The sequence below is a fragment of the Panicum virgatum genome, chromosome 7N, assembly GCF_016808335.1.
Source record: "Panicum virgatum strain AP13 chromosome 7N, P.virgatum_v5, whole genome shotgun sequence".
NCBI classification, from domain to species: Eukaryota; Viridiplantae; Streptophyta; class Magnoliopsida; order Poales; family Poaceae; genus Panicum; species Panicum virgatum.
The window spans coordinates 50452607-50513554 of record NC_053151.1 but is presented as its reverse complement, the minus strand read 5'-3'; the positions used below and the strand labels follow the sequence as shown (position 1 = coordinate 50513554).

The 60948-nt window shown below is 46.3% G+C and overlaps 6 protein-coding genes and 1 long non-coding RNA gene across 9 annotated transcripts; 4 read left to right on the top strand and 3 right to left on the bottom strand.

Annotated features, from left to right (window-relative positions):
• The first annotated feature begins 13925 nt into the window (after positions 1-13925).
• Positions 13926-20638, top strand: LOC120681894 (PH, RCC1 and FYVE domains-containing protein 1-like). Of its 2 annotated transcripts, none has more exons than XM_039963553.1 (9): positions 13926-14245; positions 15193-15279; positions 15515-15604; positions 15689-15775; positions 15864-15989; positions 17082-19088; positions 19168-19314; positions 19631-20136; positions 20289-20638. In XM_039963553.1, the coding sequence occupies exons 1-9, from the start codon at positions 14219-14221 to the stop codon at positions 20404-20406; spliced, it is 3195 nt and encodes a 1064-aa protein (XP_039819487.1). In that variant the 5' UTR covers positions 13926-14218; the 3' UTR covers positions 20407-20638. The 2 variants fall into 2 exon arrangements, with proteins under 2 accessions (XP_039819487.1, XP_039819488.1); XM_039963554.1 differs by having other exon boundaries at positions 13927-14245; positions 15904-15989.
• A 2934-nt stretch (positions 20639-23572) lies between these two features.
• LOC120680515 lies at positions 23573-24010 on the top strand. The gene has a single exon (XM_039962005.1). It carries the CDS (start codon positions 23573-23575, stop codon positions 23852-23854), a length of 282 nt encoding a protein of 93 aa, XP_039817939.1. The 3' UTR covers positions 23855-24010.
• A 1-nt stretch (position 24011) lies between these two features.
• On the bottom strand, positions 24012-31208 carry LOC120680514. The gene has a single exon (XM_039962004.1). It carries the CDS (start codon positions 31102-31104, stop codon positions 27937-27939), a length of 3168 nt encoding a protein of 1055 aa, XP_039817938.1. The 5' UTR covers positions 31105-31208; the 3' UTR covers positions 24012-27936.
• Positions 31209-33358: 2150 nt separating this feature from the next.
• LOC120681403 (nuclear speckle RNA-binding protein B-like) lies at positions 33359-33931 on the bottom strand. The gene has a single exon (XM_039962890.1). It carries the CDS (start codon positions 33929-33931, stop codon positions 33359-33361), a length of 573 nt encoding a protein of 190 aa, XP_039818824.1.
• An 8592-nt stretch (positions 33932-42523) lies between these two features.
• Positions 42524-43979, top strand: LOC120683510 (E3 ubiquitin-protein ligase PUB23-like). Its single transcript, XM_039965588.1, has one exon. The coding sequence runs from the start codon at positions 42527-42529 to the stop codon at positions 43772-43774; it is 1248 nt and encodes a 415-aa protein (XP_039821522.1). The 5' UTR covers positions 42524-42526; the 3' UTR covers positions 43775-43979.
• A 1911-nt stretch (positions 43980-45890) lies between these two features.
• On the bottom strand, positions 45891-48587 carry LOC120683907 (pentatricopeptide repeat-containing protein At4g13650-like). The gene has a single exon (XM_039966006.1). It carries the CDS (start codon positions 48507-48509, stop codon positions 46494-46496), a length of 2016 nt encoding a protein of 671 aa, XP_039821940.1. The 5' UTR covers positions 48510-48587; the 3' UTR covers positions 45891-46493.
• A 5527-nt stretch (positions 48588-54114) lies between these two features.
• On the top strand, positions 54115-56246 carry LOC120683591. Of its 2 annotated transcripts, XR_005678836.1 has the most exons (3): positions 54117-54314; positions 54421-54849; positions 55521-56246. It is a non-coding gene; the product is annotated as an uncharacterized LOC120683591 (long non-coding RNA). The 2 variants fall into 2 exon arrangements; XR_005678835.1 differs by lacking the exon at positions 55521-56246 and having other exon boundaries at positions 54115-54314; positions 54421-55109.
• The last annotated feature ends 4702 nt before the right edge of the window (positions 56247-60948 follow it).

Here is a 60948-nt window from a genome sequence, read left to right as displayed (position 1 = left end):
GAGACGTGCGAGGTAAATAGCACGAACTCCCCGGCGCGGAGGTTGCCAAGGGGAACCGAGCCTGCTCGCACCCCCCAGCCGGTCTCCTGAGCGCTCCACCCAAGCAGGCGGCGCACTGTGTTCAGCTCTCCCTCGGTCTGGAAGCGACGGGGATGAACAAGGGATGCCATCTCCTGACGGGCGAGGAAGGAGCCTGTGTAGGGGGGAGAGAAGGTCAAGGAAGGCTCGGAGGCAAAGGGGCGCAAAGGCTGGAGGAAGAAGACGAATGCGGGAAAGCAACCGTAGGATACGGTATGCCCCGTTATAAAGCCTGTCTCAACCGGCGCGCCCCGAAACCGTCGCCGGAACTCAAGCGACGCTCGCACCAGGAGTTAGCTGCCCAGTCCATGACGTGGGGGGCCCAGGCCCACCTGTCAGGGAGGGTGGGTAATCAACGGGGGTGCGAAAAGGCGGGATCCGAACCGTCGCCCGCGCGCGTGAAGCAAGGCGGAAGCCGAGCTGACGTGCGCGCATTAATCATAGGCGTGGCCGAGCTTTTCGGGAGCTGCGCCGGTGGTAAATGATCCGTTTACTCCGGCCGCAACAATGCCGAACGTCGCGCGTGTGACTAAGTGAACCGCTTATCGTGGGGCCCTTAGTCAGTAATCCGTTGCGACGTGATGAGGCAGCAACTAACCCAATGGGTAGTCAAAGCCGGTCAAGACCTGCAGAAAGGAGCTTCAAGCTATATAGTGCCAAATCGCAGAAGTGGCCCCACCTGTGGGCTCGTACCTCCCCCAAGGTGGGCCCGGGGGCCACTGTCGGTACCCTGCAGCAGGGATACCCACTCTTACTGCAGGGAAGCAGGACCCGCGTAGTTATCCGTAGCTGCGCGGGAGAGACGGAGTAGCCAGGCCCCACAGGCCAGGCTTTTTCCCTCACCAGGCCAACGGCCCCGGACCGTTCCCCGCCTGAGGATGGGTCCGGTGGCGCCACGTGTCTCCATGGAAGGGAAGCTCCAAGCTGACCGCCGAAGCCTCGGACCCCCAGAGGGGTCCGGGACCTCCTACGCCCGTCCGGACTCCCCTCACCGTGTAGGGGTCCGAAGCCGCCACGTGTCCCGGAGGCGTGGGATCGTGCGCGAGCCTTCCGGAGGAAGACTCGCCCACCTACCGCATTTAATGCGATAGACAAGGCGTGCTCTGCCGCCGTGGTACACAAGACAGCCTTTTGTCAGGCCCCGCTGCGCGCCGCGTATTACCAAGGAGCACAGTGCAGCCGCCTGAGCCGCGCCCGCGCAGAGCCCGCCTGTAGCATTAAACGGATACGACAGCACGGCACTTTTCCATCATGCCGCCTACGCCGCAAGCTACACCGCCCGCTTAAGCAATGTGACGGGCGGTGTCACTAGCTGCGACGGGCCCGACCTGACAAGACGACGCTGGGACATGATGGACGAAGGGCTCCGGGAGCAGGCGAGGGAATCCAAGAGAAAGATCTCCTTTGCCTGCGACGCCATAATGCATGAACAGTGCGTTAGGTTATACTACATCGATTGGACCCACCTGTCGGGGATCCAACGACTGTGTACGCGCCCCCTTGAGATATAAAAGGGAGGCGCTCGCTGTGCACAGGACACATCCATACAGACTCAAGCTCTCGCACCTCCTCACGCTTGTGGGAAGGCAATACAACACACAGTGGATGTAGGGTATTACGCTCCGGCGGCCCGAACCACTCTAAATCCTGCTGTGTTTCTTGTGTTCTGGAGGGAGATCGATCTAAGACTAGCTACCCCCTGAGTACACACCCTCTGGGCTAGGGCGGGTGCCTTCCGCCACCCGGCCGTGGTTTGCAACACCACGACATAGATAATTCAAGTCAAATTTTTAGGTCCTTTAGAGCAACTCCAGCAATAGCCCCTAAATCAGACCCCCCCAATGTTAAATGAGGGTTGCCTCTGTTTTTAGGGGCTTCTAAATTTATTTCAACTCCAGCAATAACTCTCAACTAGAAACTGGGGCGCGCCTTTGGCGCGCCAGCTTGGGCTGGTACAGTAGATGACCTGTGAGTAGTATTAGCGTAGGCTATGTCTAGAGGATTATACAATTGACATGGAGGTGGGGATTAAGTGGACAAAGAAAGCGATGATGGAGTCCCGGAGATCTTAGTTGTAGGTTTGGGAATTTTGTAAATAGAATTTATGTTGTAATTGTAAAAAGAAAGATTTGTACATTTTTTCTTAAGCTGGAAGCTTAATATAAATGCGAAAATGGGAGAGTTCAAGCTAGAATCATGAAAGTTAGCAATCTGTAGACACGTGATGGTATTTTTTTTTAAGAAATTAGGGGTAAATATTTATGTGAACGAATTATGAAAATATTTTTTAATTTAAAATTTTGTTGTGTAGCAGGGATTTAGATTTTCAAATTTTGAGTGATTTTTTGTATTCAAAACTTTTTGGCATAAAAATATTTCAGTGTCCGAATCATAGGTAGAATGGATTTCATATAAGCATTGGTGTGAATGAATTGTGGAAGTGTTTTGAGTTTAAAAATATGCTCTGTAATAAAGTTGTATATTTTGAAATGTTAAGCAAATTTTATGTTGGACACGTTTTGGTTCGAATGTGTCTTGGTAGTCGAATTGTATGTATAGTGTCGCTAGTGTAGAAGTAATGAATGAAACGGATTGTTTACGTAATTTAAGTAATATTCGAGGGTATTTCGAAGAAAATTCTTGAGAGAGGAAAAAGACGGCGGGTTGTATTCCGAGGAAGTTAGGGGATTTTTTTTTTGCAAAATGTCCTAAGTTCGAGGACTTTTTTTCGAAATGACTGGGAAACGCAAGATATGGTATTCCAAGGAAGTTCGAGGACTTTTTGCAAAATGGCCTAAGTTCGAGGACTTTTTTGCAAAATGTCGAGGGCTTTTTTGCAAAATGGCCTAAGTTCGAGGACTTTTTTGCAAAATGACCGGGAACTTTTTGCAAAATGTCGAGGTTTTTTTTGCAAAATGACCTCAGTTCGAGGACTTTTTTGCAAAATAACCGGGAAACGCAAGATCTAGGCCGTCCGCCCGGCCGATCCGACGGCCGGGAATTGCGGGCGACGTGGCGCGATGCCGTGGCCGAGCTTGGGCCGCGTTTAGAAGTATAGAGATTCCAATATATAATAGAGGACTCCCTAGAGATCCCCTAAGAATGGAGGGTGGATGAGAGATTTTGGAGACCTTCCTAAAATAGCGGGTGAAGTAGAGGGACTGCTGGAGTACATTTTTTGGCTTAGCTCTCTAAACTTGGGATAAGAGGCTATTTAGAGGGTTTGCTGGAGATGCTCTACTCCTAATCATCATTGTCGTTGTCCTGGCCCGGCGGGCTGGACCCAACTAGTGATGATGCTGTGCGTTCCTCGTCCCAAATGTTGATGCAAGAGGCAATACAGTAACGCACGGGTTTATCCTGGTTCCGGCCGTGGGGCCGTACGTCCAGCAAAGGGGTGTGCAAGAGCACTGTACTATCTTGCTTTTTGAGAATTGGTTTTTTGAGAATTCTGGGACAGCTACATTCACCGGTTAAACCGGCGATGAAGTTACATTCACTGGTCAATTACGTCGGTTGATTAAGGTAGCCGTTGAAGTATAACGGCTAGTTGGAAAAAGGTGTTCACCGGTTAAACCGGTGATGACACAAATTGAATCATCGGATTAACCGGTGTTTGCGCTTTTTGTCAGCCACTTTTCCAACGGCTCTTTTGGGGTGTGTGGGCTATATATAGCCCCAAGGCCAATTGCAGCAGATGGTTGGAAGCCTCAAGAGCTGAAGAAAGTGCTGCCCAAGCAAAGATCCATCACCAACCATCCCAGAAGTGCTTAGTGCTATATCTAGCTTGTGAGAAGCTTTGAGAGAGTGCTTTGTGCACTTGTATAGGTTTAGTTCTTGAGAGAGCAAGCCTAAGAGAAGTCTTAGCCGAGGCTAAGCAAGTGTACTCGTCGTGTGACCCTCCGACTTGGTGTGGAGAGGCAACGACACTTTGTGCGGGGAAGGAGACCCCTCTTGGTGAGAAGCTCCAATAGTGAAGACGGTGCCGTTGGTGACGCTTCGAGAGAGACGGTGGCGGTGGCCTTGTCTTGGTGACTTGGCGTCACTTACCCTTTGCTTGCCGGAAGCCTTGGTGGCGAACGCAAGACGGTGATCAAGCGAAGAGACTCGGCATCACACTTGTTCTTGGTGGAAAAGTGGCCGTGAACGTAGGGAGGGACTTGTTGTCCTAACCGAACCACATTAAATCGTGTGTCTTGGTGTCTTCACGGGAGTTTACATATTCTCTCCCTTACCTCTTTACTTACCGTATTACATTTCCGCATTTACTCTATCTTGCGTGCCTTTACTTTCCTAGTTAGTTTGATTAGGATTGGCTTTAGGTTGCAAGTCTTTTGGGATAAGTAGAGAGTAGCATAGATAAACCTTAGTCATAACTAGCATGTGTATGACGTGTTAGGTTTATCTTATGCAAGTAGATTGAGCCCTAGGTTAGAAAGCGAATTAGCGACCCTATTCACCCCCTCCTCCTCTAGGGTCGGACACCCCGGTGATCCTTACAATTGGTATCAGAGCCTCGTTGTTCATTAGATCAATAGGCTTCGCCGCCTAGTGAGCGTGTGTGTCCGACGGAAGGGATGAGTACTGATAGGGCTCCTTTTTTCGATGGCACGGATTTTCCACGATGGAAAGTGCTTATGCAAACACGCCTTCAAGCCCGGGGGCTTGATGTTTGGCGTGTCACCGAGGTTGGCAAGAAAAATGAGATTAAGGCCGAGCGACAATATGATGCTATTGAAAAATCTTCTCTATTGTCCGCTTTATGTGATAGTGTGTTTAATTGTGTTTGTGCTTGTGAATATGCTCATAAGCTATGGACGCAAATCATCGAGAATCATGAGGGCACAAAGGATGTTGCCAATAAAAAATATCATATTTTAGGCGAGGAGCTTAGTAGCTTTAAACAACTTCCAAATGAAAATGCTCATGACATGTACTCACGATTAAATATTTTTGTCAATAAAATTAATGCCTTAGGTCTCAATCAAGTTGAGGATTGGGAGATTAACCGGAAGATCCTCCGAAGCCTTCGCAAGCTCGACTACGACATTATCAAAAGAAGACTTGGTCAAGCTTACACCAAACTAAGTCATCAATCAAATCATCGCCCATGAATATAGTATTGGGATGACAAAGAAGAAGGAGTAAGAGTCCACCTCTTCTCCAAGCCGCAAGAGTCTCGCCACCAAGCACTCATGCAAGTATCAACCAAGGCGGCAAGACTGATCAAGCTCAAGTTAACAAGAAGAAGAGGATGAGGAAGAAAGTGATGATGAATCAAATTCAAGTGAGGATGAAGAATACCCAAGCGCCGTGCTATATCACCACCGCAAGATAGCTGTCGGTACCCTGCAACTGGGGTACCCACTCCTACTGTGCCAAGACTCGCGTAGTTATCCGTAACTACGCCCTAAGGAGCTGAGCAGCCGGACCCCTAGGGTCCGGCTCCATCTCACCGGACCAACAGTCCCGGACCCGCTTCCCGCTCGGGGACGGGTCCGGTGTCACCACGTGTCCCAGAGGTGGAAATGCTCAGCACCTGTGGCCGCGGACCCGGACCCCCGCAGGTGGGTCCGGAACCTCCACGTGCCTATCCGGACCCCCATGAGCTCTCAGCTCAGCTAGCTGCTCGGGAGGGGTCCGGAGCCGCCACGTGTCACGCAGACGCGGGCGCGGGCGCAAGCCTTCCACTGGAAGCTCCCTCACCCACCTGCATTAAGTGCGAGCGGTTGAGGCGTGCTCTGCTGCCGCTGGGCACGGGACAGCTTTTGTCAGTCCACACTATAGATCGCCAGCCTTTCTGCCGCATTAAATGCTGGTGGTTGGGGCGTGCGCTGCCAGAGCAGGGCATCAGATACCCACTCACGGGCTGGACAGGCGTGACATGACAACACGGTAAGCCCGCCTGTTTCCAAGGCGGCTCGTCAATTACCAAGGCAAGCATTAAAGACTCAGCGCCGCGCGGATGGCAACGAGTCATGATGACCAGCTACTAACTGGAGCAACAGTGCACGCTGCTACAGCGGACTGAGTCAGTGGTTCAACGCTTCATCATGACCTCGACGCGCGGCTCTAGACGCTAGACTCTACTCCGACAGGACAGCTCAAGACCATCCCTGGTCAGAAGCTACGCACGAAAGCCGACGACAAGATCTCCGGATCTGAGGCATTGAAGGCCAAAGTGTAGTTTATAATACATCGTCGGGCCCACCTGTCGGGGCCCCGCTCAGTGTACGTGCTCCCCTTGGACATATAAAAGGGAGAGCACGCCCGCTAGAACACAGGTTCACACGGACATGAGGTTCCACAAGTTTTCACACATGCAGAGACTGGCATAGCTCCTCTCCCAGCTTGCACACAAGCTCAGGCAATACATCACACAGTGGACGTAGGGTATTACGCTCCGGCGGCCCGAACCACTCTAAATCCTTGTGTGCTTCCGTGTTCTTACGCCTCTAGATCGAGCATTCCTTGACTGCCCCCAAGCACATCCTACACTTAGGATTAGGCTGGTGCATTCCGCCACCCGGCTGTGGTTTGCCACACCACGACAATAGCTAAGCATGTGCATGAGCTCTATGAGTTTGGGTACAAAACTCTCATTAGAGAGAATGCGGTGGGGATGGAGAAGATGGCAAAGAAGAAAAAGAGCAAGTCAAGATCTCAAGCTCTCTCCGCCATCCACAAGTCCAAGAAAAGTGGTGAAAGCTCAAGTAGCAACAACAAAGATTCCAAGAGCACCACCACTCGTCGCCCTCGGAGATTATCACCACCACCAATGTGTCTTATGGCACAAGGTAATAAATATGTAGGTGATGACTCCTCCTCAAATGATGAATCCGATGTTGAAACCGATGAAACTAGTGAGATGATGACACTACTCCATAATCAACAAGAACATCTCACTAAACAAAATAGAGAAATCAAAGCTCTCAAAGCTAAAGAAAAGCTTCATGCCACATTTGTCTCAAGATATAAGAACTTGCTAAACAAATTCAATTTGTTAGACAATGAGCATGAAGAGCTTAAAAAGAAATATGAGAGCCTTGAATCTAAAAGTAGATCATCATCGGATGAATCTTTCCCTTGCAATATTCCTTGTGCAATTCCTATTGTCAAGGTAGATGAGTCTACATTTTGTGATCTAACCCCTTGCAATGAGGATGTGATTGTAGAAACATGTGATGATCTCATTGTTAAGAAAAATGATGAGCTCAAACAAGAGGTAGAAAGGCTAATGGCGGATTTGAGGCGGCTCAAAGGAAAGTACACTCAAGAGCAAGCCCAACCTTCTCAAGATAACCCCCTCAAGGGCGTGAACAAGCTTGAGAAGGGAGAAACTGTGACTTGCTTCAAGTGTCATAAAGAAGGTCACAAGTCCTACCAATGCAACGAAAAAGAGGGCCAATCAAAGGACAAAGAAAACGGCAAGCCCAAGAACTTGAACAAGAGCAAGAAGGGCCACAAGAAGGCTAAGGAGATCAAGAAAAACACATCTCCATACTTGAAGGCCTCATTGGTGTACACCAAGCCCACCCACAAATTCAAGCAAAAGAGTGACCGCTACATTCTCAAGAAGAAGGAAAATGGCAAGGTGGTTGCTCATGCCATGGGGTGGAGACATCAAGGATGGAACCGGCCTATTTGGGTGCCTAAGGAAATAATCAATACCATGGATGGCTCCCAAAGGGTTTGGGTTCCAAAGACTTAGAAGATGAGAGCGGTAACGGGGAATTTGGAGACTTGGCAAGTTTGGGGTGCATAAATAGGGATGCATCATGCAATTGGATTAGAACCAAGTATGCAATCAAAGATTAGTGACCCAAATTCCCCACCCTACAAATGAGGTAATGAGCAAGGTAAAAATGTCTAAATTCCAAAAAAAATTTGATATCATATATCATTGTAGCTCAATACCTCTCTAGGTTTGCACAAGCATAATTTCTTTAAAGTCGGTATCTTTTTTTCAAACTTGTGCCTCCTGGTTTGCATATGGTAGTTTGATTGTACTAATGTTTATTCTTGAAGCATTCTACATGAGCTTAATCTTGGTGTGAAATGCACCACTCTTACATGGCACATGCACTTCAATTAGGTATGTTGTTTCAATTGGTGCCATGTTTTCAAGTTATAGAGTTTGGTCCCCATTATGTGAAATACAAGTGCATACATTTGGCTATGTGATTCAAACACTATTGCACACATTTAGGGGGAGCTAACTCTATAGTTTGTGTTTTTGTGACTAACATGCTTTTCAAAGTGATATTTGTTGTAGTCACACTCCCAAGTCCAAATGATGGTACACACAAGATTGGCACAAGGGAAGGAGACCAAGCCATAACTCCAAAAGATTGAAGAGATAAAAAATCATCGGGAGGCATGGCTAGGTAAAACACCTCTCACCAAGTTAATTCATTTTGCTACTAATGTTTTTTCCTTGTGAGTGGCCGTTGTAGACCTCTATGTCGCTTTTTGGGTGTTTGATGACAAAGGGGGAGAGATGTCTCAAAGCAAGCATATGATTGAAAGACCTCATGTCTTCAAGCATCTAAGAAGAAGAGATCCTAGAAGGCCATCGTTAAGGGGGAGAAGACCAAGAAGAAGTGCAATGGCAAATGAAAGGCATGGTGATAGGGGGAGGTATGTATCTATGGTTCACATTTGGGGGAGAAGTGAAATATCAATGATCCTTTGAACCATACTGTTATACCATAATGCCAATGCTTAAGATCAACTCAACACATTCTCTAAATAAGCATTGGACATTGAGTAGTCATCCAAGCAAGCTAAGATTTTTTTCTCAACTCAAGTGTCTAAATTCTTTCAATATCTACATATATTGCTTGCTTTGGTTGTGTTGTCACCAATTACCAAAAAGGGGGGAGATTGTAAGGAAAATGGCCCCTTTTAGGGAAATGGCGTCTCATGCCATGGTTGCCATATTTCCTCAATATGTGTTTTGGTGATTTGATGACAACCCAACACTTGGACTAACGTTTATATACAGCCTTTAGGTCCAAGGGATGAAAACATGAAGAAAAAGTTGAAGAAACCGACGAAGACTCAATGCAAGAAGCCATCAAGAGATAAACAGAAACATTTCTATACACCAGTTAAACCGACGCTAAAGAAAATACATACGTCGGTGCATTGGCAAATGAAGACCAAAGGAAAAACTATACACCGGTTAAACCGACGATAAAGAAAAGACATACGTCGGTGCATTGACAGATGAAGACCAAGGAAAAACATACACCGGTTGAACTGATAAATCATCGGTCAATTACATCGGTGTAGTTGTCCAGAGAATTGGTTTTTCGGGAATTCTGGGACAGCTACATTCACCGGTTAAATCGGCGATGAAGTTACATTCACCGGTCAATTACGTCGGTTGATTAAGGTAGCCGTTGAAGTATAACGGCTAGATGGAAAAAGGTGTTCACCAGTTAAACCGGTGATGGCACAAAGTGAATCATCGGATTAACCGGTGTTTGCGCTTTTTGTCAGCCACTTTTCCAACGGCTCTTTTGGGGTGTGTGGGCTATATATACCCCCCAAGGCCGGTTGCAGCAGATGGTTGGAAGCCTCAAGAGCTGAAGAAAGTGCTGTCCAAGCAAAGATCCATCACCAACCATCCTAGAAGTGCTTAGTGCTATATCTAGCTTGTGAGAAGCTTTGAGAGAGTGCTTTGTGCACTTGTATAGATTTAGTTCTTGAGAGAGCAAGCCTAAGAGAAGTCTTAGCCGAGGCTAAGCAAGTGTACTCGTCGTGTGACCCTCCGACTTGGTGTGGAGATGCAACGACACTTTGTGTGGGGAAGGAGACCCCTCTTGGTGAGAAGCTCCAATAGTGAAGACGGTGCCGTTGGTGACGCTTCGAGAGAGACGGTGGCGGTGGCCTTGTCTTGGTGACTTGGCGTCACTTAGCTTTTGCTTGCCGGAAGTCTTGGTGGCGAACGCAAGACGGTGATCAAGCGAAGAGACTCGGCATCACATTTGTTCTTGGTGGACAAGTGGCCGTGGACGTAGGGAGGGACTTGTTGTCCTAACCGAACCACGTTAAATCGTGTGTCTTGGTGTCTTCACGGGAGTTTGCATATTCTCTCTCTTACCTCTTTACGTACCGTATTACGTTTCCGCATTTACTCTATCTTGCGTGCCTTTACTTTCCTAATTAGTTTGATTAGGATTGACTTTAGGTTGCAAGTCTTTTGGGATAAGTAGAGAGTAGCATAGATAAATCTTAGTCATAACTAGTATGTGTAGGACATGTTAGATTTATCTTATGCAAGTAGATTGAGCCCCTAGGTTAGAAAGCGAATTAGCGACCCTATTCACCCCCTCCCTCTCTAGGGTCGGACACCCCGGTGATCTTTACAACTTCTTTGAGTCCTTTTCTGTCTTCCAGATTGGAAGGAGGCTGTAGGTCTTCGTGAGCCTGGTTGCTCAGCATGTGTTTGCGTTTTTAGGGTGGTTTTAATCCCCTGATTAGGGTGCCCCTAATCATGGTACCCGACAATCGTACATGTACATCTTATTTATTTGTGATCTCATGATACAGTAACTGATGATATATAAACAAAGCAATAAGTAACACATACAAAAGCACCGTTGATACTGCCACTAAAAAAGATGGAAAGTACTGCAGGCGATGGGAAGGAGAGCAATGAAGATGGTAATAACATAGCGTGGATGGGATTTGCACGCCCCGGCCGACCTCGATTACTAGCTGTATGATTTTTGGCCCATGCTGTTTGTCAGCAGCAGCATGGACCAGAGACAAGGAGGCCGAGACCGAGGCCCCCCTCCCTCCCGGCACCAGCAGCCAAGTACTGTATCTATATTCTTGCAGATCCCGAGGCAGACAGCTGACGTTGATTGATCTTATAAGACAAAAAATACGAGCACGGGAATCAGGGACGGTGGATGCATTCGCTCTTGGTGGACATTTGGTTTGTTTGGTACCCTAGCACTCGCTCGTGATCCAAATGCTTCCTCCTCCTCAACCTTTTAGTTGTTTCTTTTCTACAAGTGCACACGTTGGTATGGTGGAAACAACCCTCTTCTTTTTAGTTATTATTACAAGTGCACACGTTGGTATGGTGCAAACAACACGTTGATGGCGATGTGAGCAAAAGGCCATGAAGCAGATGAATGAATCCTGACAAGGATTTGATAGATTTGGCGCTTCTTTTGAGGGAGCCAAAGCAAGAGACCAAGAGTTGCTTGGTGCTCAGCTCAGATCATTATTCGAGCTAGTGATTCCGTCTTGTTAAAAAAAACGGAATGTGGTTTTGTTGCCTGTTCGCGGAGGTGGTGAAACACAGCGGGAATGTGGTTTTGTAGCCTGGTCGCGGAGGTGGTGAAACACAGCGGGACGACAGCGACAAGAAAGGACAGGTGGAAGCACAAAACATTCCCTAGCTTGGGCTTGTTCCATGTTGATGCCTTGGTTGTGCAGTAGTACGGAGTACTAATAAAACTCATCAGCATATTCTTTCAGAAAAAAAAAACTCATGAGCATCGTTTAGCAACCGGCCGGCAAACAAGCAGCACACTGCTTTGCTTTGTCTTGCCTTTCTCCGTACGCTGCTGTCCGGTGGAGGGGAGTTTTGGTTAGGTTAGACTGACTTCAACAACCGTAGGGAAAAGCAAAATTGCATCGCGCACGGTATTTTTGCGATGAAATACGACGTCCAACAGAAGAGGCAAACGAAGCAGGCATTTTGCCTCCGACGGCAACGGCGATGCAAAAATGCATCTTCTCTCTCCGCCGATGCAAATCGCTGGTGCGAGCTCCGCCGTCGGGCCTCGCCGGGGCGCGGGCGAGCTCTGCTGCCGCGGCCCCGCGAGCTCTGCCCCCAGGCGCCTCCTCGCCGCCGCCCTTCGCCTCCTCGCTCTGGTCCTTCTCCCCGGCGGCCTGGAGGTGCGGCGCTATGGTGGCCCGCCTCTTCCGGCGCCTCTCTCCCTCGGCGGCCGCCGCACCTCCCGGCGGCCTGGAGGCGGGCGCTCGGCGGCTCGACAGGGAGGGAGCCGAAGGCGAGCAGGGGAGGAAGGGGGTGCAGGGGGCGGCGGCGCGTCGATTCGAGGCGACCGGAGACGAAGACGGCGACGGCGACCGCACCACGGGGAGGAGGTGACCGTGGCCGTGCGTGTGCGCCCGTGCCTGCTGTGGTGGCAGCGCGATGCCTCGCCCCCGGACGCCGCCGCCGCGCTCGCCGCCCCGCCCGCGCATGCGCATGCCATGGCGGCCATGGCGGGCGCGTGTGGGAGCTCAGCGCCATGCGGGCTGGCCTCCGCGTGGCGGTGGCGGCGGCGGGCCGCGGGGCAGCGGGGCCGGCCGGCCGCAGCAGAGATCCACCGCGGGCGGGCGGAGCGGCGCACGCGGCCGCTGCCCCTGCTCCCTCCGGTCGCGCGAGTGGGCGGCGGAGCGGCGAGCGGGGTGGAGTGTCGCGGGAGGGGCGGGCGGAGGGTCGCGGAGCTGCATCGGGAGAAGCTCGCCGAGATGCGCACGTGGCGGCCGGGGACCTGCGGGCCAAGTCCGGGTAGCACTCCAGCACGCGCGGCACGTCAACGGACTTGACGACGGGGGCGAGGTCGACGACGATGCTGGCGTGCATGACCATGTTCTTGCGCACGCTGCAGCCGAGCACGAGCGGGTAGGCGGCGAGGTCCTCGCAGGTGAGGCCGAGGGAGGCGAGGAACTCGGCGCGCTCCCGCATGATGTCGACGGTGACCGGGGGCTCGAGGCCCGCGAGCTCGCCCGGGTCCACGCCGAGGGAGGCGAGGAAGGCGTCGACGTCGGCGCGGCGGGCGGCGTGCTCGCGCTCCATGTCGAGGAGGCTGGAGGCAGAGGAGCCTGCGGAGGCGCGGCGCGGGGAGGAGTGGCGGCACGGGGCGATGGGATGCAGGGGAGGAGGAGGCGGCCGGCGCGTGGGAGGGAGGCGGGGCCGGCGCAGATGGAGGCGGGCCGGCGCGTACGGAGGCGGAGGGCGAGCGGCGTTGCGGCGGAGGTCGATTTGCCTCTCCGGTTTGGCACCGCTGTTGGAGTCGTCTGCGAAAATGACTTGTTGGCGTCACTGTTCACGTGAGGCAAATCGGGTGTGTCTCTCCAAAATGCATCTTCGTTGTTGGAGTCAGTCTTAGTGCTCTGCTTTTCATTTCAGTTCGACGAATTGAATTCCACACGGAGCAGTAGTGTTGTGTTTGCTTGCTCTTGTTGCCATTGCCATGTGTGTGGTCATAGCTTTGTGCTGCGACATCATCCATCTTTTTCCTGTTTTTCTTCCCCCAATCCTCCATCCCAACTGCTGATCCGCGGCTGCAGTGTATGATTGCTCAATCACCCACCCCGCTCCTTCCAGACAGAGGTATGAGCCCGTTTAGCTAGCAAAAATTTTTGCCTCACCTTCAGACACATGTATACACATGCATGAAATACTAAATGTAGTTAAAAGATAAAATTAATTGTATAGTTTAGATGTACACGATGAGATGAATTTTTTAAATCTAATTAGTGTATGATTAGTCATAAGTGCTATAGTAACCTACATGTGCTAATGATGCGATCAAACATCTGGTCAAACATTTGATGTGATTTTTGTACTACAAATTTTCATCAACTAAACACACCTATTTTACCGCAGGACACTGTATTGCAGCTTTTTTTACTGCTTTTTTCTACTTGAAAAGTTTCAATCTGTCAGGCCGACGGACTCCCCGCCTCGGTTCAGACCTCAAAACTCGGCTCCCCATCTCTGCATCTGCTCCTCCGGTGCTTGTGCTTCTCTGTTGGTTGTTGCGCTGCCATTGGCGACGACTAGCCGAGGCGTCAAACGGGGATTGATTACTCGACCACCAGGCCTAGACCATCTGTTCCCTCATTCTTGTTTAGTCTCCTCCGTCTTCCTTCCATCCCCGCACGACCGCACCACTCCACCACCACCAACTTCCTTTTCCTTCTTCGCCTGCCGGCTCCTCCGCCCCGGCCCGCCTAGCCGCCGACCACCACCACCCAACCCAGCTACACACCTCTCTGCACTCCTCAAACCTTCTCGTGCGACCGGCGCTCCTTCGGAGGGAGGATCTCATGACAGCCCGCCGAGGACTTCCATGACGACCGGAGGACGGCCGCCGATGGAATGGCAGATCCCGTCGACATCGACAAGGTCAGCACCCGCCGCTGCCGACCGCTTTCTTGCCCTTTCTTCTCCCTTCCAATCCCGTTCGTGGTTCCTTGCGAGAATTTCTGGCTAACGCCCCAAATGCCAATGCGGCAAGTCACAGCTGCGTGCTTCCTTCTTGCCATTGCCAAAGCCCGGACCTTTGCTGTGTGGATGTCCCTGCGCCTATACGCCTGCACCGGAACTCGCTCCGCTCCGGCTTTCGGGCAAGTCGGCCGGCCGAGCCATGGCAGCTCCCTTCCGAGTTCCGACTTCCTCCTCACACACACTCACACTGAAGGCTCAAGGCTGCAATGCCGGCCCATTCTCTTTTACTCTGGTTGGCCGACCCCCAATCCAACTCACGGAGCGGGAGGGGACGGCGGGCACAGAACCCGCACGCTGCGCCTCATGGCCGGTCAGGGGGTGCCTGAGATTTTACTCTGAGATTAAAATGAAAACTTTTATTTCAAGGCTTTGCTAAACTGCTTGCATGGCTCAGGGCTGATATGCCCCTTGTTTGGATGTGTCAAACAACTGTCTGATATACCCTTGTTTCCTCTGTCCTATTATGCCTGCGGCCTGCATTATTTCCTCACCCTGCAACCGATCCATTTTAAAATACTAGGATGTTTTCGGATGATCAAATTCCTAATGTTGGGGAATCATATCACACTGCAGCTTGTCCTTTCCTTGTTAGTATTAAGGATATCAAAATACAACGAAGAAAACAATGTGATTGCGGAAACTCTCCCACTAGTTGCTCTTGTTTTCAGGGAAGAGGCCAGGAAGACTCCTGGAACTTTCCAATAGCATTGGTGCTGTCAGCCAACTCTGTATTTAGAAGCACGTTTCTAGGAAATGTCTTAAAAAAATATATGTTAATGTTCGATCCATAATCTGTGTCCATTACTGTCTTCACAACTCTCTGTTCTTCCTCATGAACTTTGTAGGCACTTATTGCTCTAAAGAAAGGCACCCAGCTGCTTAAATATGGTCGCAAAGGGAAGCCAAAATTTACTCCCTTCAGACTATCAAATGTAAGTTCTCTTCAGCCGATGTTCCAGATTAATGATGTTGTCTAGAATGCTTTTCTTTTATCCGTCCATATGCATCTGTTATTTTTATCATGACGATCTTAGCCTTTTGCCTCGAACCGTTGTAGCAGAAACGACACCATTCGTTTTTTTTTTTTGGAATGAGAATTGAGAGAGGTAGATCTCGTCCTTTAGTTACTACCCATACTTATTAAAATTCCTTTTATGCTCTACACAGGATGAATCGACTCTTATTTGGGTTTCAAGTAACAAAGAGAAAACATTGAAATTAGCTTCCGTGTCCAGGATTCTCTCAGGGCAGAGAACGGTAAGGAGGTTTTGAGCAATCTTTTATGTTTTTCCAAGTTTTTTTTTTTGAAAAGGATAATCTGTTAACATGTATTCTTTTCAGCTTGTTTTCCAACGTTTTCTGCTCCCTGAAAAGGATCATTTATCCTTCTCACTTATATATAATGATGGCAAGCGATCTCTCGATCTGGTATTATAATGAGAAACAATTTAACCTTCTTGCTTCTCTTTCCATTCCGATTGTATTGCATATACTTATGTCATATCCTGTTTTAAAGATATGCAAGGATAAAGTTGAGGCAGAGGCTTGGTTTACAGGTCTTAATGCCTTGATATCTCCAGGACAGCATGGATCTCAGGCCCAACACATAGATGGAATACGAAATGCTGGTCTTCCTTTTGATGTAAACTCTTATGCTCCAACAAAGTTCACTTCTGTACACATTTTTTTCTTATCGATGTTTAGTTACTTTGATAGTATATATTTCATATCATTAACTGACTCATTGAACCTATCCTTATGTTCTACTCTTTGTTGACTCAAATTTAGCAAGACTCTTTGTTGCTCAAATTTCTCACACACTATTCTCATACTTATATGAAGTATCAAATCATTAGAACTAGCATAATCTCAACAACTGTCTAATCAGTAACTAGGCGTACAGCCCGCGCATTTGCGCGGCTAGTATTGAAAATTCAAAAATTCGCATGTCGTTGTATCCTTACTTAAAGATTATACTATTTTTTTAACCATACATCACCCTGTTCATTATCGTAAATTATGTCTTATTGTTGGTTAAAACAATTCAAATATGATCTACCTGTAATAACAATTTGATTTGTTGAGCTTTAATAATATTATGCATATAATTATTCCTATATTCGTTTATTTTGATTGATTGTTGTTAGCTTTAGTTTTTATTAATAGTATATGTTTGTAACTAATACATAGATAATTGGTATTTTATATTTAATTTTTCATAATGGCATTGGTGGGTGATTTTTAATTAGGCACAGGGATATTTTAGGCTAATTTTATCATAATGGCAGTGGTGGGTAATTTTTATTTTTCTATTTTTCTCCAATTAACGTGGGAATTTCTAGACCTTGACAGAGGCTCCGTTTGTTGGCCAAATAATAAGATAATAAATTACAGTAGTACCACGGTTTCCATGACTATCGAGTGGAGCTTTTCTTTCATGTTCATTTGACCTCATCACACCTTTAATTGTTCAGGTTCTTGGGAATTAACCATTTGTTGTAGGTGACATTATCAGCTATTGCTAGAGTTTGACACGCAAAGCAAGATGGCAAGTTAGTATCAGTTTCTAGGCATTCTTCTGGTTCCCAGCACATTGCTGATAACGCATCATGTTATTTTTCTATTACATGTTGTCTGTATATTATTGCTTATTATACTGTTCGAATAGATTAATCACAGCTCTTAAACCTTAGAACGCTAGAATTGTTATCATTTTCGTTTCTATTGGTTGCAGTGTGCAAGAGAAAGTAGCCTAAGTAGTAGCTCTACTTTTACGTCGGATTCCTTTGAGAATAAGTTGAGCTCTGCAAACTCTACAAAGGATCGTTCTTCAGGAGAATATACATATTCAGAAAGGACTGATGTGTCAGATATGCAAGTGAAAAGTGTTTCTTCTTCAGATATTCGAATCAGTGTTTCCAGTGCCCTTAGCACATCCAGCCATGGATCTGGAGGTGAAGATTCTGAATCATTTGGTGATATTTATGTATGGGGAGAAGTTATCTGTGATACCGCTTCAAGATCAGGGTTGGATAGAAGTCCTTGTTCTCCTGGCGCAACTACTGATGTTCTTGTACCAAAGCCCCTAGAGTCAAATGTAATGCTTGATGTCAGTTATATTGCTTGCGGTGTGAAACATGCTGCCCTTGTTACAAGACAGGCAGAGGTATTTACATGGGGAGAAGAATGCAGCGGGCGTCTTGGTCATGGGGTTGGAACAAATGTTTTCCAGCCACGTCTTGTTGAGTCACTATCTATCTGCAACGTTGAACTAATTGCTTGTGGTGAATTCCATACTTGTGCTGTCACTGCAGCTGGTGACCTCTACACTTGGGGAGATGGTACACACAATGCAGGGCTGCTTGGTCATGGTAGCAGTGTGAGCCACTGGATCCCAAAAAGAGTCTCAGGTCCACTGGACGGTCTCCAGGTATCAACTGTATCTTGCGGCACATGGCATACAGCCTTGATAACTAGTTCTGGGCAGCTGTACACATTCGGTGATGGCACATTTGGAGTCTTGGGTCATGGAAACCGAGAATCCTGCTCATATCCAAAGGAAGTGGAATCTTTGAAGGGTTTGAGGACAATTTCTGTTTCCTGTGGTGTCTGGCATACTGCTGCTGTTGTTGAGGTTATCATTTCACAGTCAAATGCTTCATCTGGGAAGCTGTTCACCTGGGGGGATGGAGACAAATATCGCCTTGGGCATGGTGATAGGTCCTCAAAACTGAAACCAACTTGTGTGCCTTCATTGATAGATTACAACTTTCATAGGGCTGCATGTGGTCATACTCTTACGATTGGGCTGACTACTTCAGGACACATGTTTACTATGGGAAGTTCTGTGTATGGACAGCTCGGAAATCCAAATAATGATGGAAGGTATCCCCGCCTGGTAGAAGAAAAACTTGGGGGTGGTGGTGTTGTGGAGGTTGCTTGTGGATCGTACCACGTTGCAGTATTGATAAATGCAGGTGAAGTTTACACATGGGGTAAGGGTGCAAATGGAAGATTGGGTCACGGTGATATTGCAGATCGTAAAGTGCCTACACTTGTTGAGGCTTTGCGGGATAGGTCTGTAAAACGTGTTGCTTGTGGATCAAGCTTTACAGCTGCAATTTGTCAACATAAATGGGTGTCTGGGATGGAGCAGTCTCAGTGCTCAGCATGTAGACAGCCATTTGGTTTCACTCGGAAAAGGCACAACTGCTACAATTGTGGCTTAGTACACTGTCATTCGTGTAGTTCAAAAAAAGCATTAAGAGCAGCATTATCTCCTAATCCCGGGAAGCCATACCGTGTATGTGATTCATGTTATGTGAAATTAAGTAAAGTTTTGGATACGGGTGTCAGCTATAGCAGAAATACAATTCCCCGTTTACCTGGTGATTCAAAGGCTGAGAAAATTGACACAAAGGCAACCAAAGTTGCACCGTCCAATAGCTCAGATATGATTAGGAATTTAGATGTAAAGGCAGCTAAGCTGACGAAGAAGTCTGACTACTCTTCACATGTTCCAGCAGCATTGCAGCTGAAAGACATTCCTTTCATCAGGGCACCTGACCTGCACAACTCGTCTACAATGGCTAATCAATGCCCTTATGACTCCAGATCTACTTTACCATTTTTGAGGATGCCATATCTGAACTATTCCAGCTCCTTATCCTCAGAAAGATTGGAGAGCCTTCGGGATGCAAATGAACTTCTGAAGCAAGAGGTTCAAAAACTACAAGCAGAGGTATGTTTCTTCTATACTTCTGTAGTGATTAAAATTTAAAAACATCAAGTGAGAATACTTATACTTGATCTTGGATCAGGTTAATAGCTTGAGACAGGAACGTGAACAGCAAGATGCTGAGCTGCAGAAATCACAGGCAAAAACCCATGAAGCAATGACCCTTGCTACTGAGGAAGCATCCAAATTGAAGACTGCCAAAGATGTCATAAAATCACTAACAGCGCAGGTAAGATTTCTCATTGAATCTTTTTTCAATATTATCAATCCAAGAGCTGGTGTTAGCACCATTTTCTTCAGTTATTTATCTTGCACCATATGAGTGCAATGGTAACAGCTGTTGGAAGCCAGGCAGTTGTAGCTTATCTTGCTTATGTACCCATTTGAATTTTGTAGATCCCCAGGTCTGCATCGAGGCAATGAAATTTTTAATGTTTAGCAGTTTTATGATATATGATTTTTTTTTTTTGGTCTTGTTTGTTTTACAGTACTGGAGGCTGTTGATACAAATCATTTATCATGTTTCCTCTTTCTTCTTTTGGCAGCTAAAAGAAATGTCTGAAAGGCTTCCTCCAGGAGCATGTGATGTGAAGAACGGACGCATGATGGGTGCTTTACCGCCTGAAATTGGGAGAGAGAACCATATTAGATATGACCCAGGCAGCATTCTGTATCCCCAAACTCCCGCTTCAGTTGGATCTACTCGGTTTGGTGGATTACCTGCCCAAGTTCATCAAGCAAACGACTACAATGAAACTGTCATAGTTCCACAGGAAGGAAGGGGTGAACACCTCAACGGTTTCAGCGTGGTCTCCTCTGTGCAGCAGAGAGCTAATGGAGGGACTATTGGGTATCATCATAGACCAGGTGATCATGAGCAGAAGGAAACAGACAGGTTCCAGATAAATCTAAACAACTTCACCATGAGAAGTTCTGGTTCCCCCAATAATCAAGTTGAAGCAGAGTGGATAGAGCAGTATGAACCTGGAGTTTACCTGACTCTAGTTTCTCTCCGTGATGGGACCAAAGAGCTGAAACGAGTACGGTTCAGGTACGGCACATTACTCATTCAGAACAAGTGTGTTCTTTAATTCTCCCTTGAATAGCCACTTATATTATTAGGTGGTATGCATTGTTTAGTAGTCCGTAGTTGTATTCATCCTTGAACAACACAGTTTTCTGATATGGAAGTGCTGTTTGCAGCCGGAGGAGGTTTGGAGAACACCAAGCAGAATCATGGTGGAATGACAACTGCGAAAAAGTGTACGAAAAGTACAATGTCTGTGGAGCGGATCGACTTTCTTCTGTAATGACAACTTAATGTAAACCTGCATGAAGAACCGAGACACCCAGCTTGTTTTTGGAGTGTGCTGCATCGGCTTATGTAGCTTGTTATGTTCTGTCATCTACCTCATCGGGCCCTTGCTGTATAGAGCAAATGATGTGTAACATTAACATGATGGGAGCAAGTAGTCGTTGCTCCTTTGACCAAGATACATTGCTGTATGTATATTTAGGTTTAATGGATGAGAGAAAGCTCCATCATCTTATTGCGGCCTCTTATGTTTTGTGTTGGACGTCATGTTTTGCTGCTCGAGTTATTCCTCTGTGAAATGGACCTAGAGAGCCCAATTGGGAGGTCCTGAGCTCCAGGTCGACGAGTGTGTATTTGAAAGATTTTTTTTTTAGATAAAGGAGCAAAATGGACCTACCCCAACTTGCTTGGGAAAAAAAAGGCTATGTTGTTGTAAAGGAGCAAAATGTTCCGGCCTCTGCACTCACACGTGAGTGTGTATTTGAAAGATGCTGCTACTGTCATGAGAATCCAGTTCATCTGCTGGTAATCTGAATTGCTGCTGGATGTTAGTACGTGGGCTGTCTGCGTCAGCTGGAATATATATGGTCCTTAATCCTTATCGCGAGGAAAGCTTCAGGAGGTGGGTTTGAGTGACAAAGGACGAATCAGAATCACACCAGGATAATCTTGCAAAAGTGATGACGCACTCGACCACTGGCTGAAGAGGAGAATGCGCCCATTTCTGTGATCTGATAAGCTTGGAATTTCCCTTTTTTTTCCGATCGATGACGCGGGGTGTCAAATGGTATGGATTGTCGGCCAAGGCTGACGCGACTCCTTCTCATCGATCGAAAATGCATGTTATCTGAATATATATGCTTAGAACAGCTAGCTACTAGCAGTACTGAACAAGTTTATGCATATGCATGTTTATCTGGTGAGTTGCGTAATTCTCTTTCATTCTTATCTGCACTGCTGGACCTCACCGTCGGCGTCTTGGTCGGTCGGATAAAACTCCAGCACTCGAGAATATTATTATATTGGAGATCAGCATTTCATCAGAATTCCCTTGTCTTTTTTTCGTGTCAGATTTACAGTTTGTGGAAGTGTCAAGTTAGTGATGGATTGACCGACCAGCTTTGAACTAAAGATTCAGGTCTCCTTGGGGACCGACAGGAATCCATCCAAGCACAGGCTCCTCTCATGATCACGCACGCCGGCCCCGTCCCTGAGTTCCTCTCTCGGTCCGGTCAGCACTCACTGGGTGTCAGCAACGACGGAGGGAGGGGAAAGGGCAGCGAGACCAATGCAATCATACCGGACCATTCAGAATTTCAGACTTGACGGATACAGAAAACCATGGAGGCGAAGAACTAGCTAGCCATGGGCCATGGCCATAGCACGATTCGTTCAATGCAGCAGCTCCCGTCGCGTCGTGCGTGCGTGCGTGCGGGCGTGGCCGTATCCCATCTCCCCTCATCCCCTGACGAGACGACATGGCTTGGGTAGCTACTCTGACCAAATCCAAAGCTGCTGCAGCTAGCTCACACTGTTCGCACGCTCCAAATCCGCCGGCCCGGAGGCCCGACATGATTGGTGAACGGTATGCATCCTGCTGCATCAGCGAATGAATCAAAATGATTATACGTATCGTATCTCCCTAGCTAGCTAGCTCCCTGCTGTCAGCTCAAACTCGCACTCTCGATGCGTGCATGCTGCTAATATGCTAGTAGAGCCGTAGAGGGTAGTAGACTAGTAGTAGTAGGCCTTTGCTCGCTGTGTGGTCATAACATACCATCGATTCAGGTACCCAAGAGACGGCAGACAACCAGCAGCACTCGATCTACTCGTGTATACGGTACGTACAGAGATGCAAATCCAAACGTTGACCTCTACACACCGTGTGTACTGTACTGTACTGTCGCCTCTCCAAGCAACGAACGAGCTGTCACAACACTCCCCCACTGCACCTGCACTGCAGCAGTCAATCGAATAATTGCTGCTAGCTAGTTGTTCGATAGATTCACACTGCACCGTCTGCAAGCTAGCGAGCGACCTTTAACATCATCATCATCATCATCTATCGTCAGAGATAGTAGCACGTACGTGAAAAAGCCAAGTCGTGTCCCAGTTAGATGCTTCTCTTGTAGACTAGTAGTATACATACGTGGACAGGTGCAAGTTGGTACAGGAACAAAATGGATCGCAGGGAGCGAGGGGATCCCCATGCATTATAGAAAGTTATCAAATAAGGATCGGAAGGTAGAGTAGAGGATAGACTAGAAAAAAACTAAGTGGGTGTAAAGAAAAACTCTTATCTGTAGGGGACTGTTTGGTCCTAATAAATTCTACTATCTCTGGTCTACCTATGTTTATGCTCTCTCTTTTTTAGGTCCCAAGTGAAATTCTTAAAAAAAAAACTGAATACTATAGGTCAAGATTCTTCTTGCAGAATGATGGACACAGAAAGAAATATAGGTTGGTCAAATGGAACATTCTCCGCCAACCAAAAGAACAGTAGGATTAGGGATACAAGATTTAGACATACAAAATAAATACCTCCTGAGCAAGTGGCTTTTATAAATTGTGTAATGAAGAGGGTTTATGATGAGAAATGCTTAGAAACAAATACATGAAGAATTGGATTTTAAGCCAAATAAGTAAAAAAAGCAGGGGATTCACATTTTTGGTCAAGCCTGATGGCAGTAAAAGATCAATTCCTAAATCTTGGAAGGTTCAAGCTGGTTAGCAGTAACGAAATAAGATTTTGGGAAGATAAATGGTTACATAATCAAAAGATGAAAGACCACTTCCCTATATTTAATATAGTACAGAGAAAATATGCGACTGTTGCAGAAGTACTCAGTTCGTACCCACTTAATGTCTCCTTCAGAAGAGTTTAGTTGGGGATAAGTTAACATAGCGGTATAACCTTATTGCAAGTCTGTTATATATATTAATCTAAATGAGGGGATAGATTTAGTTATGTGGAATCACAGACAAGTGGGGCATTCACAGTTAATTCAATTATAGGCACCTATTCAATAATGGTTTGAAAGCTACGCAAGAAATCTGTCATATGAAGTTTCCTCTCAAAATAGAAATATCTATATTGTATCTTAAAAGGGGAGTGGTCCAAATGAAAGATAATTTAGCTAGAAGGAATTAGGCGTTCTCCAACGGGGCAGAAATGATGAGTGGCTCCCGCAGGCGCAGCGCGACCACCGTGCTCTTCCTCTTCCTCCTCACCTTGACCTTGTTGGGCGCTCGCTTCGTCGACGGCGCACGAAGCATGCAGCAGACGACGAGGAGCGGCGACGCCATCAGGCCGGCGCCGGCGGCGATGAGGCTCGTCTACGGCGGCTACCTTCCACGGCCCAGGGTGATCCCGCCCTCGGGGCCCTCGGAGGGGCACAACGCCATCGGCCCGGAGGACAAGGACAAGCAGCGGATGAAGCTGCGCAAGCCTTGATGGCTTTGCAGCGCCGTGCGTGGTGCTGTGCATCAAGGTCAACGTACGCCATCCATATACAGCACTAGTACTTACTCTTATTAGCTAGCGACCTCCCAGGCACTGCACGTATATATATACGGTTGCGGCATCATGGTGCTGTGCTTCACTTTTTTTTTTTGAAAAAGGTTTAACCCTGCTTTTATAGAAAGCAATAACGTTTTTGTAGCGTACAAAAGACGACCGGGAATACCAGCACAATTTGAAGACCAGCAGAGACACGCAGGCCTCGGATAGACAAAAACAAACTAGCAATCCAAGCTGGGAAAGCCCACCCCTCTCATCTAGAGTTCCAGGACCTAGTAACATCCAGAAGGGTCAGCGACATAACAGCCACCAAAATGAAGTTGCAGTTTCACATAAAGAAACCATCCTGAGGTCTGTTGCACAGCTTCTCCAGGAACATCTCCACCCAACTTCTGGCTTGGTCAGTCCAGGCTTCAACCTTGCTTCGCTCGCCTCCGCGTAGCAGGACCTTCCATTTCTGCAGAAACGAGTTACAATTATACAAGAGTTCAGTTGGAGATCGAGGGAACTTGCCCTCAATCATCCGTTTGTTTCTTGAAGTCCAAATCGACCACAGAATAATTGCGAATGTGAACAACTTGGAATTATAATCTGCCCCCCCTAGCGGGATCCAGTTGTCTAAAAGATCTTGCCAACTAGCAGGAATTCAATCCCATCCCAAAGCTTCTTTAAAGCAAGACCACACAAATTTTGCCATAACACAGGAGAAAAAAATGTGGTCTGCCGTTTCTGAGGTTTCACATATGTTGCACACTGCGCTCCCCCTCCAGTTTCTTTTCTTAAGTTCGGCCCCTGTTGGAAGTCTGTTATTTGAGATTTGCCAAAGGAACACTTTGATTTTCACCGGAAGTCTGCACTTCCAAATTCTGCACAAGCGTTTGTTGAGTACCCCTCTATGTAGGAACCACCTATACATCGATTTAGTTGTGAACCGGCCTGACTTTTCCAGAACCCAGGTTACTTTATCTTTTTCGCTGTTCAGCCGCACTCCTTCAAGCTGACTCATGAGGTCCTTCCACAATTCAAGGTCTGCCCCCCCCCCAACGATCTCCTGAAGCTAATGTACCACTCTCCATCATTGTAGAAATCACTTACCAGCCGTGTTTTATCATTACATAGCTCATAAAGTTTGGGGTAGGCTATCTTAAGGGGAATGTCTCCCCTCCAGACGTCCTCCCAAAATCTGGTCGACTTTCCATCCTTGACCTCAAAGACAGCCCCCCAGCTGAAACCATGTTTAATCTTGTTCAACCCCCTCCAGAATTGTGAACCTCTGTTTCCTTTTTGGCAGAGGATTGGTTTCCTTTTAAGATATTTTTGTTTGAGGAGTTGACAGCAGAGGTCGTCCTCTGAGCTAGTATATAATCGCCACACCCATTTCATCAGGATGGATTCGTTAAAAATCCTAGTATTTGTGATCCCAAGCCCTCCAAAATCTTTTGGTAGGCAGACATTCTCCCACTTCATCATGTGGTATTTGAACTTCTCGCTGTCCCCCCTCCAAAAAAATTGGCTCCTAATAGTATCCATTTGTTTGTGAACCCCGTCTTGCAGCAGGAACATGCCCATCGTGTAAGTGGGCAAACTACTTAGTGAGGAGTTAGTCAGAATAAGCCTGCCCCCAGAAGACAGGTGTTTCCCTTTCCATGGTTGTAACTTCTTCCTCATTTTGTTTACAATGTTCTTAAACCCCCCCACTCCTATGTTTCTGCTACTGATAGGGAAACCCAGATATCTCATCGGCATCTTTCCCACATTGCAGTTCAGGTTATTAGCAATGTGTTGTTGCTCACTGTCATCCATACCGAAAGTAATCATTTCGCTCTTATGATAGTTGATTTTAAGCCCAGACATCCACTCGAAGCAATACAACAGAAACTTCAAATTTTTGATCGAGTCGGGGTCGCCTTCAACCATAATGATAGTGTCGTCGGCATATTGCAAGTGCGTTACCCCCCCTGGGATTAAATGTGGAATCACCCCCTTGATCAGATTTGCTTCTTTGGCCTTACTCATGATATGTGAAAGAGCATCTGCCGCCAGATTAAAGAGAAGAGGAGACAGAGGGTCCCCTTGTCTTAGTCCTCTATGTGTTTTGAAATATGGTCCATTAGTCCCGTTGATGGTCACACAGACCCTCCCCCCTTTGACCGTACTCATGATCCAACCCCTTAACTTGTCCTCGAATCCTTTCCTTTGCATAACCTCGTCCACAAAGTCCCAGGAGATACTATCGTAAGCTTTTTCAAAATCAATCTTGAAAATGACCCCCCTCATGTTTTTGCTTTGCAGTTCATGCACAATCTCATGTAGCATGACGGCTCCATCCACTATGTATCTCCCCTTGATAAACGCTGTCTGGCACGGTGAGACGACTTTGTGGGCTAACTTAGCCAGCCTGTCTGCAAGTAACTTGGTGAAAATCTTGAAGCTCACATTCAGAAGGCAAATGGGTCGGTACTGCTTGACATTATTGGCTTCTGTGACTTTTGGTATTAGTGTTATCACTCCATAATTAAGCCTGGCGATGTCCAAAGAGCCCAGATAAAAATCATTGATCATTTCCATGAAAACCTCTTTTATGATACTCCAACAAGTTTTGTAGAAGATGACTCCAAAACCATCTGGTCCTGGCGCAGTGTTATCCTTCATGTCGAAGATCGCCTTCCTCACTTCCTCCTCACTAAGGGGTTTGGTCAGTTCTATATTATCTTCTGGTGATAGTCTGCCTGCCTCAGCCCATGCCCCCCCAGCCAAGTGTACTGTTCTGGCTTGTCCTTTCCCAAAGAGTTGTTTGTAGTATTTGTATATGATGTTTTGAATTCCCCTCGGGTCTGTAACAATGCCCCCCTCATGTTCCAAGGACAGTATGGTTTTTTTCCGTCTCCTCCCGTTGGCAACTAAGTGGAAAAAGCCTGTATTAGAATCTCCCTCCAGCACCCATTTTTCTCCCCCTCTTTGCTGCCAGTAGATCTCCTCCTTCTCCATGAGTTTCTCAAGTTCACACTCGAGCCTGGCTCGCTGACTGAAATGGTCACCCTCAGGGTTGTCCGCGTTTGATGTGTTATCAAGTTCTTGGATCCTGGCTAAGAGTTCATTTTTCCTCCTTTTGTACTCTCCGCGAAGATTGCCCCCCCAACCTTTTAAAGCTTGCTTGAGGTAGCCCAGACCCCCATGCCATTTATCCAATGAGTAGGCATTCATATGCCATTTGATCTTGGCAGATTCCCATTTCGAATTCACTGTCTTCTCAAACTTGTCCTCCAAACACCACTGTTTTTCAAAGAAGAATTGTCTAGGTTTTTGTTGGTTACTACCCCCCGTATCTAACAAGAGAGGGCTGTGGTCCGAACCCACTCTGGTTAGAGCAGTTAGGGTGGCCGTGGGGAATTTCTCCTCCCAGTCAGTGCTTACTAGAACCCTGTCCAGGTTACACATAGTCGGGTTCTCTTGCTTGTTGGTCCATGTGAACCTGCTCCCCCCGCTCCTATGAATTTCTCTCAAATCACATCTCTCAATGAAGTCATTAAACAGATTCATGAGTCTGATGTCTCCTCCCCCAGTGTTTTTATCCGCGCTGCTTCTAATCAGATTAAAGTCACCTCCCAACAGAATGGGTAGAGTGGCATTCTCACTTCTTCTGGTTAGATTATCTATAAAATTAGGAGAGAACTCATGTTTGGCTGGCCCGTAAACTGAAATAAGGTCCCATCTCACATTCAGCAGTCTGTGTCTAATAGTCGCCCCCACAAAAAAATCATCTGTCTCCCAATTCTCTACTTGTAAGATGTCTTGTTTAACTCCCAGCAGAATCCCACCTGAGTGACCTTGCGCTGGAGTCCACTTCCAACTAAAAAGCCCCCCTGGTGCTAAACTTTCTAATTCTGCATAACTGAAATCTTGTTTGATTGTCTCCTGCAAGCCCACTATGTCCACTTGTTCTTGTTGGATTAGTTCACGAAGCTGTCTCACTCTTGATTTATTGCCCAAGCCTCTGACATTCCAAATGAGTGCTTTCATTTGGTGCTTATTCGTTTCAGCTCACGGCTGAGCCTATTCCCTTTCGGCTTCGACTGAGGTTTTTTTGGCATATCCCCCCTAGTTTGTCTCTCTTCCAGAGTGGATAAGGACTCCCCCTGTGCTTCGCTATCAGTTTGCATTGGTCCCTCCCCCAGAACCTTTGCAGTACCCTGTCTCAGTGGATCGTCACCCCCATTGTTGACGTTTGGAGTCGTATTGGGCTCACTATCTCCTTCATGTGTTTGGGAACCTTTTTCATTCAGGTGTTTCCTCTGATCATTGCTGGTCACTTCTAGACTCAGATTCTCCCCCTCAAGACTGTGTTGTTCCTGCAATTTTTTCCCCATTTGTGTTTTGTATAGCGCCTCAGCTACTACAGCTCTAGCTATCTCTTCCAATTGCATGGCTGAGATGGACTCTGAAATTTCTGTCTTATCCCCCCCAAGCATCACATCACAGTATGCAGCAATGTTTTCTAGATCTTCCTCTTCACAGGAACTAAGAATACGAAAACATGAATTAGAAGAGTTAGAATTACCTGCTACAACAGAAGTAATCCCCGGCGCCGAAGGCTCTCGTGAGGTCACCATCCTGTTGCTTTTCCTCGCAGCGACCGCAGGGACCCCCTTCCTCTTGATTTGTCTCTTTTTGGAAGGGATAACCATTTCCCATTCTTCCTTGTCCTCATGGATCAGCACCACTGGCGCCTCCTGAGGTTCAGGCTGTTCCTCCTCAATTTCTCCTCCTCCTAAAGAATCCTGAGAGTTTAATTCCAACCCCGGTAAGGTTGAAAACTGAAGCTGATCCCCCCCAGTCCCACCACTTTGTTCTAGCTGCAATGTTGGCCATTTGTCTTTTGGTAGAAAGCTGAGCCCTCCCCCCTCAGTGTGTATCAGGAAGTGCCCAGAAGGAGGGGCAACGGCATGTTCCAGCCCCTTGGATGTCTCCACCGATGATTTGTCTGATTCCTGCGAGAGTTGACCATATATGCCCAGACTGTGATCTAGCACCTTCGCAGTCGGGTCATAGATGTCAAGGGGCATTATCTCGAGTACCTGCTCATGTTCTTGTAGCTCAGCAGCCCGTTTCTCAGGTAGCTCGTCTCCTGGTTCGCCCCCTTGGAGTGGCCGTTGCTTGGTGGCCGCACTCTTTCCAGCTGCTGGCGCCTTGGTACCAGACTGTGCGGGAGGCTCTCCCATGGCGCGGTTTACTTTGCTTTCAAAGTCAGATAGATCATCTGCGTCATCGTCTTCCTCAGAGGAGTCCCTATCATCAGGATTCTTGGGTGGTGGAGAAGGGTCTTTTGGCCGAACCACCTTGTCTTTGGTTTCAGGTAACACCTTGATCTCAAATCCTACCCCCTCGATGAAAATTTCCAGAAACCCTTTGATGCTCGCTATCTCTCTCGCTCTCAGTTTGACTCTCACTGGTCCATCTTTGATCAAGGAAACCTCATCCACCACCATCACTTCCCCAGCTAGCTCAGCAATAAGAGTGACAACTTCAATGTTTTTGGCGGGGTCAGGGACATTGAAAAGCTGAATCCAACCTGTTTGTAGGACTGTTGATGCCATAGGATCTAAGCTGGAACGCGAGATTGAGACGTTGATGCTGAACAACGCCAAATCCAAACTCTTAGACCGGGAGAAAGTATCTAGGATCATTTTGTTTGGGAATGTGGCCAGGTATTTTGATTCAGAGATTTGCTTAACTTTCCAAGACCATTTGCTATCAATGAGGTTCTTCAGTTCTTTCTCTATCTTGAACACATCAGCATCCCCACTTTTAACCTGAATCAAACCAACCTGGTCTCCCGACTGCTGCTTGACTGCGCCTGGAATCTTCAGACAATGAAACCCCTGTCCTGGAAAGCCAAAACCATACATGTGCATAGAGGCTCCTTTGTTGCTGGGACACTTTGCTGCCATGTGTCCAGTTTCCTTGCAATTGAAGCAGAATGGGGGGTTTGTGCAGTCGGCTTGATGATGCCCCTCTTGTCTACACCTGAAACAAACTCCACTCCTTCCAGTCTCAGCAGAGTTCTTGCTCCCAGAAAGATCATCCTTCCCCTTCATCTGCTGCTCCCTGTGAATGCCACCAAGCCTGTCAAGAGCAGAAGTGTAGGAGGTAACCTGACTTTGCTGAAACCTGACTCTCTGGCTGTTCTGATAATTGCCTCGATCCAGATCGGTCGGCTCCATAGCTCTTCTCTTCCCAAATTGGTCGCCATCTCTGAACCCCCACGGATCTCCCATCCTGTATGGCTCACGCCCCCTTGTCATCCTCTCCCGGAGTTGCCTTTCACGGTTGAGGTCTTCATGCCGCCTGGCTTCGCGCTCCTCCTCATCCTGGAATCGGCTCCCCCTTCGGTCTTCCTCAAACCCTCGCTTTGGGGGCACACCACGGTGATCCCCACGCTCCATCCTGGATTCTTCCCAACCCATGGAGTCTGACTCCACAGCCTGGGCAAAGGTCTTGGTGAGCGGCGGCGGAGGTCGGACTCTGCGAACCCTACGCGCACGCCACCCCTCTCTCCGGATTTCTTCGGGTCGGGCTGGATAACCCGTCTCCCCTAGCAGAGCGGGCTTGGGAACCCATATCCAGCGCTCCTCTGCAATTGGCCGCCACGAGTGGTTGTAGAGATGTTCAATCGACCGACCAAACGATCCCCACCCCCCTCTCAGATCGTCGCCAGGTGTCCCCTGCAGGCCCCCCTTCACCTGCGACTCTGCAATCTCCCCCAATTTTGACTGACTTGCCAAATTCGCGCCAGGAATCCTGCGTAGCGCATCTTCGAGGTCATCCCAAGATGATTCAAGCTTCGTGAGGTCTTCGGCAGCACCGATTTCCTGAGGATCTTCCGGATTTCGCGATACAAAGAGATTCCGCTTGATTTCCCGAGCTAGGCGAATACGGTCCTCCTCATTTTTCCACCCCGAACAGCATCTTCTTCCCCCGCTCTGATCCTCTCTGTCAACTTTCCGGATGATTTCTGATTTCCCTCTTTGGTTGAGGTTGACACCCCCAATCCCCCGTTGAGTGATCCTGCGAGAGACGGACGAGATGTCCAATCCGCAGGCCTTGTCGCGCCGCCCACTCTCGCGATGAGCGCAGGCCTCGGCGTAGGAGAGCTTCCGCGCTTGTGGAGGCGAAGACGCGACCATGGCGGCCCTCCTCAGGCGCGTGTCGCTGTGGCCAGCGCCCGTCTGCAAATTGGACACCGTCCTTCCTCTCCCCCGCCCCGCCTTCGCCGTCGGGCTGCTGCGTCTGCTGTGCTTCACTTTATTTTGGTTTTGATCATAATATACGGTACTTGTTCATCTCTACTCGCTAGCTAGCTCTTCTTGATCTGAGAGATTGCTACTTATGTGAATATGCTGCTTAAGTGACCCAAAGGATTTGAGCAAGCTTTTGCACTGTGCTTGCTCCTCCTTTTTTTTTTCTCATTATATTGTCGCCTTTAGCTTGCTTTGGTCTGTCTGTTGATCATGAGCTGAATTCTCAATCGTCGGTCTAGCTATGAGCGATAGATCGAAAAGGGCATATAATTAAGAGGAGACGAAGAGGATGAAGTGTAGATCCATGATCCATGCATCGTTATTGCAATGCAACCAACCTGCAGCTGTTTTGACCTCGCTCGTCGATCGGCATCTTCAAACGGGTGATTATTCACACCAATAAAACCCAATATAAGAGCTTGGTGATCGATCGAGCTAGGAAAAGGATGCGCCCCTGTCCCTGTGTGTGTGACTGACTGTTGATCCATGACCACCCTGAAATATGCAGTACGCACACACATGTCTGGAGGCAGGGGCAGGTAGGCGTTGCTGTTCCACACGTCCCCGGCTCGGCCGGCCTTTTCTTGCTTGACTGGCAGAGAAACATGTACAATGCATTGCATGCAGCAGCAGTACTACTAGAGGAGCATATATATATATATATATATATATATATATATATATATATATATATATATATATATATAGAAAAACAAAGGAGAAGAAGGATGAACATGCATGATGTGATCAAGTATGGCACACAGTACATGCAGCACTAAGACTACTGTGTTTGAGTGATGGGAAAAGACTCGCTAGCTTGTGGTACGGCAGCCGGCCATCACCCCCGCCACCCTAGCTAGCTAGCTGCTGCTGCTGACGAGGTCACAGAGGGGCGGAGGGAGCAGGCAGCGGCATGGTGTATCCTGCATTCACGCATGTCGATCGGAAGCCGGTTTGTGCTTTGTTTATATACCTTTAGTAGCTGTACCAGTATGTTTTTTTTAGATAAAGGATGAATATTATCTGGCCTCTACGTCCAGAAACATACACAGCCAATTGTTACAAGATTTTAATACAAAAAAGATAGAGCAAAGTGAAAACCAGTCTTAAACAAGGGAAAACGAAACTAACGCTGTACCTGTATAGTGTATGTGATGCGTACATGCATGTACAGTACACAGCTCCGATCCTAGCTTGTGTCCTTTGTTAGTGTAATCCATATCCAACTAACGCTGCAAGTTATGAAACTGCAACCCCACTTGCTTTACATACTGAAATTAGGATTCTTTGTCTGTGCATTATATTGCATGTGTGGGAACCCTACCTTCAATTTGGCAGCTACAATATATATATAGTACATACGACCAGCCTAGTACGTGTCGAGGAATTAGAGGATGGACGATCCAATCGAATAATCCCAGGCCATCCATTGACTTGTACACAGCCTACTACTATCACTATGCATGCACCTGCTGGCTGCCTCGTCGGCGCGCCGGACCTCGACGTTTCAACTCATCGATCGCCTGGACCGACTCTGCTTCGACTGTTTCAGCTGGATCAATCATGAGAGCAGCTACCGCAGATTGTGAGGAACGGACGATAGGGAATTCAAGGCCCAACCGTCCAAACACGTAGTCCATGCCGCCATTTTAGGCAGCATACATATCCTCTATCCTCTATCTCATAAAAAAAAAGATTTAAAAAACTTTTTTTTCTTGAACTGCGCAGGATGGTAATGGGCCATTGCCTGAATGCTCTCTTCACAATCATACTTGGCCCTTAATTTAGTTAGCTCAAAATTGTAAAATATTAGAGCCCGGCTCTTAGATTATCTAAACAAAAAATTAAGACGTTTTACCAGCCCTAACTGCACCTCAACATATATCTATAGTAATTATCATAAACTCATTTATTAGACAATGCATGCATCAACTTGCACTTACATATAATAAGATATATAGCATCACGGAGGAGAGATCTTGAATTTACAGGATCATCAAAACGTACTCTCAGCTAGCTCGTGTCGTGTGTACAATGTACCATACCAATGCAATGCAATCAAGTGCTACTCCTGTCCTACATGTATACATATATGATTGTAGTATACGTACTTAAATAGATATACTGCTAGGCTAGCGAGTCAATGATTAGTTACTGCTGGCTGACGAAACAGAGATCCATCCCCCTGATAACACGCGCCAAGAGACGGCGGCACAGCAACGAGTACTGGATTTACCGCCGCCGCACCTGCTGGACCATCAACCATGCTCTGACTCTGACTCTGATGATGATGATCGTATATGAACGCCGCGGGGCTTATCAGCTGATTGTCACTGATGAAGAAGCCGAGGCTTGTAACGGCGCTGGCCGCGGCATCAGCAGGCAGCTGACAGGAGGCCGCAGCCGGTGCCGTCGTCGACCACAGGGAACTCGCCAGGAACTGTGGCGGTGGCGGTAGCAGGGATGCTGATGAGAAGAGCAAGGACGATGACGATGATGACGGCGCCGGTGGAGCACCGGTGAGGCGCTGCACGACGGACTTGAACTCGCTGGGTTGCGCGTGCACGACTTTGGGTGACTCCACGTAGATGATCACCGGCCGCTTCCTCCTGCCCAGGCCCGCCTGCTTGGTGACCTTGAGCGTAGCCGGTCGGGGGCCCTGCAGCCCGTGGTGGCGCTGCATCGTCGTCGCCGCCGGAGAGTGGCTCGGCATCTTCGTCTATCCGTATTGATGTAAACAAAGGGCAGTGTCTGGCTTAATCTGGTAAGGATTTGTGGAAGTGGCATGTGGATATATAGATGCCCGGCAGGCCGCCGCGCCGGCTGGTGGTGTCTGGACTTGGTATTCATTCATTCATTCAGTGATGAGTCAGTCATTCAGGTAGGTGTTGGTGCGTGCCTCCTCTCTGATGATCCGATCCAATCACCGGCGGCGGGCGCGCAATAGATCAGGTCAGAAGAGATGGTACGGTGGGCTTGGCGCTTAACAAGTCAAGGAGCAGTAACGAGCGAGAGTGAAGGGTGTGATGGAAGCACAATATATCAAACCAAGGTGAAGAGAAAGGCAGGGCCCAGTCAGACCCTGGACCAGTTCAAGTCGCTTTCTGCTTGCAGCTCGCATGCAAGTCACTGCGTCGTCTATTGGATCCATGGCTTCCATCCATCTCTCTCGCTCTGAATCATTCAGCTAGCTAGCTGCTGGAAAAAAATAATGTATATATGCTTAATTACTTGTGCAAATTAATTATTATTTAATTAAACCGTGTCATGAATTGAATGAATCTCCTACATACTACTCAAGCAAAACTTAATGCGGCGCGGCATCAAACGGGACGCCGTCAACTCGATCAAAACCCCAACATGGCTCGGTCGTATCGTATTTGCACCGACTTCACCGACCTGTTGCGTGCTGCTGGAGATAATTAAACCAACTCTAATATGTTGAAATATGAGTGAATTACCCACCTTTTCACGTAAGCTTAATTTTTTGGGTTAAATTAATTGTGCATGCAACTTAATATGATATCCGGATCATAGGTCCCAAGTTCAAATCCTGGCAGACGATTAAATAAAATAATTACAACTGACTTCTGATTTTCAAGTTTGAGGCCTGAGGGACCCTGCACGCGAGGGGGGTGTTGAAATATGAGTGAATTTCCCACCTCTTCCTATAAACTTATATTTTTAGGTTAAATTGGTTGGTGCATGCAATTCAATATGATCCACTTGATAGCATAGATTGATTAGCATATATAGCATATGGATACTACATGTATATTTACTGTCCAAGAAGTTAAACGGATTGATGAATATATATATTTTATTTGGGCCAAACAGACATGCAGAGATGGAGGCAGGCATATATATATATATATATATATATATATATATATATATATATATATATATATATATATATATATATATATATATATAGTGTGCATACATGTAATAAAGGAAGAGTTTGGTAAGCAACAACAAATTAGAGTAGATTAAATATGTAGATGGGGAGTTGTAGTTCGATCATTTTAGCATCTATCGTTTCGCGAGGTCAACAGGTTGGCTGATATCCTGCCCAAGATGTATATAGGAGGATTTGTTATAATGGCAACGACTGAGCGAATTGAACCAACAAGAGAGACCAGACAGACAGGGTTCTGACCACTTCTCCGCATAGACTACTTTGTGCTTCAGCTAATGCTGACTAGTTAAGCACAACCAACGCTATACCTCCATACAGTACCTATCTAGCGGTCAATCCATCTATGAATGCTGGTCACTCTGTACACTAGTGCTGCTTCCATTTCTATGCTAGTATGGTAGTCGTTTGACTAGGGAATCCCTGAGCCCAGCTTTTAGTCCGCGCCTGGCAGTTTCAGCCGTGGTCCAGTCCAGCAGCCTCTTTTCGATCCAAGAGTCGCGTGAGAAGAAAGCTTCCAGTTAGCTTTACATGTCGTGTTATGTTTGTATTAAATCAAACTTGGTAAACTTTGATTGAATTTATAAAAATAAATAATAATATTTATATTAATAAATTTCTTTCATTGAAACCACCATGAGATATATGCTGATAGTGCATACATATGTTGGATAGTTAGTTTTGTTGCTCTAATTTTTATAGACTTGGTCAAAATTAATCAAATTTGACTAAAGACAAACCTCGTACGACATGAGTACTACATACTGCATCTACCTACCTATCATCATCCATGGCAGGGCCAGATTAATTTCTTCCTTCTCACCGTTATTTGGTAGCTAGCTAGGCCCATATATGTAAATGATTAGCCAGCATGCAGGTGAAGTATGCATATATAACTAGTGACTAGTAATTGCATTGAAGCCCGGTCTAGCTCGTTCTCTGTCATTATCAAGCTAGTAGCAAGGATCTGACGGAGTCACCAGCTTTGAAGCTGAATGGACGGATCCAATTCCGATCCATTTTCTTCTCCGATCGATCATCATATATGCATAACTTGACTAATTTAATCTGCGTTAGTTGGTACTATACCTTTTGCTGATTTGTGATAGATGCATTTTAATACTATCTAATATTGTAACAGAAAGCAGCAGATAGAACATTAATAATATAATGGGGATATATACAATCTCATGCACTGCATTAACCAAGTAGCACCGGCTCCAGGTCGCATTCTCCGAAAGCATCGCTACAAATGAGATGAGCTAGCAGCTTAATATATAGACGCTAGCTGTAAGACTTTTTCTCCGATTTTTACCCAAATCTTTATCCAAATAAAAAAAGTTTTAAATGTTTCATACTATAGCTAGCTAGTACTTAATTTACAAAAGGAGAATACATATATATATATATATATATATATAAGAAATTACCATCAGCACGTACGTTGATATTTTTGTCACACCCGGTTTTAAGGACAAAATCGAATGCATAGCTATATGTATGACAGGATCAAGTTTCATACATATAGAGACATCATAAGTGAATAATCAGTAACAGTATCACGAAAAAGAGAACTAAAACAAATAAAAGACTATCAGAGTTTACAGCTTATCCCGGAAACGGAGGCTTCAAACTTCACAGGCAATCGACTGGGGGTTGTGCACGCCTAGAACTCAGCATCATCTTCAAAAGACTTCACACATCTTTCCTTCTGAGCAGCAGTAAGCAAGGGTGAGTACACTTATGGTTGGTACTCAGCAAGGCCACAAGAAATAACCAGAATGTGATTTATATCCATCTTTAAGTTTATTAATCATGTGAGGGTCCAAGCCGCTCTTGACCGTGAGCACGGCTAACCAGTTAGTTTTAACTCTGCAGAGGTTGTACACTTTCACCACAATTCGCGTAAAAGTTCCGAAGAACTTTGAACCCAACCACGCAATGTGCTAGCTAGGCACAATACCACACTTCCGAGGTGTGATTGCATAGGGACGCTACGAGGCCTTTACAAAGAATCCCTATATGTATGTGTTGGTCCCTGCCGTGCAGTCCCTCAGAAAACACAGCTTCCTTCACCCGCTCCACAACACAAACTCATAACCACCAAGCGGAACAACCCCAACACAACATATAGTTCATCTAATTACTTAGCCAAGACCAGAACCCATTAGTATTGTGGTTGTACTGTTTTCTTGGGTGGTTCTCCATGTTCCAATTAAATCATAATACTCTTGTAAATAAGCATAGATAGAAGTATGGTTAGGGTCACTTGTCTTTCTCCAACGAAAAGCTACTCTTATTGCTCTTCACTGCTCTTCAGTTTTTTGCTCACTTGCAATTCTTGATCTTCAATCTTCGAACGGCGATCCTTCTACTCGAAGCAATCATCGGTCAAACATACAAAGCAAACAACAAGATACAACTAAGAACAATGCACCAAACAAGATAAAAGCTTTAAAAGAACGAACTAAAGGATAGGGCTCACTGCTACGGTTACGAAGGTGCAAGAAACACGGAAAACGGAGCTAAAACGGCGATTCTATGGGTTAAACGGTGCTTTAGGGATCTAGTCGCGATTAACTATAGGTTAAGAGCTAGCGGAAAAGATTGGCAAGACACAGAAAACTGTGCTCCCAGAGGATAACAAGATCATAAAGCTATCGCACACGTTGCAAGGATCACGTGAGTGCAAGAATCGCTGAAAACGGAGTTGAAACGTGAAAGATATGGCTAAAACAAGGTTCTAGGGGTTTATTTGTGAAGAAACAGGGCTTTCAGGGGTTATATCTGAAGAAACCAGGGACCTAAACATAATTAAACTCTAAACTTGGGGTTAGATCTGCAAAAGAACAGGCTAGGGACGGCGGGTACTATTTTAGAAAAGATCAGGGGTTAAAACAGAAAATAAAAGGACTTAAACCTAATTACTTTTGAACTATGCTGGACTGCGGGTTTATTTTAAAAAACTATAGGGGCCTTTTTGCAAACATAGCCAAGGTTGACCGGTGCATAACGGTTTGACTCGGCTGGATTGGATCTGAGCCGTTGGATTAGATCTGGACGGCTTGGATTCGGTTTAGATGGGACCTAATTTGATCCATCCGATCTAGATCAGACGACCAGGGTGAGAAGGGGACGGTGGACGGCGGTGCCAAGCCGACGAGCAGCGGCGCATGGCCGACGTAGACCGAACTCGGCCCCCGGGGCTCGATTCGGGCTGGGGTCGGGCCGGGGAGCTTGCGCACGAGCTCACAAACTCGATGGGGTGCTCGGGAGGGGGTCTAGGCGGCCGGAGCAGGGCGCGCAACGGCAGCCGGCGGGGCTCAAACTCCGGTGAGCTTTTCCGAGCCCAAGAACGCGCGAGAGAGAGGGATTCCGGGGTGGGGGACGATCCTCACCACGTGGCGAACCTTCGGAGCGGCGAAGACGTCGAGGTTGGGCGGCAAAACGGCGGCGTGGCGCGGAGCTCCGAGCTTGGCAACAATGGCGGCTAGGGTTTGCGCAAGCTAGAGGCGGCGGCTTCCGATCGATAGGGTTCCAGGGGGGTGCGGGCGCCTTTTATAGGGGCGGAGATCCTTGGCGTGCGGGCCCAAGGCGGCGCAGCGGCGTGCGCCAAGAAGGCCGCGCCAGCGCGTGCGGCACCCGGACTCAGGGGAGTCCCGGCTCAGCACGAGGAAGGGGACGCCCGACAGGTGGGGCCCGCCTGTCGGCCGGTGCGGGAGAGGGGGTGCCGATTGGGCCGGGCTGGGGAATGTCTTGGGCCGGCGCGGGAGGGGGGTTTGGGCCGCGGGAGAAGAAAAAGAAAGAGAGAGGGAGGTGGGCTGGGCTGAAAACGAGAAAGAGAGAAAAGAGTTGGTTTTCTATTTTTGAAAAGATTCAAACACATTTAATTTAAATTCAAACTCATACGAATTCAAATTTAAATTGAACAACAAGCAATAAAATAATGCAAAGGTGGCATGAATGCAACACAAAAGAACAACCTTGTTTAATTTGGAAAACAACCAACATATATTTTATTTTACACTAAATTCCCTGTAAAGAAAATAAGTGTTGACAAAATTTTAAAATTATGAGAAAAACATTGATTTATTTTTAATTTTAATCACATTCTGAAATTCAAAAATTTCAGGGTGTGACAATTTTTGAAAAAAATTTGAATAACTTCGGAATCGGACGGTTTCAAAATGTAAGGGGAGAAAGCCTGGTTTTTCAGTTCGGGGGTGAAAGTCAAACGTTCTGGATACGTGATGGGGACTTTTTTTCATTTGGAAAAGAGAAATACACACTTCTTTAGGGGTAAAAGAAAAATACAATTGCAAACAAGTGCAGTCCGAACTGGGCCCGGAGGCCCAGGTAATTTATCTCTCGTATTCTTTTTTCAAGACAAATAGACAGCGGGAAAAGCCTAGTAGACGTTTTGCAAGTGGGCGGCCTGCCACCGCTGTGGTGCTGCTGTGTTTTGGCAACGGAGGCCCATACATTTCGTAAGTGGGCCTCCTGATCTGGAATCTGGATTCTGAAAATGGATGGAAAATGCAAAGTATGTGTTGTTTTGTTTCACTTGTTTGACATGGCGTTGGTCAGGGATTTCAACATGCGGGATTTTTTCAACAAGAAGATTTCAGCATGCGGGACCGACCGGCTGACTGACACCTCCACACAGCATGCAGGAGCTTCGACATTAAATCCTTGGTTGATAGGTCAGTCAACCTTTTCTTTTCGTGAGTTAAGCTGTCAATGGGAACATATCAGATACAAATCAATCTCTTCATGCAAATCGTGCAAACTTTAATTTAGGTCATCGGATCAATATCCAAGAATCAGCGCACGGGGAGTGGAAGGAAGGATTTGCAAAAGTGTGATTATAGGCGTGCGGTTAATTGTAAAACTATTCAATCCCCTTGTGCCCCTTGGATGTTGATCTGGTGGCTCATATTGAAGTTTGCATGGTTTGCACGAAGAGGTTGGTTTGCACCTGATATGTTCCCGATGTCAACATATACAGTGTAAATTATATAATTGTCTATCTAAAGATTATTCCCTCCATCCTGAAATGTAAGACATTTTGGTCTGTCTTAAGTCAAAGTATTCTAAGTTTGGTCAAACTTATAGAGAATAATGTTAACATTTAACACATCGAATAATTAAATTATAAAAAAATATTTTATAATGGATCTAATCATTATCATTTGACATTCAAATTATTATTATTATTTCTAATTTAATTTAGAATAAACTAAAATATCTTACATTTCAGGAAGAACGGGTAAGTTCATATCGGATCTATAAGCAACGGACGGAGGGGGTAGGTTCATATAGGATCTATAAGCAACGTTGGATGGTCATCGATAGCTGTAGCCTGTAGCTACTAGCTAGCTAACGATCGAGCGAGGTAGAAAAATTGAAGGACTTTCCTCCACATCGACCATCACTTACCTCCCTATCGACCAATGCAAGTATCTTTCGATACCGATACACTATTAGTATTATTGTATCTTTTAGGGTAAAATAGCTAAATTCGTTCATGAATTATGGTACTTGGCTCAATTTGGCCTCCAGACTATGAAAACATCTAATTCAGTCCCAGAACTATTCTAACCGACCCTTTGATTCTAACGTGACATGCCACGTAGATTCCTTCCGTCGGATTTAAAGACGATGTTAAACCAGTTAGGATAGCTCAGGAATTGAATTGGATGTTTTTATAGTTTAGGGATCAAATTGAGCCGAGAATAATAGTTTTATGATGAATTTGGCTATTTTGCCATCTTTTAGCCAATGATGATCGATCTTTCTGCATTTGTCTTTGACTGTCTATGCGTTGGAGCCGTTGGACAGATAGCAAGCCTCCTGCGTCGTCTCTCAATCATCATGTATATCAAGTCAAATCCAACAGACAAATCAACCTAGCTACTTATTAATAGTAATTAATATAATCAGCCTTATTACGACAGAGATTGATCAAGACCGCAGCAGCAGGGCGACCAAAAACCGAGACTTGCATACCGTTTACCAAAGCCTTGGCATTTCTCCTGTCCTATTCACTACTTTTCTCACCGGAACACGTCATGTCCTATTCACTTGTCCATACTACTATTCTAGCACTGCATTCTCTTTAATTATTCACCTCAAAACGTACGTCTTGGTTGTGGAAAAAAAATACAGTGACATGGACAAAACAATTGAGATATAGCCTATAGATGAAGAGAGTTGTTGAAGAGATTTTTGCTATCTTTTGGTTCATTCAGTTCACCTAGCTAAGCTAGTGCAAGAAAACAGTGAGCATCACAAGTCAGACCACGTTTATAATTAGTTGCATTGCTTGGTTAATTTGTACCCTACACTGCAAATTGATTTGAAGGAAAAAAAAGATAGGGGGTTAACCTAAACTCATGTGAACAGGTCAAAGATGCCCAAAAAGATAGGGGGCTATCCACAACGGCAAGAGCAAATTTGCTCCTCCTCCTCGTTTCCCACGCCCCCTCACATATTTACTGTCTACAGTGCGTCTACAGTGCCAAACAGTACATTTACTCCTTCATTTGCTCTCTCCGCTGTGGACGGTCTTAGTCAAGTAGAGCTTACCTATGCAAATTAAATTTCCCGTTCCTGCCTAGTAATTCACCACGCAATTTAAAGTTGGGTCCGTCCTCAACGTACGTACCAACATCAAGAGGAGCCGGCCAAAACCAAAAGCGTCGGTTCATACAAAACCAAGTTAAAGTAATAGAACAATGCACCGGCCTCCTAGGCGTTGGAGACCTCGCATGGTTGGCCATTTCGTCTCACAATTATATTATTGTTTTTCCCTCGTTTCGTCAACTCTTCTCAGCTGCATGCATCTCTACTGTCGTTTTTGCTTGACCTTTCTAGCACATGTACAGAAGTTATTAGACAAAGTTGGGTGCAAAAACATCTAAAAAAAATAAAGTCAGTTCGGTCGTTTGGTATAAGATGGAAGCTAGCTCTCTTTTGAATGTGCAATAATATGTAATACTATATAGAAGTTCAAAATCTATTACTATGACAGCACTTAGTGCGCCTAACAAAAGTATAATATAATATAATATTCTAGTAGCTAGACCGAGAGAAGGTCGTTCAGACTAATTTATTATTTAATGTTTGGGGGGTGGAATCTTCCACTCAAAAAAGGTCCTAGCTACCACACTCGACCAGAAAAACCAAATTCAATATTCGGTCAGCAGCTGGAGCTCATGGATCGCCCGCCGTGTGGACTCGCACACGTCTTTGAATCCAGCATCCTCCCCTTCCTTCTTCCCCACCCGCGCGCTCTCTTTCTCAGCTCCTGCTTATACCTCTCATCTCATATATAGAGCTCTACCCAGGCCGGCCATCATCTCCTAAGTTAGTTTTATAGCAATAACAATGGAGGAGGAGGTGCCTTGCTACTTCGTGTGCCCCATCTCGCTGCACTTGATGCGCGACCCCGTGACGCTGCCCACCGGCATCACCTACGACCGCGACGGCATCGAGCGCTGGCTCCTCACCGCCGGCACCTGCCCGCTCACCAAACAGCCCGTGCCGCCCGACTGCGACCCCACGCCCAACCACACGCTGCGCCGCCTCATCCAATCCTGGTGCGCGGCCGAGGGCGTAGTCCGGCGCGTCGCCACGCCGCCTAAGCCCCCCATCGGCGACGACCGCTCCCGTGTCGCCTCGCTCGTCTCGCGGATCGGCGCCAACAATAATTTTACGTCGACGGAGCTCCTCGCCGCTCTGCGCGAGCTCAGGGACGTGGCGTCCGAGAGCGAACGCAGCAAGAAGCTCGTCGCGGCCGTTCCCCGCGCGGTGGACACTCTGGTCGGCGTGTTCATCATCGCATCGTCGGCGACGGCAAGTGCTGCCGTCTGCTGCGACGAGGTGCTCGAGATCATATCCTCGCTGGAGCTCTCGGAGAAGTGCCTAGCTCGCGTCATCGAGGCGAACGAGGCGCTCTCCCGGTCCCTCGTCGGCGCTCTCGTCTCCGCTCTGCAACGATCCAACGCCGCGTCCAGAGCGCACGCGGCGCTGCTTCTCCGGAGCGTGACGGCCGTCATGTCGACCAACAGCCTGGCGTCCCTCCCGGAGCAGTTGTTCGGTGAGGTGGTGCAGTTGATCCGCGACAAGCAGGTATCCAGCAGGGCTGTGACCAAGGCAGCCCTGCACGTAATCGTGGGCACAGCACCATGGGGCCGCAACCGCGTCAAGGCGGTGGACGCCGGCGCGGTGGCAGCGCTGGTGGACATGCTCCTGGACGGGCCGGAGCGGCGCGCGTGCGAGCTGGCGCTAGGCGCGCTGGACCGGCTGTGCGTGTGCGCGGAGGGGCGTGCCGAGCTGGTGGCGCACGGCGCGGGCGTGGCGGCCGTGGGCGGCAAGGCCCTGAGGGTGTCGGACGTGGCCACCGACAAGGCGGTGCGGGTGCTGCGGTCGGTGGCGAGGCACGCGGCCACGGCGGCGGTGCTGCAGGAGATGGCGCAAACCGGCGTGGTGGGGACGCTGTGTGTGGTGGCGCAGTCGGAGGAGCAGTACGGCGAGAGGACGAGGGAGCGGGCGCGGGAGACGCTCCGGCGGCATGCGAGGGCATGGAGGAGCACGCCTTGCCTGCACCACCACCTCCAGGCCATGTACCCTTGACCCTTGCTGTGCATGGATTGGTGTAGTTGTAGCTCTGAATTGAGGTGTACAGATTGAAGGACGGACATAATCAAAGTCAAGATCGTTCAAGGCAACAAAGAATCCGATCTGGCAGGCAATTAATCCTTTTGGATCGGATGTAGTTTTATATCAGCTTCGTCACTACTGTTACATTCATTCGGATTTGCCGTCATCAGTTTGATCAGTTGTCATCGTCAGCTTGGCCTGCTGCCAAATGTAATTTCGAACAGTAGCATACGATAGTTGCTGGGTAGGCAAGCGATGCAAGGATTCATTGCTCTTCTGGCAGGACATTCAAGCTGTTCACGCGATATGGTTGCTGCAACTAACGATACCAAGATTCAGTGCACCATGCAAGCAGTGGCGGAGCCCCGGGGGGGGGGGCTGGGGGTGCTCCAGCCCCCTACTCCCATAGAACCCATGGAGCCCCTGACATTTTTCAAGCATGAGTGAAGAAGAGGAAGAAGAAAGGAGGAGGAAGAAGAAGAAAATGAAAAGAGGGAGGAATAAGAAAGGAAAATGAGCCCCCTCAATTTGAATCCCAGCTCCGCCACTGCATGCAAGCATGACAAAAGATTGATGAGGAAGAAGTAGCTAAGGTCAACCTGTTCAAATTTTTTTTTAAAAAAAATACAGAGTATGTATGTAGTGTAGGAGGGCAAGCTGGTGCTGTCGACTGTCAAGCTCTCGTCTCATTGTGATCCGATGCACTGTGCGCTTCAGACTCGAAGTAGGCACACCCTGCTGTCGGATCCGTCCCCGCAGCAGCCAATAGCCCCGGAAGGACGAGTCTTCCCTCAACTATGACGTGTGGAACCGGACCCACGCGTCAGTGACCCATATCAGGGGATGGATCTACGCGTCAATGACCCAACATCAAGGGGACGGATGTCAGAGGAACCGTTTCCACCTCAGAATTCTTGTCAAATGCCATGCCTCCAAAAGACGGCAAGAGAAGAGAGTAATGCAAGAAAACATCATCGATCGTCACGCATGCCAAAAGCTTGACGAACAATGCGTGATTGGCATGATCATTGCGTTAGTTGATTGACCTTAATGCGTGATTCGCATGACCACAACATTACACCAATTCCTCGCATCTCTAGGGGGATGTTAGTCCGTTGGCTCCTGCTTTCGGCTTCTTCTCCAGTCTCACCGTCTGCGGTGCTCCCGCTGTGACTGCGGGGGGATATTAGAGTATACTTAGGATATCTCTATAATAGGTAGTTAGGATTGTATCCGGACTCTACCATACAGTAGGAGGCTTGCCCTCCAAATCATGTACCCAATATATACCGGCCTAGGCCTCAATGCAATACAATCCACAACATTACACCAATTCTATTCCTCCTACATAGTGATGTATGTGTATTTATATGTGCAAGAAAAGAATCCGTAAAATGTCCTGGTAGGGTAAAGGATTTCGTAGAAAGGCCGGCCGGGGAGAAAAATGGAGCTGGCATGCATATCCAAGCATTCTTAATTTTGGAACCGTGTGAAGTACTCTCTACGATTTAAATTATTAGTCATTTTGACTTTTCTAGATACATAAATTTTGATATACACTTAGACATAACATATATCTAGATTCTTAGCAAAAACTACGCATCTAGAAAAATTAAAACGACTAATAATTTGGGACGGAGGAAGTAGCTTTGCTTCAACTAGCGCACTTGTTGCAGGAGCTTCAACATTATGGCATTTGTGAAGGTCCAAAAGAATTTTGACAAGGTTTCTGCTCATAGCTCTTGCTCTCTCCTCACGCCATATCCTTAAATTTAACGTATAAGCACTTCTGACAGAAGAAGGTACATTTTTCAGGTTTCAGGTTACAGCAAAGGAAATGCAGCAAATTTACCTCGAAGTAGTGGAGAGCTCCTATTTCAATAACTCTGACAAGGTATTTTGCAACGACAAAGCAATTTTGAGAAGCTTTCAATAACTTCCTTTCTAAGCTCCAAAGTTCCTGACTGAAGTTTTCTTCTTAACAGGCAGTCAGGTTAATGGATGATGTCGAGGAGCTATTTGTGGATATTTGACTGAAGGTGACAAGCAGAAAGCAGAAGATGTAAATGAAGCAAATCAGAGGGAAGACTCACAGTTTACCACGTTTTTCCTTGAGAATACTAATTCATAAAATTTCTATTCCTTAATTGTCATTCTTTTCTGATCTTTACACAACCTGTCAAAACTTCCAGGAGTATTCACTGGCAGTTTCTAACAATTATTCATCAGTTACTGTAACATGGCACACATTGATGGAATGTACCCTCAGCAATCAAACAAGGTGTAGATGTCAACATACTATCCTGTTCTTAGTGAGCATCTCTGTGTTTCCAACATCATCAAAAACGTTGGCTGACAATAAAGAAAAAAGTATCAATATATTCTCTTCACTTGTAGCACCCCAGGTAACATTTTACAGCACTGGCAGCATCGTAGAATGTCGCACCTTTAAACATGATAATCAATGAGTCTACAACCATCTCATGCGCCGTAGAAAGGATAATAAGCCTTCTGCACCAGGACCATATCACTTTCTCAGTGATGATATGACATAGATGAGTTCTCTAGGAGTCTGATGACCATGCTTTGCTTGCGCTCATGATATCTTTGTCCAGTTAGTTGATTTCTTATGATCAATTCCACTATGCTTCGCTGCAACTATGGCAAGTAAACTCGGAACTATCAACCAATCTTACGTCACTCCAACTCGTAACACATCAAATATGTTCTCAGATAATTCTTGTGCATCAATCCAACTACTACCCATGTCCTTTCTTGCTCTCTGGGTATCGAACACAGTGCGGTTCCAGGCTTTTTCATCCCACATGTCAACTGAAGCATGGATGCTTGATAGTATAATGTACGGTGAAGGATCTTCTGGTCTAATTTCTAGAATCTTCCTGGCTGCTATTCTTCCCAACTCCACATTACCATGAACCTTACAAGAAGCTAGCAAAGCTTCCCACACTATTTGGTCTGGTTCGCAAGGCATGACATCAATGAAGTCTATTGCATCACAAAATCTTCCAGCACGGGCAAATAGATCAACCATGCAGGTATAATGCACCATCTTGGGCTCCAAGTTGTATTTTTCCTTCATTTGTTTGAAGTACACGCAGCCCTGTGATACATGGCCCATCCGGCTGCAAGATGATAGCAGGCCAGCAAAAGTGAAATCATCCGGGCAGACCCCCACCTCTTGCATCATATCAAATAGCTGGATGGCAGCCACCTCATTGCCATGCTGCGAAAAACTTGTGAGTAGTGCATTCCACGAGATGATGCCTCTATTACTCATTGAGTCAAATATCTTCCATGCAATCTGAACACTTCCACAACTGGCATACAGGGTGACAAGTGCATTCTCCACGGAAGTATCATCATCAATACCTAGCTTCAGAGCCCTTGAATGGATTTGCAATCCAGCAGCAAGATTTGAGGTGGTAGAGCAGGCTCGTAGCACACCAGTGATGCAAAATACTGGAGATCCTAGTCCTCTCCGAAGCATCGCCCTAAAGAAAATGAGTACCTCTTGAGCAAGACCATTTTGAGCATAGCAAGTTAACAATGCTGTCCATGATATGATGTCCTTCTTTTCCATTAGCTTAAATACGGTTTCAGCACTAGTGATATCACCACATCTGCTATAAACAGTGATGGTAGCATTCAGCAGTACAGTATCCAACTGGAAGAAAGTTTTTAGAGCATAGCAATGTACCTCCCTAACCATTCTCAGTTGTCCAAAGGATGAACAAACCTGCAGCAGACTAGTCATAGCAGATTGGTCGATTGCTATATTTTCCTTTATCATTTCCCTGAAAACTCCAACTGCCTCCACATTATATCCATTCCGTGCATACGCTCCAAGCAGGGAAGTCCTTGAAAATGAATCATGCCTTATACGACAAGCCAACCTAGTTATCTCATCAACTCCGCCACATCTGCCATACATTGTCATCAGGGCACTCCCTAAAGCAATGTCTACCTCAGTCCCCATCTTCAGCAAGCAGCCATGAACTTGCATTCCAACAGGTAGCAACTCAGGCACATCAAACACCTTGAGGATGCAGGAAAACGTCGCATTGGTAGGCCAAATCTTCAACACCAACATTTTCTTGAACAACACAAGTGCAGTATCATGGTACTCAGACGAACTTTGGTTGACCAGACAGGCAATCATGCTCGTCCAGCTCACTACACTCCGATACGGCGCCAACGTGAATGCCCGCCACGACGAATCCACCCATCCGCACTTGGCATACATGTCCACCAATGCTGCCGCGACGCTCTCGTCCTCGTCGACGCCAAACTGCACCGCGCAAGCATGCACCTGCGCGCCCGCTGCGATGTCCCTTGCATGGGCGCACCCAGAGGCAAGGCCCCCCAGCACGAACGAGTCCGGGCGGTCCCAATTTCCCCTCCCTGCACCGCGGAGCATGTCGGAGAAGAGCGCAAACGCCTCCACGAGGACTCCGAGGCGAGCGGAGCAGGAGATGAGGATAGACCAGGACACGAGGTTGCGGCGCGGCATTTCGTCGAACAGCTTGCGGGCGTCCACGGGCACGAGGTGGCGGAGGTATGCGAGTAGGATGTTGTTGCAGAGAAAGGTAGAGGCGATGCATCCGAGCCTGATAGCCGCGCCATGGACGGACTGCGAGTGGCGGCGGCCGCTGCTGCTGCGGAGGAGGGCGGAGAGGTGGTCGTGCATTGGTGCATGGCATCAGCGGCTAAGAGCTGCCTGTTCTCTCTCGTCTGCTGCTCGAGGTAGCCCAGCAAATGACCTGTGCCATTGAGCATCCTGTGTTTGGATGGGGCCAAAAAGTCGGGCTATCGGGTCTTGTTTTTTTTTGTTACAACGCGCAATGCTAAGACGCGCAACAATAGTTGTGCAGCTACTGTTACAGAAATAGCTAGCCGCAAAAAACAAAGATGAAAACTAGAAACCTGATTACTCAGAGAATAAACAACCTAGCCTTTTGGCTCCTGCTAGCACCCAGAGTTCGGCTTCGGACTTGATGGAAATTAACATCTGGGGGAGTGTAGAAACTTGTGCTCTGAATATTCTGCCATTTCTCTCCTTCCAAATCCGCCAGCAGACCAAGGCAAATAGTGTGTCGAAACCTTTTTGCAAATTACCAGGAAGCAACCCTCTCAACTCAAGCCATCTTTCCATGATAGAGCATGCAATTCTTGGTAGTGACAGGTTGACACCCAGGGTTGCAAAGATCGAATAGGTGATCGCTTGTTTCCGGTTCTTGATCGCATAGAGGGCAATTTGTGTGTGTCTCCAATCCATGCCTCACTCTTCTGTCAGCCGTCCAGTGACGCTGTCTGAATGCCAACTAGAGGAAAATTTTCCCTTTCAGGGCGCCCAAGTTTGCCAGATAAGCTTGTGTCCGGGGAAGGTGGCCAATCCTTGATGCAGCATTAGATACGCGGACTTTGCTGAGTACTGACCATTGTTGGTCCATCGCCAAATGCATTGATCGTCTTGAGCAGGCTGTAGCTGCACATTGTCAAGCCTCGACCAGAGTTGCAAGTATTCAGCAATTGCCGTTACTGACAAGACACCCTGGATTCCTCTGACCCACTGCCGATCATGCATTGCCTCCGCGACAGTTAATCTCGATCTCACCCTTTTGTTGACTGCAGCAAACAGAGTCGGTGCGAGATCAGCTATGGCTTGCCCATCTAACCAATTGTCGACCCAGAAAAGCGTAGTCCGTCCGCTGCCAACAATAATGGATGTTGATGCTCTAAAAAATGCCAAGACTACAGGCCCCGCTTGGATTGGCAATTCAGCCCAAGCCCGATCATTGTCTGTCTTTTGAAGCCAAAGCCATCTTGTTTGCACGGCATAACCAATGCAAAGAGCTTGAGGTCAAGCACTCCAAGGCCACCAAGTGCAGTTGGTCTTGCCACTGTTGGCCAATTGACCATACACTTTCCCCGGAGAGAAGTATCTTTGCCTGCTCAGAAAAAACTTGCGACATATAGCTTCAATTTCCTCTCGTACCCATGCTGGCATTTTCTCATCTAGCATTGCATAAATTGGCACCCCACTCATCACTGATTTGACCCAAATGAGGCGTCCGCTTCTGGCCATCAATGATCCATGCCTGGTGGGGAGCTTGTTGGCAACGGATTCCACTAGCGGTTGCCAGCCGGATTTTGGAAGGGACTTGGTACTCAAAGGTAGCCCAAGATATTTGATCGGAAAAGAGGCAATTTGGCACCCCCAGAATTTGCTGAACCTCAATGAGAGTGGTGTCATCGGCAAATATCGGGGTGATGGAACATTTAGCCAGATTTGTGCGCAAGCCAGAAGCATCCCCAAAGATTTCCAACAGCCTATTGATCGCCCTGGCCTCTTGCTGTGTTGGCCTTGCAAAGATGATAACATGGTCAGCATAGATGCTGCACTGATACTTGATCGCTGGCACTTCTAGTCTGTGGATGATGCCGGCGTCTGTTGCCTTAAGGAAAAGCTGGTGAAGGACTTCCATCACCAGTATAAATAGCATTGGCGACAGTGGGTCGCCCTGACGGACGCCATCAGTTGGCACTTCTCAAGTCACCATGCACGACGCGCATCAGTTGGTCTTGGCGGCACTTGGTTCAAAGGCCCCTCCGAGTTTCTTGGTGCAGGCAGACAGACACGCCTCAGCATCACCTGGCGCACCCATGGCTGAAACGCAAAGCAAGAAGCAGTCAGATTTAATTTCAGACAAGGAAGATTATTCGTTCATTCATTCATTTATATCTGTGAAGAAGGAAGCATATATAGCATGCAGGTGGCTAGCTCACCGGTCTCCATGACGCCGCACACCCGTATGAGGCAGACGATGTTACAGTCGGCAGGGGACGCCGGCGGCTGCCCGTTGATGCAGTCCTGCAGGCACTCGAAGTTGCAAGGGTACGGGCCTCTGGTCGTCCTGCAGTCCGCGTAGCACTTGTTGTAGCAGCGGCAGAACTTGGTCATGGCGGCCACCTGCTGCTGCTGCTGGTGGTGGTGGCCGGACACAAGGACGATGAGCAGCACGCAGCACGCAGCGGCAGCCCTCCTCGTCCCCTCCATTGATCTCTCCGGCCGATCCGAGCCCTCGCTGAGTTGTTGTGAGAGAGGTGTGTGCTTGTTCTTGGATCTACTGTGCTGAGCTGTTGTTGCACAGCCCTCGCTCTCTGGTGTCACAGTGTATATATAGACCGATCGAGGAGCCAATGATGAGATGAAGACACACGCGTGTGCGTATCTCATTTCTATCTCAACTCATGAATTCAGGCACAAGCTAGGTTGGGCAAATATTAGTAGGAAAACCAAATCCGGTCGCTTGCGCATGGCCACAAGTTACGAACAGGCCAGGTGCTTGATTAGAAATTATTGTATGTATTAGCTGCAAATGTGTATGTATGTATGTACATTAATTCATTTCCTTTAATTTCGACGGTTACATGCACAGATCGATCATGTGCACTACTTACTTAGAGTAGCTAGACTAGAAGCGTATTTCAGTTGAAGCTAATCGGACTTGTTCGTCTTGTTCTTTTCCTTCCTTGTTTCTCAAAAGGCCCCGAGAGGTTGCTGTCCAAGCCTAAAATACTACGGCTTTCTGCCAACGGGCCGTACATGTTGGGCTTCTTCCATGGGCCGCATCCATCTATCGTTCGTTATAGGCCCTGCATGGGCCATCAACACCCCTCTTTGTTGTTGTTTTTGTTGTTCTTTCTCCATCCAATTCGCATGTCTTGTGTGCGAGGATTTTGCATGCGCTGTCGACTGCACATGCTCCGTCCCGTGCCATTTTAGTTAACCTCTGTGAGATTTATTAATTAATTTACTGTAGCCGGCCGGCTAAGAAAATTAAAGTGTATATATTCTCGATCGGGTAATTGAACAAACTCCAACCACGTAAGTAGGAGTACGTACTATGTAATTTAATTAAGTAGCTAGCTAGAGCAACCGTACATTATTTTCTTTGTTTCACAAGTGATCTGCTGACTCCTCTTTTTTTTTTTGCATTATTTGGATCCAGCTAGCTAGCTAGCTTTGCTTTGGTGTGGCATTTTTTTATTTGCTGCATCGTTTCATTTCGACGTCACTAGAACATGCGAATCTTATTTGTTCGTGTGGATAAGCATAAGCTAGCCACCGACTAGATCGACCACGACTTTGTTCGATCCACTTATTATTAGCTATCTACTGTGTTTAGTAAACTTTTCTATGAGAACGGGGGAGATCGGGGGCGGACAGCCGCCACCGCCGCAAACAGCCTCCTCAGGGTCAGCCCCGACTTTTTGGTGGCCCGGTGTGGAAAAAAAAAGGCCTCCATTCACCATAAAAATACAAAAAAATTAAATTAGCAATCAAGTATGACAAACAGTCGGCGAATCAGTGATCTGCAGACTGCGGCGGTGTCTCGCGAGGAAGCCAAGTAGGCATTGAGGCGTGCAGCTAGGTAGACGGTAGAGAAGTTATCGATTGGTCTTCCTCTATTAGATATACTCCCTCTATGTAAACCTGCAACTGGGTTTTGTTGGAACTTGCGACTTTTTTTTTATCCCAACGCAGCTTATTGTTTTATTCATCCAACTGGGCACACATGTCACACCCAACAATACGGATTACAAAGTCTGGGAGGGGATCATGCTGAATACTCGTCAGTCCTTTTCAACACCTAAACAAGCTAACTTATAAGCATAAATGTTACTTGTGACTTGATATATCTCTTAACATAACAATTTTTGGAGGCCTAATTTTTGGAGATCCGGTGCGGTCGCACCGCCCGCACTGCCTCAGGACCGGCCCTGCCCCTCATACCACCGCCTCTCCTTCACTTCGTTGTTGCCGGAAGTTAGATATGCCTAAGAGACGATCATAACAATATGGATTAAAAGTCTATGATTCATGAGTAATTTGTGTTACTAATAAGTCTACATGTCGAGGTCCATTAGCATGCTCTATTTATACATGAGAAAGGGCTAGGGGCGCCACCACCTTGCCACGCCCTGCACCCTAGTGACATCCCTTCTCCTGGCCACGGCTCCCTTCCAGATTTGGACGGTGCTAACACATCGGTGCGCAGGCATTCCCTCGTCACTAAAATCCTTCATTGATAGTTGCACAAGCTGCTCATTGACAAATGTCTACTATCCATACTATGCCTCGAAGTCGTCCATGTTTTTTTATTATGTCGTCCCCCCAAATGGCGTTGATAGGCGATGACGGGATCCTGGATGTGCACCATAGATGATCCAAATCACGACTGTCGTCTATCAGTCTCGACTCGGAGCTTAATGGTTGCATGCGGAATGGAGACCTCGGAGTTTTACCATCCGATGGTCAATGACATGCTTTTGGTACGGGGACGGATATCTGAACTTGTAATGTTTCCTTCCTCCTCCTCTTTGTATCCTCTTTGTATGTGTGACTGGAGTTTTTTCTCATGTGTACATTGTTTTTTTATCACGTATGCATTGTTGGTGGTCACGTACTCTCACCTCCCTCTTTTGTGCTCTCCCGACCTTCCAAGATCCATCATGTAATAGGCGCCGGAGCATCCTCCGTTACTGGCTTACCGGAATCTGTGGTAAGTTTATTCTCATCCCCCCGTGATTTCCTTTAAAAAATATTTATTAGATCGAGAGCATGAAACAGTAGTGCAGTGATAATGGTGACGTGACAGTAAGCCAACCGTGCACCGTACATGCTTTGGGTACGATATCTAGCTTAACTAGGCGTATAACCCGTCCATTTGCGCAGCTAGTATTGAAGATTCAAAAATTTGCATGTCGTTATATTCTTACTTAAAGATTATACTATTTTTTGACTATATATCACCCTGTTCATTATCGTAAATTATGTCTTATTGTTGGTTAAAATAATTCAAATATGATCTACCTATAATAATAATTTGATTTGTTGAGCTTTAATAATATTATGCATAAAATTATTCTTATTTTTGTTTTATTTTGATTGCTGGTTGTTAGCTTTAGTTTTCATTAATAGAATATGTTTGTAACTGAACATAGCTAAGTGATATTTTACATTTAATTTTTTATAATGGCATTGGTGGGTAATTTTTAATTAAGTATAGGGGTATTTTAGGCTAATTTTATTATAATGGCAGTGGTGGGTAATTTTTATGTTTATATTTTTCTCCGATTAATGTAGTAATTTCTAGGCCTTGAGAGCGAACGTGGAGGCTCCGTTTGTCGCTAATGTTAGGAGTCGCGGGCGTTGGTGCGATCCGACTCGACGCACAGGTGTTTTTATTTTCTTCGCGGGCTGCCTACTCGTCCGCTTTTCTTGTCTCGGCCCAACATTTCGGCCCAGAGGGCGTATCGTCGCACAGGGGTTCTTCTCTTTCTTCTCTCCTTTCTCTTCTCTTCCGTTCTCCAGCTGCATTTCCTTCCTCTCACTCTCCCGAGTGTTCTTCTCGGGGTTCCTTCCGGCCGCGCCCTCGTCGGAGTCCTCCCTTCTCTAGGGGATTCCGTCGAGTTTCGCTTCCTCCCGGTATCCTTTGTCTTTCGATTATCTAGGGTTTCCACTTTCTTCTGTAGAGTTCATCTTCTTTCCCCCCTTTATTTCTCAGTTCTCTGGTGGTTGTTTTCTTATGTAGGATTCGTCTTCGACTCCTAGTTACAGACTTACCATGCGCTTGCGCTGGAAGCATAACGAGGGCGGCCCATCGGCGGTGAGATGGACGGGGGCGGAGAGGACGGGAAGCAGCAGCCTCACCTGGTGCTGGCGCACAAGCTGTTCCTGCTGTCACACCCCGATGTCGACAACCTCGCCAAAGATCGACCTCCACGTCGACGTTCTCACGGCAATCAAATACGGCGATAGTACCAGCGCCGTGCCTCCTCCTTTCCTCGAATACGGCTTCTGATTGCCGATGGGATCTGGGATTTGATCTGATTGGTATGTTTGGTACAGACATGGCGGCGCTATACGAGTCGTTGGCGGCCGACGGCATGCTGGAGATGGACGCGGCGCTGCTGGCCAAGATGTGCGCCAGGATTGACGAGATCCGGAAGTTCAACGAGAAGTGAGTAGATCACGCCACTTGCTTTTTTTCTGCTCGATTTGTAGGCTGACTCCTAAGATTTCACGCTGTGAGTGCTAATGCATCTAGCTCTGTGGCCGCATTGTTCGTAATTTGAGCATTGTTATTGTTCGGTTCAGTAATAATTTAGTCTTGGAACTCACTGGGTTTGTGGTTTATGTGCTGCAAGGTGATAGTACTGTCATTGGTTTGGTGGTTTTGTTATCTCTGAGTAGCTGAAATAAGAACATTGCCATTAGTAACTTTCTATGTTCTCGACCCTGAATTTACAAATCATGGCTTGTTGATCTGCATCAAGGACAATACTAAATTGTGGTTGTTAATTTAGATGGTAGATAGTGAACTGGTGTTTACACATCACATCCAACTATTTACACCACAAGGAATTAATGATTGATGACGGTAAATAGTGGTCATGGTGTGTGCAAACAAATCAATGTGTCATGGAAGGCTGTCATTTAACTAGCTTCTCATTTGGCTGTAACGATGCTCCTGACATTTGTCCAAGTAAAATTTTAAACATGGCACCTAGACTCTGAAGTGTACTATCGTCTTCTCTTTTTGGTGCATATCAGTTTTGTAGCTGTTATGCTTGAGTGTTAATGTTCAATCAGTATCTTCTCTTGGTTAATTATATTTCTTATTTTATGAAGAAACTGTATACCTGTTCTTGTGTTTGTTTATGATTTGTTTGATTCGATTTTGTTCATTTGGTGCTCTTTCTGTATGTTATGATTACCCCATTATCAAGTTTTTCTCCTAGTCATCTGTATTTGTTGTTTCTTAATTAATGATTTGCATTTTCCACACTAACAAATTGTTCCACACTAACAAATTGTTCCACACTAACAATTTCTTTCTTTCTTTTTCTTTTTTTCCCTCCCAAAAAGTTCTGGTGGAATTCTTTTTTCCATTTGTTTTAAAGGAATAATTTTGTTCCAATAGAACATTTTTCCGTTTCACTGATAAGATTTGATCCAACTGAACAAATTTTAGTTTTTGTTCTGACGGAACTTTTTTTTTTATTCTACTAGAACAATTTGTTCCAGTGGAACAATTTGATCCAAATGATCAAATTTTAGTTTTTGCTCTAATGGAATATTTTTTATTCTAGTGGAACAATTTATTCCAGTGGAATAATTTTATTCTATTTTGTTCCAGTGGAACAATTTGTTTCAATCACAGGGGGCGTTAGCCCAAACTAATTATCCCAAATAACTACTAAAATATTCTTCAAGACTACAGTGTATACAAAATTTCTTTCTTTTTTTTCTCCCCCAAAAAGTTCTGGTGGAACACTTTTTTCCATTTGTTTTGAAGAAATGACTTTGTTCCAATAGAAACATTTTTCCGTCCCAATGATAAGATTTGATCCAACTGAATAAATTTTAGTTTTTGTTCTGACGGAACATTATTTTATTCTACTGAAACAATTTGATCCAACTGAACAAATTTTAGTTTTTATTCTGACAGAACATTTTTTATTCTAGTGGAACAATTTGTTCCATTGGAATAATTTTGTTCTATTTTGTTCTAGTGGAACAATTTGTTTCAATGACAGGGGCGTTATCCCAAAATAATTATTCCAAATAATTACTAAAATGTTCTTCAAGACTGCATCGTATATAAAATTTCTTTCTTTTCTTTTTCCCCTCCCAAAAAGTTCTGGTGGAACACTTTTTTCCATTTGTTTTAAAGGAATAATTTTGTTCCAATAGAACATTTTTCCGTTCCAGTGATAAGATTTGATCCGACTAAACAAATTTTTGTTTTTGTTCCGACGGAACATTGGTTTTATTCTAGTGAAACAATTTGTTCCAGTGGAACAATTTGATCCAACTGAACAAATTTTAGTTTTTGTTCTGACGGTACATTTTTTATTCTAGTGAAACATTTTGTTCCAGTGGAGTGTAGTGGTGGAGATTGCATTTTCTTCAACACTGAAGTTTTAGGACATTTAAATCAGTACTTATATTGTACTCGTGAAGATTGCGGTTTTTATACTATAGCAAAGAAGAACAATGGGAACTAATTACCAAATCTGGGGCACTCGTTCTATTCGTGGAATCATATACTTTTCATAATTTTTTTAGTTTGTTCGTCACGTTGAATCTATTTTTGTTTTCAAGGAACTAGTATGTACTGTTACTCCATCATGTCTGTTTCCAGGAGCACTTTAAATTTTAAGTAGACCTTTTTTGGGGGGGGGTGTTATTTAATTTTGTTGTCAGTTTCCATAATTTCACAGAACTTCAAATTTCTCATTTCCCGTTCCAAAATGGGAACAAAATGTTTAACGGGAACACGAACGACGAACGGTTGAGAACGGCAAAAAAAAACGAACGATGAACGAAACGGAAAGACAAACGCACGAACGGAATTTGAAAAGAAAGCGGCGTGCTCCCACTCAGACACGAGAACGAACCGAGCGAAGCAAACTCCCACATTGCTAAATGGGGCCGAAATTGACGGAAGGAAGGCCCACGACGACAAAAAAACGGGCGGGGCGGCGCTTCTGCGATCGGTCGCATCGCAGTAACGCGCGTTACTACCAATAGCTTCCCGTTTGTTGCCCAAATAATAAGATAATAAATTAGTTAGGTAGGTAGTCATTTTGTTGCATTGTGTCACGCACGCATATCGCAGCTGCCGGCAATGGATCGGAGTCGGATCATGCATCTAGCGCGCAGGGATCGGACGGAGGAGCAGAGAGGGGAGGGAGTGTCGGCAGGGCAGCAATAAAGGAGTATCTTGGACGAGCGAGCGATTTTGCAGCCGATCGAGCCAGCGCGACGCGCCCGCTGGAAGGGCCCCTGCTAGCTAGCTGCTGACAATTTAGTGTGTGTGTGTGTCTATACATATATACACAGCCACAAAGAAAGCAAAGCCAGCTAATTTCAGTTTGCTTCAGTTTGCTTGCTTGCGCAAATTGTATTGTAGGAGTATCCTCCTAGGACTGTCTAGGAGTATTCATTCATATATATCCTATATACGACCCTAGTATACTTGCTTGCTAATTAACAATACAGCATCATATATATCTCTGTACACCATCACATGTATGTTTGTGCAAACTAACATCACATTGCCATGCCATCTTGCAAATTGCAATGCAAGGCCCCTCGATTAGTAGTTTAATACGAAATTACATGCATGCGCACCAGGGAAGGGATCCTGCATCCTGCAAACATGCCAGGGAACCAGACCGCCAGACCAAATTAAGGCCTTGATTAGTTCCCACTCCGTAAATCAAAAACGTAAAAATGCAAAATTTTGCGAAGGAATCTTGCTAATTTGAAGTACTAAATGAAATCTATTTACAAATTTTTTTTGCATAGAAGTCTATTTACAAATTTTTTTTTTGCATAGATGGGCTGTAAATCGCGAGACGAATCTAATGAGCCCACTTAATCCATAATTTGTAACAGTGGTGCTACAGTAACCATCAACTAATTATTTATTAATCATAGATTAATTAGCATCATTAGATTCGTCTCGCGATTTACAACACATTTGTGCAAAAAGTTTTGTAAAAAAACTTCATTTAGTACTTCAAATTAGAAAAATTCTGTCACAAAATTTTTTGCTTACATCTCGCGAGAACTAAACACGGCATAATACGTAAAAGCGCATGTGCCCTCTACATCGAAATGCGCATGTGCCCTTTTGACCGTCTGCCTGTCTGTCCTGGCCATGCCATGCCATGCCATCCCCCCACTGTACTTTCTCTCCCTTTGACCGACCTTCCTTTGTTTTTGCCGCGCCCTGCGTGCTGTGCCCATCTTCTTTCTTTTCGGCAAGCAAACCCATGGGCAGCAATCTACTACATACACAGTAGTTAGTAATTTCATCTTTTTGCATTATTGACGGTCAATGCAAACAACAGTTACTGCTGGCTTATTTTTCATGTCGAAGAAAAGGAGCAACACTAAAGTATATTATACATAGTAACCGAGCCTAGCTATTACAGTGTATATGAGACAAATCAATCAGAGTGGCTTTCTTTTTGTCTGCAACCAGCGGCTGTGCTGTTTTCTGGGACTGAACAACTAGCAGAATCATGCAACCACATGGTCCTCCTGCATGCTGCAGGCCCATCCAGCCATGCATGCATCTATCTCGTGCTGCTGCTAAAAGCTATAGCTAGCTAGCTAAAATCGATCTCTCCATCCACCGATATAATGCATGTCGCAAGGACACCGAATTATATAATAGTTAGAAAACACACGCATAAAGTAGTAGGACGATCCATGGAGTAAACAATAGCAGAGGCAGGCATCCTGTGAAAAAAGGGCCTGGCCGGGGGACACACTCACAGGCATATGCATGCATGGTCATAATTTCAGGAGGACATATATACTGCTATAGTATGTACCACTACTGTACTAATGAAGTCTCAACTCCCAATAGAAAATTAAATAGCAAACTTTGACAACGCAAATAGTAAAATGTAGTACATTTCTTCTTGGTTGTCTTGCTTGAGACTGTCGTCCTGCCGGTGTGTTTAGAACACTTTGCATTTTATATTTTTGCATTTTTGGAAGGAAATTTTTAATATTTGAAGTATTAAATATAGACTAATCACAAAATTAATTACAGGTCTCGTCTGTAAACTACGAGATGAATCTAATGAGTCTAATTAATCTATCATCAGAGGATATTACTGTAGCACTACTGTAGCAATTTAGTGTCTAATCACGCCATAATTAGTCGCGATTTACAGTCCATTTGTGTAGTACGATTTATTTTTTGGCTACATTTAGTACATCATGCAAGCGATTTATAAAAATTTTACATTTTGCGTTTTGGATCTAAACAAAACCTGAGACGAAAGAAATTAAATTGTGGCCCGTACTACGTGTATGTGTCGTCCATGCCTGGTAACGCGTTGGCTTCTTTGGTAATGTACCTACCCTTCGGGTGAATGGCAGTGGGTCGCCCCTTGCTCTTGCTGGTCTGATCGATAAAGCAATATATATAAAACCAGTACTGCTACTTGCTAGCTAGCAATTGCAGTGATAGATCCAAGAAGATGCAGGGGCAAATTCGGTGCTACGTAGGATCAGCAATGGCATGAGTGAAGGGCGAGCAACAGACAACAGCGGAGAGAGGCGGTCGGGGAACAAGAGGACGAGGGAGAGAAAGGCAAGATACCTAGCTGCAAATTAAGGGGGTGTTTAGATTGAGGGACTTTAAAAAAGTCCTAGGGACTTTTTAGTATTTAGAAGTATTAAATAAATATTAATTATAAAACTAACTGCAGAACCCTGGGGCTAAACTGCGAGACGAATCTAATGATGTATCTTAATCTATGATTAGCGAATGGTTACTGTAGCATCACTGTAGCCAATCATCGATTAATTAGGCTCATTAGATTCGTCTCGCGAAAAAGCACTCAGCTGTCAAAAAACATTTATAAACAGATTTTATTTAATAATATAAAATAGTAAGATTCCTTTTGATGTGATAGGGACTTTTGGAAAAAGTCCTGGAGCCAAACAGGCCCTAAAGACGACTCTACCTACCAAAGATGAGGAGAAGAAGAGCATGACATTTCAAAAAGGATTATATGATTTGTTTTTGAAAATCAAAATAGGTTTGCTCCTCATCGATCGATTGAAATCTTGCTTATCCACCAATCACCCAAATTTGTATTAGAAATTGAATGGAGATGGGGATTTCAGGTTATGTTTAAGGGGTTTGGGTTTGGTGGGTGGGGGGAGGGGAGGCTTATGTCGGTGTCCGTTGAGGGAGCTACAGGGTGGCTCGTCGACCGGCGATGGAGGTGGGAGAGACGGTGGCGGAGCGGAGGCCGCGACGGCGCCGCTGGACCTACAAGTGGTGGAGGCAGCTGGGGCATCTGGTCCAAATGGTTAGTGTCGGGCCGCGGTGAAGGCTGCCAGAGCTGGATGGAGGCGCTGGCGGTGGGGGTGGTGGGCATGTTGAAATATACAATGCATACTTGGAATATTTTAGAAGATTGTGAAAATCACAAGAAACTAACTTTGCAGTGTATGAGGATAAGATCATGTCAAGGTAAGAAGGTTCTAGAAGAGTGGAGAGCAAGTATGAGTAATACTT

What these genes read in the sequence shown, in the direction of transcription:
- LOC120681894 (XM_039963553.1), top strand. Translation starts at nt 14,219, where the DNA reads ATGGCAGATCCCGTCGACATCGACAAG. An exon ending in CTCCCTTCAGACTATCAAAT is followed by an intron (nt 15,280 to 15,514) that starts GTAAGTTCTCTT and finishes TGCTCTACACAG; the next exon opens with GATGAATCGACTCTTATTTG. An exon ending in GCAAGCGATCTCTCGATCTG is followed by an intron (nt 15,776 to 15,863) that starts GTATTATAATGA and finishes CCTGTTTTAAAG; the next exon opens with ATATGCAAGGATAAAGTTGA.
- LOC120680515 (XM_039962005.1), top strand. Translation starts at nt 23,573, where the DNA reads ATGATGAGTGGCTCCCGCAGGCGCAGCGCGACCACCGTGCTCTTCCTC.
- LOC120680514 (XM_039962004.1), bottom strand. Translation starts at nt 31,104, where the DNA reads ATGGTCGCGTCTTCGCCTCCACAAGCGCGGAAGCTCTCCTACGCCGAG.
- LOC120681403 (XM_039962890.1), bottom strand. Translation starts at nt 33,931, where the DNA reads ATGCCGAGCCACTCTCCGGCGGCGACGACGATGCAGCGCCACCACGGG.
- LOC120683510 (XM_039965588.1), top strand. Translation starts at nt 42,527, where the DNA reads ATGGAGGAGGAGGTGCCTTGCTACTTCGTGTGCCCCATCTCGCTGCAC.
- LOC120683907 (XM_039966006.1), bottom strand. Translation starts at nt 48,509, where the DNA reads ATGCACGACCACCTCTCCGCCCTCCTCCGCAGCAGCAGCGGCCGCCGC.